This window comes from Sus scrofa, chromosome 6 (genome assembly GCF_054392235.1).
Source record: "Sus scrofa isolate SSC_HxYL_T2T_F1_AM1 chromosome 6, Sscrofa_HxYL_maternal_Yorkshire_Landrace_v2.0, whole genome shotgun sequence".
Lineage (NCBI taxonomy): Eukaryota > Metazoa > Chordata > Mammalia > Artiodactyla > Suidae > Sus > Sus scrofa.
The window spans coordinates 49,988,979-50,049,571 of NC_139388.1; the positions used below are offsets into that span (position 1 = coordinate 49,988,979).

The 60,593-nt window shown below is 41.8% G+C and overlaps 1 protein-coding gene across 5 annotated transcripts; it reads left to right on the forward strand.

Moving 5' to 3' along the window:
* The first annotated feature begins 9,079 nt into the window (after positions 1-9,079).
* ZFP14 (ZFP14 zinc finger protein) lies at positions 9,080-38,607 on the forward strand. Of its 5 annotated transcripts, XM_084960733.1 has the most exons (7): positions 12,855-12,989; positions 13,106-13,190; positions 13,659-13,751; positions 15,809-15,895; positions 21,991-22,117; positions 23,653-23,751; positions 33,314-37,290. In XM_084960733.1, exons 4-7 carry the CDS (start codon positions 15,887-15,889, stop codon positions 34,678-34,680), a joined length of 1,602 nt encoding a protein of 533 aa, XP_084816859.1. In that variant the 5' UTR covers positions 12,855-12,989; positions 13,106-13,190; positions 13,659-13,751; positions 15,809-15,886; the 3' UTR covers positions 34,681-37,290. The 5 variants fall into 5 exon arrangements, with proteins under 5 accessions (XP_013853908.1, XP_013853905.1, XP_013853909.1 ...); XM_013998452.3 differs by lacking the exon at positions 13,659-13,751; XM_013998454.3 differs by lacking the exons at positions 12,855-12,989; positions 13,106-13,190; positions 13,659-13,751 and adding an exon at positions 9,080-9,119 and having other exon boundaries at positions 23,656-23,751; positions 33,314-38,607.
* Positions 38,608-60,593: the final 21,986 nt, after the last annotated feature.

Here is a 60,593-nt window from a genome sequence, read left to right on the forward strand (position 1 = left end):
TTAGATTATATATAATTTCTCTCTAAAAAATATATTTTTGAATATCTTACTTTCTTACTATATGTAAGCATGGGTTTCTCTGAGGTGTTTATCAGGAAGTAAGATTGGTAAGTCACAAGTTATGTTCACTTTCAACCTCACTAGATATTTTGCCATAGAAGAGGAGAACATTGTGGTACCAATTTACAACCCCTTCAACTAGTGAAATAGTATTTGCTTATATTACCACTTCTGGTATGTGCTTTAATATTTTCCTGATAAATAGTGAGTTGAGCATCTTATCTGTTTATTGCTAAATACTGTAGTTTGCCAATTCATATATATTGCCCATATTCCTTTTTAAAAAAGATCATTCATATAGAAATTGTGGCAGGATCAAACCCACATCCTGGTTTGATGTGGCTGAGTGGGTTAGGGACCTGACTTAGTGTCCATAAGGATGTGGGTTCAATCTCTGGCCTCACTCAGTGGGTTAAGTATCCAGCATTGCTACAAGCTGCGTCAGAGGTTGCAGATGCAGCTCAGCTCTGGTTTGGCGGTGGCTGTAATATAGGCCGGCAGCTGCAGCTCCAATTCAACCCCATCCTGAGAACTTCCATATGCCACAAGTGTGGCTGTTTTTAAAAAGATGAAAATAATACTTTAAAAGTTGTGGCATTCTTAAAAATAACATTCTAGGTAGTAATCCTTTACCTCTTGTTATGGTGGACTTCTCCAAGATTGCGGCTTATTTATGTGTTTTTTTGTGATATTGTCATATTAAAAAATAAATATGGATACAATCATAGATTTCTTTTCTTTTCTTTTTTTTTTTTTGGCTTTTTAGGGCCACACCCAAGGCATATGGAGGTTCGCAGAGGTCTAATCAGAGCTATAGCTGCCAGCCTACGCCAGAGCCATAGCAACTCAGGATCCGAGCCATGTCTTTGACCTACACCACAGCTTACAGCAACGCTGGATCCTTAACCCACTGAGCGAGGCCAGAGATCAAACCTGCAACCTCATGGTTCCTAGTCAGATTCGTTTCCGCTGAGCCACAACAGGAACTCCCAATCATAGCTTTCATTATTACCAAGTAAGGTTCGTTGTTTTCTATTTTAATGGCTGTACTTGCAGCATATGGAAGTTCCTGGGCCAGGGACTGAATCTGAGTCACAGCTGCAACCTATACCACAGCTGTGGCAACCCAGATCCTTTAACCCACTGGGGATTGAACCTACACCTCTGCAGCTGCCCAAGCTGCTGCAATCATATTCTTAACCCACTGTGCCATGGAAGGAACTCCTCCCAATAACTTTTAAATTTATTTTTTATTAGACTCTTGATTTTTTAAGCAATTAGTTATGCCAACTACAAGTAGATATGATTTTTTCCTGAATATTTATAGTGTTTATTTAATTATTCTGATTATAATAGAAATAATTTCCAGAACATGATTTAGGATTAGTGGTGACAGCAGGCATCTAGTTGTTTCACCCAGCTTAGTGGAAATTACCTAGTGTAATATTTGCTCTGTGTTTGAGGTAAACAGACATTGTGTGGTTGACTGGTTTCCTTCAGTCCCTATTTAACCTTTTCTATTAAAAATGCTTGCTGAATATTATCAGATGCCTTTGTGGAACATTGATGTTTTTTGTTTTGTTTTGTTTTGTTTTGTTTTTTTGTCTTTTGTCTTTTTGTTGTTGTTGTTGTTATTGTTGCTATTTCTTGGGCCGCTCCCGCGGCATATGGAGGTTCCCAGGCCAGGGGTTGAATCGGAGCTGTAGCCACCGGCCTACGCCAGAGCCACAGCAACACGGGATCTGAGCCGTGTCTGCAACCTACACCACAGCTCACGGCAACGCCTGATCGTTAACCCACTGAGCAAGGGCAGGGATCGAACCCGCAACCTCATGGTTCCTAGTCGGTTTCGTTAACCACTGCGCCACGACGGGAACTCCTTTTGTTTTGTTTTTGTTTTTGCTTTGTCTTTTTGCTCTTTCTTGGGCCGCTCCCACAGCATATGGAGGTTCCCAGGCCAGGGGTCGAATCGGAGATGTAGCCACTGGCCTACGCCAGAGCCACAGCAACGCGGGATCTGTGCCGCGTGTGCAACCCACACCACAGCTCACGGCAACGCCGGATCATCAACCCACTGAGCAAGGGCAGGGACCGAACCCTCAACCGCATGGTTCCTAGTCGGATTCATTAACCACTGCACCACAACGGGAACTCCCAGTATTTTTCTTCTTGAATTTGTTCATGTGATAAGACGTACTTTGGTCATTAAGGCAATATGACACTGATGCAAAATAAACAGATCAATAGAACAAAATAAAGAGCCCTAAAATAGACGTGTGTGTGTGTGTGTGTGTGTATATATGTATATACATATATATGGTCATCTGATTTTTGACAAAGTTCCTCTGCAATGTGGTTGCAGAGGAAGTGACGGTCTTTTCAATAAGTAGCACTGGGTTGATTGCATATCTATACTGATAAAAAAATTAATCTTAGTTCTTACCTTACACTTCACAAATCAATTACAGATGTGCAAAAAAAAAAAAAGTTCCCGTCGTGGCTCAGTGGTTAAGAACCTGACTAGTATATCCATGAGGACACAGTTTCGATCCCTTGCCTTGCTCAGTGGGTTAAAGATCAGGTGTCGCCCTGAGTTGTGTAGGTTGCAGATGTGGCTCAGATCCCACGTTGCTGTGGCTGTAGTGTAGGCCAGCGGCTATAGTTCCAATTCGACCCCTAGCCTGGGAACCTCCATATGCCAGGGGTGCAGCCCTAAAACGGCAAAAGACAAAAAGAAAAAAATCAATTCCAGATATATTAGTGATGTAACTGTAAAAGATAAAATTTTTAGGAGTTCCTGTCGTGGCGCAGTGGTTAACGAATCCGACTAGGAACCATGAGGTTGCGGGTTCAGTCCCTGCCCTTGCTCAGTGGGTTAAGGACCCAGCGTTGCCGTGAGCTGTGGTGCAGGTTGCAGATGCAGCTCGGATCCCACATTGCTGTGGCTCTGGCGTAGGCCTGTAGCTACAGCTCCAATTGGACCCCTAGCCTGGGAACCTCCATATGCCGCGGGAGCGGCCCAAGAAATAGCAAAAAGACAAAAAAAAAAAAAAAGAAAGAAAGAAAGAAAAATCTTAATTAAAAAGTTTTAAGAGAAAACAGAATATCTTTCTAGCCTTGGGGTAGCAAAGACATCTTACACAGAACACAAAAAGCATTAACCATATGAAGAAAAACAGCAAATTTTATTGTATTAAAATATCTATTTTTGTCAAAAGACACTATTAAGAAAGTGAAAAGGCGGAGTTCCCGTCGTGGCTCAGTGGTTAACGAATCCGACTAGGAACCATGAGGTTTCAGGTTCGATCTCTGGTCTTGCTCAGTGGGTTAAGGACCCAGCGTTGCCGTGAGCTGTGGTGTACGTCGCGGACGTGGCTGGGATCCCTCATTGCTGTGGCTCTGTCATAGGCCGGTGGCTACAGCTCCGATTAGACCCCTTGCCTGGGAACTTCCATATGCCGCGGGAGCAGCCCAAGAAATGGCAAAAAGACAAAAAATAAATAAGTAAAATAAGAAAGTGAAAAGGCAAGACACAAAGTGGGAAAATATATTCACAACACATATATTTGATCAAGGAAATTCCCCTATGATGCAGCAGGTTAAGGATCTTGTGTTGCTTTAGATGCAGACCAGGTTGGACCCCTGGTCCGGGAACTTCTATGTGCTGCAGATGTGGCAAAACAAAACATATATTTGACCAAGAACCCATCTAGAATTTATAAAGAACTGCTACAGATCAATAAATGACAGACAACTGGAGTTCCCTAGTGACTCAGCAGGTTAAGGATCCTGCATTGTCACTGCTATGGCGAGAGTTTGATCCCTGGTCTGGGAACTTCTGTTTGCGGCTGGTGCAACCAAAACAAACAAAAACAAAACACAACCAAATGGGGGAAAGAAACTCAAATAAACACTTCCAAAAAATGGATTTCCGAATGGCCAATAAAGATATCAGAAGATGCTCAAGTTCATTAATTATGGAGAAGATGGAAAAATTAAAACCACAATGTGACATTTAACTGTACACCCACCAGAATAGCTAATGAAAAAAATCCATGCAAAATATGCATAATGCATATCTATAGTGTGTCACGTGTGCTCTGGCTATCGACAATATGCTAATGGATATTAAAGACAGGATCCTCCACCTCTAGGAAAATCTGGAAAGCAGACAACCAGTGAGTACCTAACTAAAAAAATTTCAGTTATTGATAAGGGCCATGAAGAGAAAAGATACTGGGAAGTAGAATTACTGGAGGGGGCAGTTTGGTCAGTCTTCATCTGAGGTGTGTACAGCATCCATAGTGGTAGCAATACAGGTCTTATGTAAGAATAGCCAGGCTAACACTGAAAAAGAAAAGCTACTAGTCCAGATAGTTGAAAATGCTAAAAGGCCTTATAATTGAAATGATGTGGTACTCATGCATGAACGATAAGTGAAATAGGGCAGAATTCCACAAAGAGACCTAAATACTAAGGAAATTTTAGTACATGAGGGATGAAGGAGCAACTGTTATTCTTTGTGTGTGTATTTTGGGGGCCATGCTTCTGTTTTACAGTTTTTTTAATTTTTTTAATTCTTAAAATTATAGTTGATTTACAATGTTCTGTCAATTTCTGCTGTATAGCAAAGCGACCCAGTCATACATACATACACACTCTTTTTCTCACATTATTTTCCATCATGTTCTATAAGTGATTAGATATAGTTCCATGTGCTGTACAGCAGGATTTCATTGCCTATCCATTCTAAATGTAATAGTTTACATCTACTAACCCCAAACTCTCAGTCCATCCCACACCCTCCCCCTTCCCCTCCCCCTTGGCAACCACAGGTCTGCTCTCCATATCTGTGAGACAGTTTCTGTTTCGTAGATAGGTTCACCTGTGCTGTATTTTAGATTCCACAAATAAGTGGAATATCACATGGTATTTGTCTCTCTTACTTCACTTAGTATGAGAATCTCTAGTTCCATCAATGTTGCTGCAAATGGCATTTTTTTTCTTTTTATGGCTGAGTAGTATTCCATTGTGTATATATACCATATCTTTTTAATCCATTCATCTTTTGGTGGACATTCAGGTTATTTCCATGTTTTGGCTATTGTGGATAATCCTGCAATGAACATTGTGGTGCATGTATTTTTTGAATTACCATTTTGTCCAGATATATGCCCAGGAGTGGGATTGCTAGATCATATGGTAGTTCTGTATTTAGTTTTCTGAGGAATCTCCATACTGTTTTCCATAGTGGTTATACCAATTTACATTCCCACCAACAGTGTGTGAGGGTTCCCTTTTCTCCACACCCTCTCCAACATTTGTTATTTGTAGTCTCATTAATGATAGCCATTCTGACCAGTGTGAGGTGGTACCTCATTGTAGTGATTTACATTTCTCTAATAATTACTTGAACATTTTTTTCATGTGTCTGTTGGCCATCCGTATGTCTTCTTTGGAGAAATGTCTATTTAGGTCGTCTGCCCATTTTTTAATTGGGTTGTTTGTTTTCTCACTGTTGAATGTTTTACAAATTTTAAAAGTCAATAACCAAAGGGGAAAGGGAAGGAAGGGTAAGTTAGGAATGTGGGATTAACAGATACACACCACTGTATATAAAATAGATAAATAAGGATTTACTATATTAGCACAGGGAACTATATTCAATATCTTATAATAACCTCTAATGAGTAACCGCAGTGGGTCAAGGATCTGATAGTACTGCAGCTATGGTGTAGGTCACAGCTGTGTCCCGGATTCAGTCCCTGGCCTGAGAACTTCCAAATGCCACAGGCACAGCTGAAAAAGAAAAAAATGGATGTATAACTGACACTTTGCTGAACATCTGAAACTAACAGAATATTGTAAATCAACTGTAGTTCAGTTTTTTAAAAAGTCAGTAACAGGAGTTCCCGTCGTGGCGCAGTGGTTAACGAATCTGACTAGGAACCATGAGGTTGCGGGTTCCGTCCCTGCCCTTGCTCAGTGGGTTAACGATCCAGCGTTGCCGTGAGCTGTGGTGTAGGTTGCAGACGCGGCTCGGATCCCACGTTGCTGTGGCCCTGGCGTAGGCCAGTGGCTACAGCTCTGATTCGACCCCTAGCCTGGGAACCTCCATATGCCATGGGAGCGGCCCAAAGAAATAGCAAAAAGACAAAAAAAAAAAAAAAAAAGTCAGTAACAGAAGAGAGACCCTAAATTGGAATATAGCAAAAACAAACATTTCCTTCACACTAAAGGTGTGGAGGGGGGGGGGCTAGTACAAGCAGCTTTTGAAGACAATTTGACCATATTCCTTCAGGCCAAAAATAGAAGAAGAAAAAAAACCCAACTCTATAAACCAACAATTAACTCTAGTTAGTAGGATTGATTTACACAGTGACTAAGATTAGTAATTCTGAAACTACTTTGTGTATTCTGGAATCAAGCAAAAAAGTAGCTATTGTGGGAGTAAGTAAACAAAATAAGAGCCAAGTTTATCTTTGGCTGCAGAAGGAAGTTGCAGTATGGAGAGGAGAGGGCTAGACTAAACTTGCGGTGTTGGACTGCAGTTGGAGGTATCACTGTAAGGTCATGTTTTTTTAAAAAAAAAGATAAATATAAAAATACATATAGGGTTGTGTGTGCATCTGTGTCCTTCTATGTCATCTATGTTGCTCCAGTATCAATGAGAATATCCAGCACCCAATGGGAACCCGGGCTACTTGGAGAAATTGCATAAAACGTTGAACAGAGAAAAATAGGGTTAGAATATTTTGTAGACATAGAAAGCAGAGAGGTGCTCAAAAAATGTTTGAAATATGTCCAAAGATCATAGTGTCTAAAGGAGTTCTCACTGACTAAATCTGGATAATCGAAGCATCAAAATAGGTCATGATAGTAGCAGATTGAGTAAAACCATTGAATAACCCAGTAACTAAAAGGAGAAGAGTCCATGAAAGAATCCATGAAACATGCTTTATAGTAGGATGCCAATTTACTAATGTAGGAGGAATGGTGAAATTAGAAAGTCGCCATCAATCAACCATCACAGTAACCACTGATTCTATAAGACTCATCAATGTATCTAACACTACTGAGTGAAAAAATTTGATGAGAAACAATATGATACCATCTTAAAACACTCTTGCCAGAAATATTAATTGCAAAGGGAAAAACAGTAACATTACAGTGAAGAAACTTGACACACCACCTTAACCAGTAATCAAAGTTAATGTGACCAGTGTGACACAAAAGATGTATACACTGAAGCATTTAGGGGTAAAGGAGCCTTATGTGTGCAACTGACTTTTGTGAATAAAATTCCAATTGTTCAGAAAAAGAATCAGAAAATAAATGCAGTGTGTTAGCATTTACAGAAACTATCTGAAGGGTATATAAGAATTCTTTGTGCTATTGCAACTTTTCTCTGCATTTGATATTTCAAAATAAAAAAGTTTTATTAACAAAGCATGTTTGCATTCTCCCTTCTCCATTAATTGCTCTGTGATGTTGGACAGGTTTCTTCACCTCTCCATGTTCTGTGTCTGTTGCATGAGGATCAAAATAGTACTAACATGATGGAGTTATGAAGAATAATTAATACATGCAACAGTCTTAAAACGGCCTGGTAAAAAGAAAGAGCACTGTATATTTTAGCTTTTAATTTTTGCTTGAAAATTTGTCTAGATACAGAGAAATGTTTCATAAAAGAAGGGTCAATTCATCGGGAAGACACACAATCATAAATGTGCACGTACTATAATAATGGAGCTTCAAAATATATGAAGCAAAAACTGAAATTCACAATCATAGTTTTCATGTGACTCCTACTTCATATCTTCCTGTTTGCAAAATGAGAACTAAGATTAGCCTAGACATTTTCAAATACTTTCTAAAGTTTTATATTTTTAAAAAAAGTTTTATGTTCTTGAGAGGAGAAAAATTCTTCCTTCTATTAACTAATACATAAAAAATGTAAGATGGAGAAGCTGCTACAGTGTAGTCCCTGGTAGGCTTATCCGGTTTCTTAGGAATGAACCCAGGACGGGATGAATTCAATTATTACTCATCTGAGAGACTTCGGAAGACACCCTTCCTAATGTTCACTTTTCAATCGTCCTCATCAGTATGTATGTATGTATTTAACAGGGCTTGAAAATACTTTGAAGCAATACCGGGTAGAACTAAAAGGAAAATAGAAATAGACACACCTCTCTTAGTAATTACTAGGACTAGATTTTTTAAAAATCAGTAAGGATAAATAACATCTAAATGACAATACCCACTACCTTAACCTAACAGATTTTTACAGAACTATCCGTCCACAAGCTCAAGAGGGAAGGAGGGGGAAAAAAAAAAAAAACAAAACAATCCGGGAGAGAATAGGAAGGGAGGAGGGAGCGAGCACTAAGCAACCTCTGTGTGTCCAGGTTCTGCTAGGGTTTGGAGGATATTGAGACTTTTTTTCCCCCCCCAGGGCCGCACCTGCAGTTTATGGAAGTTACCAGCCTAGGGATCGAATTGAAGCTGCAGCTGCTCGCCAGCCACAGGCTGGATCCCAGCCTCGTCTGCTACCTACACCACAGCTCATGGCGATGCTGGATCCTTACTTAACCCACTAAGCGAGGTCAGGGATCGAACTCGCATCCTCATTGGTACTAGTTGGGTTCGCTTCCTAAGCCACAACGGGAACTCCGGATTTTGAGTCTTGAGGTACAACCACGTCCTGCTTGGGTATACACACCCGAGCACCTGCTATGTGCGTAGTACATATATTAGGTGCCTGCTGCACTTCTCTTAGCACTAGTAGGGGTTTCTCAAAAACAACGCTAACCCAAGTTCGAGGAGGGTGCCTCGGTCAGCCTGGGACAGCCTCGAAGGCTCTCAGGCAGCAGTCCAACCGTCTCGGAGACTCAAGGACCCTGGGGATTCTCCGCCTGAGCTAGACAACCCGCACTTGCGCATTCGGCGCAGCCAGCTGGGGCGCGGACCAGGCCCTCCCTAGCCGGGACTACATCTCCCACAGGCCTCTGCGCCTACTTTCCTTCCGCCTTCCTTGCTGGTGTCGGCTCGGAGAGGTGAGTTGCTCGCGTGCATTGAGGAAATGGGCGCGGGGGCGGCGCGGGGGCGGCGCGGCCCTGTGTGTGCAGGGCTGCAGTGACTGTGTAGTTTGTGACGCTGAGTGGACATTGGGTTCCCCGATGCATCCTCTGTCCGCCCGCTTCGGGGCCGCACAGATGCAGCGGCCCAGAATGGCTCCGAGTTAGATTTATGAACCCCACAGTGAAGGCCCCTAACAAAAAGACGCAGTCTGAAGAACAACAGCTTTCAAAGCCACAGCTTAACCAGAGCTCCCTCCCAAGGCAGCTCTAGAGAACTCGTAGACAGATACCAGCCCAGGTCTTTGTACTCTGGCCGTTCTCTCTGATACCGGGAAGGGTCAGCTTCACCCCAGGCTCCCTGTTATTTCCATCGGGTTTGGTGTGTGGTGGATGGTGGGAGAAAGTGTGGTAGTGAAACCGGACACGGTCCTGTGGGGCTCCTGGGCGCAAGAGTAGCGGGGGTGTGTCTTTAGCCTGGCCTGGCTTACCTCCAAAAAAAGGCTCAGTGCGTTGAGATTCCTGTTTCCTTACCCCAGCCTGCTGATCTTTAGGACGGAGAGAGAAAGGAGGAAATAATTGCATATATTTATATTTGTGTATGTATATGCATATATGTATATATATATGAGTTTGTTTTTTCTCTTTGTTCCATGAAATGTAATTTTTATTTTTTCTGGACATGGTGGTATTTGCTTCTCCTGATGAAAGAGTGAAAAAATCAGGTCGGACCGAAAAGAGAAAAAGCGACGCTCCCATTAATGAGATTGGAAAAGAAAAGATAAAGCCAGCTGCAGAGTTAATAGAAAACATTATTTCTGCCCAGGTCATGCAGCAGTTGTAAAATGCTCCCTGTTTGAGAGCTTAAAGTGTGCTTACCAATGATGCTACTTTTATTTTATTACTAGAGATACTCAGTTGCTAAATTACCCTCACTTCACTGATAGCACTTAATCTCCAGTTAATCCTTGCCTCTTCTGTTCTCACCTCAGAAACAGCAGTGGTTCCAGAATTGTTCCCACTTCCTCAGGTTCCTTCAGTTGGAGCTCAGCTCTTTACAGAAGAGGTTTTCTTATCCTTTTTGTTGCCGAAACTCGGCTTCTGTCCACTGGTGCTGAATAGAAACACAGAGTTTTGGGTGAAAGAGGAAAAAAGTAGCCCTTATTGCCTTGCCAGGCAGAGGAGGCCACAGCAGGCTAATGCTTTAAAGACTGTGCCCTACATTGAAAAGTACTGCAGGGAGTTTTATAGTAAAAAGAAGAAAAACAGGTTTCTGGATAAGAATCAGGGTTGAGGGCAAATATGCATTCTTCTTTCTTTGGGGGAAATCTTTATAGTCATCGAGGTTGGTGTCAGGACATCTCAGCTGACCCTGCTTATCTTCTGGGTTATTGTATCTTGATTTTTCCTGAAATAAAAATACTTGGAAAAGAGGCACGTTAATCAGTGATGAGGTCAATCTAGTTAAGTCCTAAAAAAAAAAAAAAAAAAAATGTGCTTAATAATCTTTAACTCACAGGCATTTATGCTCAGGGTGCCTCATCTTTAGCTTACAGGTAATTGTGTTTAGGGTGCAGTTAAGCCAGGGAGAAGGACAAGGAAGGGCGCTAAGCTGTTCAGTTTTAAAGTATTCATTATGTGTTATTCCTCAAGAGGGAACCAGGGTCCTGCCTGGGCGCTGTACTCTTGTTCCTTGACTGCTCCTGCTTTGTGTTTGCGTCCCCTTCCTTCCCTGGTCAGCAACTGTCTGAACCTGCCCCTTGGAACTCAGGGAACACTATGAAGGCTGAATGAGGCCCATTTCCTAAAAAACAAGAAAAGAGACACACAGAAAGGCTTTTGTGCCGGGGAGCCCCACAGGGCCCTGCTCTGTTACAATTTGCCCCATCACGTTCCAGCTGTTCCTGTGAACTTTCCTCCCTCTCTTGAGTCAGTAACTCTTAAATTTTGTTGCACTTTACAGGCTTGTTCCAGGTAGTCTAGCTGGCTAGGCTTTAACACCTGAAATACTGTCTCTGTGGCCCCGGTGCTTTGTTTTTCCTTCCTAGTGAATGATGGGGAGGATGAGGATAGAGCACCCCAGCCCCACCAAGGGTATCCTCTCCTCTCCAGTGGCTATTCACATGAATATTTGGCAGCTATTTAATTCCTCCTCTGAGTGGCTGCTTTCTCTTAATATGAATGGTCTGCAACTAAACCTCATGCAGGGAGGCTAACTACAGAGCTTTATTTATTTATCTTCTTAGGGCCGGCGTATGGAGGTTCCCAGGGCAGGGGTTGAATCGGAGCTACAGCTGTCTGCCTACGCCACAGCCACAGCAACGCCGGATCTGAGCTGCATCTTCGACTAACACTGAAGTTCACGGCAACACCAGATCCGCAACCCACTGAGTGAGGCCAAGGATCACATGAGGCCAGAACCTGCATCCTCATCGATGCTAGTCGGGTTCGTGGACCGCCGAGCCACAATGGGAACTCCTGCAGAGTTTTATTTTAGGCTGTAATATATCGAGAAGATTATAGTTGAGTTGAAATCTTTTTTTTTTTTTTTTTTTTTTTTGTCTTTTTGCTATTTCTTTGGGCCGCTCCCGCGGCATATGGAGGTTCCCAGGCTAGGGGTCGAATCGGAGCTGTAGCCACCGGCCTACGCCAGAGCCACAGCAACGTGGGATCCGAGCCGCATCTGCAACCTACACCACAGCTCACGGCAACGCCGGATCCTCAACCCACTGAGCAAGGCCAGGGATCGAACCTGCCATCTCATGGTTCCTAGTCAGATTCGTTAACCACTGAGTCACGACAGGAACTCCCGAGTTGAAATCTTACACTAGTGACTTTGGTATTTTCCGCTGCCCTGAGGTCAACATCGAGGAAAGGAGTTCCTAGCATGGTGCAGTGGAAATGAATCTGACGAGATCCCATGAGGATGCAGGTTGGATCTCTGGCCTCGCTCAGTGGGTTGGGGATCCAGCGTTGCTGTGAGCTGTGGTATAGGTTGCAGACACGGCTCGGATCCTGTGTTGCTCTGGCTGTGTTGTAGGCTGCCAGCTACAGCTCTGATTCTACCCTTCTGGAACCTCCATATGCCACAGGTGCTGCCCTAAAAAGACAAAAAAAAAAAAAAAAAAACGAAAGATGGGGTATGGTTTTATTGGTGACAGGGTCTTGTACTTTTGAGGCTTTTATGAGTGGTAATGTTGTAGATTTTTAACAGAGGAACCTGTGTCAACAAGAGAAAAGGTTATTAGTGGAAGGGAAGGGAAGACATCAGTAGAAATTTGAGAAGTGGTTTGAAGTTTTTGACAGTATGAGTTTGTTTCAGGCCACGTATTAATGTGGTCTCATGAAAGGCGGTTTAGTATAGTGGCAATAGTATGGGTTATGGAGCTAAATAAATTATCAGGGTTCTCATCCTAAACCTGCCACTTAGAGCTCGGTGAAGTTGGGGCAGTTTATTTCATTTCTTGGTGCGACTGTTCCTTCATCTATTAAAGGAGGATAATAATAGAACCTACCTATAGTTTGCTATGAGTAGATGAATCAAGTATTTGTAGAGTCCTCAGATAATGCTTGACACATAAATCCTCAATAGATTTATTTTATTTTTTCTTTTTATGGTCATACCTGTAGCATATGGGAATTCCCAAGCCAGGGATTGAATCTGAGCTGCAGCTGTGACCTGTGCCACAGCTGCTACACCAGATCCTTAACCCTCTGCACCAGGCTGGGGATTGAAGTTGCAACTCAGCGGCGACCTGAGCTGCCACAGAGACAATGCCGGATCCTTAACCCACTGCATCACAGTGGGAACGCCATATAGATGTATTTTTGATGCATTGGTGGGAGGAGGTGAGCTCTATGTCCTTCTATTCCACCATCTCAATTGGAGCCTCACAATTTACTGTTTTTTTTTTTTTCTTGCTCCCTTATCTGAGTTATAGTTTCTGCCTTTTCATTTTGTATAGGTTTTTGGTGTGGTCTCCTTTTTGCAGAAAACAGAGTTGTAGCCTCTCTTGCTGCTGGTGTCCACCTCCCTTGTGGCTGAAGTTGGTATGGGGGGGGCTTGCTTTGGGCTTCCTGATGGGAGGGACTGGTGCCTGCCCACTGGTGGGTGGAGGTGATTTATCCCTGTGGTGGGTGGGGCTTTGTCTCTGGGTGAGATTAGAGGCGGCTGTGTTGGAGCCTCACCATTTTTACTTTAATGATGTTGCCTGCAAAGTGAGACTAATAGGACAGGAAGATCCATTAGTAGTTGGATAGACAGCTCGTCCTAAAGGATAGGTTCAGAAGCGAAATAAAACCATTTGTCAGGACGATCTGAAAGGAAGCAGCCATGAGACTGCTATCAATGCCTAAAAGACATTGTCATTCTTTTGTAGATGGTACTCTAACGTCCATGGGCAGATTAAATCATAAAGTGGGTTCATGAATTGGTAGCTGAGGGAAAACAGAAAGGCCACTCAGGGAAAACAGCAGCCGTTTTTTTTAGAGCATCCTGAGCTTTTTTTTCTTCCTCAGTTCAACAGAAGACGGAAAGGAAACTTGAACTGGGAAGGTCTTTCTCTTCTTTGGAGTGTTTGTGTATTTCACTCTCACGCTGCGTTTAATGTGGTGAGGAGTGTTGTGGGCTGTTGCTGTAAACATTTTAACTGATCCTTCTAGGCTCACATGTAATGTTTATTTGTTTGTTTGTTTGTTTCTGTCAGAATAGTTTAATGCCACACATACTGGGTTTTTTGTTTTTAGCATACTGATTTCACGAATTTCATCAAAATTAGGATATTATCACTGTTTCACTCTTTGCGTGGTGTTCAGTGGTATCGATGCACCACAGTTTATTTAATCATTTCCCAGTTTGATTCTTTTCAGCTTTTATTCATTATAAACCACATCGGTCAATCAGTTGGCATACTTTTGCAAACACCTTTTTTTTTTTTTTTTTTTTTTTTTTTGTCTTTTTAGGGCTGCACCCACAGTATGTGGAAATTCCCAGGCTAGGGGCTGAATCAGGGCTGTAGCTGCAGGCCTATTCAACAGCCACAGCAGTGTGAGATCTGAACTGCATCTTCAACCTATACCACAGCTCACGGCAATGCCAGATCCCTCACCCACTGGGTGAGGCCAGGGATTGAACCTGTTTCCTCATGGATACTAGTCAGGTTCCTTAACTGAACCATGACGGGAACTTCCTGCAAACATCTTTATGTCCATGTTCAAATAGTTCCTTTGGAACCAGAAGTGGAATTTCTGGTTCACAGGGTTACAGGGTTTAAATGCCATTTTACACAGTTCTACATTTGTGGGGTTTTTGTGGGGTTTTTCCTTTTTGGCCGTGCCCACAGTGTGTGGAAGTTCTTGGGCCAGGGATTGAACCTGCGCCACAGCAGTGACAGGGCTGGATCCTTAAACTGCTGAGCCTCTAGGGACCTCCCACGCACAGTTCTAAATTTGGACCAACCCCATTTCCTTGTGACCTTGCTAATACAGCATATCATCAGTTTTGTACATCTCCCAATCTAGTCACTGCAAAAAGATATTTTTGGTTGCTTTAACACGTCATTAATTAGTAGTGAAATCTAGTATCTTTTGAAAGGTTGTTTCTATTTTTTTAGTGAATTTCCCTCACTCAGGTTTCTCTCACTGAAAGAGAAATCCTAGCCTTCAGAAGTTAAACACCAAGATTGAAAGATGGCATCTTAGAGAAATGTAGACTCAAAACAAAGCTCTGCCACTTCATAAGTGTGAATCTGAGCAAATGATTTGACCTCTGACCCCTCAGTAGTTTTCTGAACTATTGGAGAGGGAGGAACTTCCTTGCTGAACGATGCTGAAGAGCAATGGGTGATGTGTATAAAGCAGCTCTCAAATAACAGTTCTCAGTGAATATTTGTTGCGTTCCTGCAGGGATCATGAATCCTTTACTGAAAGAGAGCTTGTAGCAAAGGACGTCAGGGGATGAGAGGTTCTGATTGGGAACCAGAGTAGCGAGTTGCCCTGGCTGGGGAAAGGCTGATGCTACTTCACAGTGGCAGGAGCTGCCGGGCTCACTCTGTACAGTTTTCAGTCTTTGTATTCAGGAAATTCAAGCAAGATCCTGGCAGGAGGTTGGGGGGTGTCATAGGAGCCTCTGTGTGGTTGGTGTGGCCCTTTCTTAGCCCTGAGAAATGGTACCAGAAAGAAGCGGAGCTGCTCAGGAAAAGTCTGAGGAATGTAGTGTTGGGACCAGATCCACACTGCCAGATGGGAAGCTGGTCAGAACTCCTCCAGCTAGAAAATCCCTTGTGGGGCAGTGGGTTTTTAGGATCTGGTGTTGTCACTGCAGTGGCTGTGGTTGAAGCTGTGTGGCTCAGGTTTAATTCCTGGCCTAGGAACTTCCACATGCCACAGGCATGACAAAAAAAAAAAAGAAAGAAAAGAAGAAATCGTTCCACTGAAGTATCTGGGCTTCTACACGAAGGTCATCGTTGTTCAGCTGGGTTTCGTCAGGGCTGGGATTTCTTCAGCCTCCCTCCACTCTGCTCCAGTTTGGGTGTGAGGGCAGTGTGGCTCTAGTAGTGAGGAAGAGTTTAGAAGCAGGAATGGAAGAGAAAAAAAAAGCTTACACAACCATAAATCATGTTGGGAGTTCTGAGGCACATGAGTTTCATGGCTGCTGCTTCTTCTTCCAGATCTGACGTATCTGGACTCTGCATTTCTCCAACAGAGAGATCTTGAAAAGGACTGACCGGTTCTTGCAGTTGGAAACAATGGCCCACGTGAGTTGATGTTTCTTCCTCCCCTTTGCGATATTGCTGGTTTTTAGGCCTTGGATACCTATTTATTCCTTATCCTGAGACTTGCTGTTTACCAGAACTCTATCCAAGACCCTGCTTCATTTCCTCTCATTCCTGTGAGGGCTGGGAACAAACAGCCCAGCGTCCCCTCTGTGCGCCCTTCTCTTTTATCCAGTAAGGTGGTCCATCTCCTTTCTGCAAAATCTTCTGTCAAGGCTGTGAGGGAGCAGAAGTGAAATGCCTTGAGAAAAATGTGGGCGTTCTCTGCAAAACGTCCCCCCATTAACATTTTCTAATAGAACAGCTTTAGATTTTAATAATTCTGAGAAAGGATATTTCTCTGAATACAGTGCTTTGGGGGCTTTTTTTTTTTTTTTTTTTGTCTTTTAGGGCCACGCCTGTGGCATATGAAGGTTCCCAGGCTAGGGGTCCAGTTGGAGCTGTATCTGCTGGCCTGTAGCACAGCCACAGCAATGCAGGAGGCTCCAAGCCACATCTGCAACCTACACCTCAGCTCACTGCAACGCCAGATCCTTAACCTTTTAAGTGAGGCCAGGGATTGAACCCTCATCCTCATGGATGCTAGTCACGTTTGTAACCTGCTGAGCCACAATGGGAACTCTGAGTCTAATTTTTATATAGGAAAAGTTTACATCCCCAGTACACAATTTGACCTTTTTTTTTTTTTTTTTTTTTTTTTTTCCAGTGTACAGCAAGTTTTATTTACACCCTCAGAGAGACCAGGCCACCCTGAGTAGGGCCTGGCAATTTGACATCCTTTAAAAGATTTTTGGGAACTATATCTAGTCATTTATGATGAAACATGATAATGTGAGAAAAAAGAATGTATACATGTGTGTGTGATTGGGTCACCTTGCTGTACAGTAGAAAATTGACAGAACGCTGTAAACCAGCTATAATGGGGAAAAATAAAAATCATTAAAAAAAAATACAAGAGAACAGAAAAAAAAGTTTTTTGAAATTTGTATTGACATATAACGTACATAGAGGATAGTGCGCAAATCATAACTGCAGCTGAATGAATTTTCATAAATTGAGTGTATATGTGCTATTAGCCCTCAGGTAAAAAAAAAAGTGAATATTACTAGAGCTTAGATGCCCCCCTTTCAGTTACTTTCTACCCACCCAGTCCAGATGTAACCACCATCCTGACTTCAAACACCATACATTAATTTTGCCTATTTTTAGAACTTCATGCAAGTGAGGTTGTATAGTTCAATCCAACATTTTTTTAAAAACCAGAAAACAACGTGCACAGAATTCGCTTTGGCACAATGGAATTGGTGGCATCTTGGGAGCCCTGGGGTGCAGGTTTGATCCCCGGCCAGGCAGAGCAGGTTAAGGATCTGGTGTTGCCGCAGCTACGGCTTAGGTCAAGACTGTGGCTCGGGTCTGATCCCTGGTCTGGGAACTCCGTATGCTGCAGGATAGCCAAAAAATAAAAAGAAAATGTGCAAGAAGTCTTGTTATATTCCAAATACAGTTGCTGGACCATGAGAACTCTCCGCAGATGTTTTGAAATGCATGCATATATCAATAAAGTGGACATGTATAACTCATGCTGCCAGTGATAAGGGAGGCATCAGAGCATCGTATAGATAGGAGCCCTTTCTGCCATTATGTTCTTGTTGGAAATGCATGTTCATAGTGCACGTCACATTGTAGCCCCTGTTGTTGTCATTTTGTAAAACGAGTTCTTAAAAAGTTGGAAAAGTATTGAAGCAAATTGTGGAGAAAGAAACAAAGCAAGTGAGAAAAAAATTCAGTAAGACAGTGAAAACCCTAAAGCCAAAGATATCATGTATGCACTGATCCACGTGTACTGTCGTCCTGTGCTGGGGGAAATGTTGAGAAGCTAATTGGAGGGTTGGAGTTTGATGTGTAATGTGATATAATTCTTTGCTTTAAAATAGTGGGAAACCAAAAACCTGGTTAATAATGTAGTCTTAGACTGTCTGATTTTCAAGAATGTACTATTGATATTAAGTGAGAGATCCCTGTTTTGAACTTTTCCTGAAGATCTTATGGTTTGATGAAAGAGAATTTGGTCTTATTTGCTTATAGGAAACACTCCAATCTTCTCCACAGACGTGCGTTTTTTTGGGTTTTCTTGGCTGTGCCCACAGCCTTCAGAAGTTCTCGGGCCAGGGATCAAACCTGAGCCTCAACAGTGATAGTACCAGATCCTTAACCACTAGGCCATCAGGGAACTCCCCACAGACTTGAGTTTTTTTAAGTACATAAGTTGAGATTTAGTATTTGTCTTAGCCCCTGTACATGTTGAGATCTTATGGTCTATAAGACTTTTAGGATCTTGTGGATAGGAATGCGATTGGGATCTTATATTGTGAGGCCTGAAATTTCATATGCTGCCCTGATACCTTTTTTTTTTTTTTTTTAGAGCCACATCTGCAGCACATGGAGGTTTCCAGGCTAGGGGTCTAATCGGAGCTGTTGCTGCTGGCCTATGCCATAGCCACAGCAACACCAGATCCAAGCCGCGTCTGCGAACTACACCACAGCTCACAACAACGCCGGATCCTTAACCCACTGAGCAAGGCCAGGGATTGAACTCTCAACCTTATGGCTCCTAGTCGGATTCGTTCCACTGCACCACAACGGGCACTCCTGCCTTGATATCTTATCAAGGCTCCCAAAACCTACCCATGAGTTCCCCCACTCTCCCCAGATATGGCCCCCATCCAGTGGAAAAGACTACCTGGCTAGCTTCCCTATCAGGCAGACTAGCTAAACCCCTCCTTGTCCTCAACCTAAGAGGTTTCACTTCCTTGCCAGCCCACAGACTCATTCAGACAAGCCAATCACAACCTCCTGCTTTGGCCTGGGAACCCCTCACCCTCTTTTACTTGGCTTGTTCACTCTATTCCTGAATGCAATCCCTGTGTGGCTCTGTGTGACATGTGGTGTCCTCTCCTGGGCTGTGAGTATATGTGACTAATAAACTGCTCTCTATCTCATCTGTCAGGTGTTGGATATTCAGGCATCTCATACTATTTAGGGAGAACGATCCCTTTCTCACCAATGGAGTGAGTAGGGGGTGACCAGAACAGGACTGCACATAGATCAAGAATTGTCTTGGAGTTCCTGTCATGGTGCAGTGGTTAACGAATCTGACTAGGAACCATGAGGTTGTGGGTTTGATCCCTGGCCTCGCTCAGTGGGTTAAGGATCCGACGTTGCCGTGACCTGTGGTATAGGTTGCAGACTCAACTTGGATAGATCAGTGGCTACAGCTCCGATTGGACCCCTAGCCTGGGAACCTCCGTATGCCGCGGGAATGGCCCTAGAAAAGGTAAAAAGACAAAAAAAAAAAAAAAAAAAAAAAATAGAATTATCTCCAGGGAGTTCCCTTCATGGCTCAGTGGTTAGTGAACCCAAGTAGCATCCATGAGGACACAGGTTTGATCCCTGGCCTTGCTCATTGGGTTAAGAATCTGGCTTTGCCATGAACTGTGGTGTAGATCACAGACGTGGCTTGGATCCCACGTTGCTGTGGCTGTGGTGTAGGCCACTAGCTCCAGCTCTGATTGGATCCCTAGTCTGGGAACATCCAAATGCTGTGGGTGCATCCCTAAAAAGACAAAATGACAAAAAAAGAAAGGAAGGAAGGGAAAGGAAAGGAAAGAAGGAAGGAAGGAAGGGAGAGAGAGAGAGAGAGAGAGAGGGAGGGAGGGAGAAAGAAAAAGAATTATCTCCAGGATACCTGAGAGAAGAATGCTAGGAACAGAGTCCATTGTGTAGTTTTACGGAATGTGCTGGTTTAGAGCGGGGTTTCTCAGCCTTGGAACTATAGTTGACCTTTGAGCAACACAGGGATTAGGCACATGACACGCTGTGCAGTTGAAAATCTGGCCCTCTGTATATGCCACTCCTCAATATCCAGAATTTCTCGTTATTTTTGGTTCTACATCCGTGGATTCTGCCAACCCAGAATCACACAATACTGTGGTATTTACTATTGAAAAAAATATATGTATGACTAGTACCGGACAGTTCAAATCCAGGTTGGTCAAGTGTTAACTCTATTAATATTTTGAGCCAGAGAATCTTTTACTGTAGGGGATTGTCCTCTCCGTTGTAGAATGGCTAACATTTTATCCCTGGCCTCTACTAATTAGTGGCTTTTTTTTTTTTTTTGGTCTTTTTGTCTTTTTGGGGCTACACTTGCAGCATATGGAGGTTCCCAGGCTAGGGGTCTAACTGGAACTGTAGCTGCCAGCCTACACCATAGCTACAGCAACACCAGATCTGAGCCGCATCTGCGACCTACACCACAGCTCACAGCAATGCTGGATCCTTGACCCGCTGAGTGAGACCAGGGATTGAACCTGCATCCTCACAGTACCTAGTCGGATTTGTTTCCACTGCACCACCATGGAAACTGCAGTAGTCGCTTTTAATACACCTCCCCTTCCCCAGTTGTGCCGATGGAAATTGTCTCTGGACATGGCATCATGTCTTCTGGGAAGTAAAATCACTCCTTGTTGAAAATCGCTGGTCCAGAGTGATGTCTTTACCATTTAGTGTCCTCTAACTCAGGAATAAAGGAAAGGTGTTCAGTGAGGGATGATGAATGCTAAAGGCTAAGAAAGTCTGGAGACCCTGTTGTGGCTCACCGGGTCAAGAGCCCGACATGATGTCTGTGAGGATGCAAGTTTGATCCCTGGCCTCACTCAGTGGGTTAAGGGTCTGTCATTGCCACAAAATGTAGTGTAGGTCACAGATGTGGCTCGGATCTGGTGTTGCTGAGGCTGTGGTGTAGCCCAGCAGCTGCAGCTCCCATTTGGCCCCTAGCCCCGGGAGCTTGCATATGCTGCAGGTGTACCCTAAAAAGAAAAGAAAAAAAAAAAAAGAGGAGTTCCCGTCGTGGCGCAGTGGTTAACGAATCCAACTAGGAACCACGAGGTTGCGGGTTCCGTCCCTGCCCTTGCTCAGTGGGTTAACGATCCAGTGTTGCTGTGAGCTGTGGTGTAGGTTGCAGACGTGGCTCGGATCCCATGTTGCCGTGGCTGTGGTGTAGGCCGGCGGCTACAGCTCTGATTCGACCCCTAGCCTGGGAACCTCCATATGCCTCGGGAGCGGCCCAAGAAATGGCAAAAAGACAAAAAAAAAAAAAAGAAAAAACTAATCCAGATGCATGTGTAATAAATAATGTAGAATGTGAGAGTTGAGGACGATTTTTGAGATTGTATTATATTCAGACATCTGAAGGGGTGGGAGACTGAATCTAATATACTCAAAAGGTGAACTTCTCTGTTGCAAATTTTTTAAAAAATTACTAAAGAATTGCTCATAACAGGGAAAGTGCTTATTAAAAGTGATTTTTATGATGAGCTTGAGACTGTTTTCTTAGAGATTTTGTAGTACATTTGGGAGACATTTTTATCAGTTTTCTTTTTTCATGATCAGTAAAGGGGAAAGAAGGTAGAAGACCTCATATTTCCGAAGAATTTGTGATGGAGACACAAATTGTAGGAGTCTTGTGTATACTGTTTCACTTCATCAAGATTTGGGGGGGGTATTTTATTCCTTTCTAGGTATTTGAGGGTAAAAATTTAATCTTGTTCAAAACAAGTAGCCCTCTGCTTCAGTAATACTAATTTTCATTTTTGTTTGTTTCTGATTTTTGGGGCCGCACCCACGGCATATGGAAGTTCCCAGGCCAAGGGTCAAATCAGAGCTACAGCTATCTGCCTACGCCACAGCCACAGCAATGCAGGATCCAATCTGCGTCTGCGACCTATACCGCAGCTCACGGCAGCGCCGGATCCTTAACCCAGTGAGTGAGGCCAGAGATCGAACCCCCCCCCCCACCCTTGTGGTTCCTAGTCAGGTTCATTAACCACTGAGCCATGAAGGGAACTCCCGTAATACTAATTTTCTTACTGTCCCTTACGCACATCATAAGTTTTTAGCCCTACTTTATTTGCTTGCTATGTGCTCCCTCTACAATGCAATCCCTCATCTCTTCTCTTTAATGTTTAAAAAACATTTCATTTATTTTCACAAATAATGCATGATTTTTTCTCTTTCAGGGTTCAGTGACATTCAGGGATGTGGCCATAGACTTCTCCCAGGAAGAATGGGAATTCCTGGACGCAGCTCAGAGGGACTTATATAGGGATGTCATGTGGGAGAATTACAGCAACTTCATCTCACTAGGTAAGGCTTTTTATCCCAAGTTATACTGGCTTTCTCTTCTGTCAGTTTCAGGACTCCATTTTGGCAGACTAGGTACCATTTTTCTCTGTGTTCCAAAGGGAAGGCGTAAGCTTTGTTAGGTTGGCAATGGGCCTCTCTTTTTAACACTTCATCACCCTCAGGCTCAACAGGCTCCGTCCTTCAGACTTTCTTTAGGCTCTGTTATTTCCTTGTTCCTTAAAAAATTTCTAGGGGCCTAGGTTTGAATTCTGGGTTGTTTTTGAAAGGGGCACTGTCCACGAAACCAGATTTCCCAGTGTATTTGAGCTCAGAATTGATGTAGATGCTTAACCCTCCCTTCTCATCTACTTGCAAAGAGAACACCTAGACGCAAGGATTCTGCATCTCTTTAAAAAATCAGAGGACCCTGTAGAACTTATATAGTATGAAATGAATCCACAAAGTTCATTTCAAACTCAGGTAAATGTGGGAGCACCCATTGTGTCTCAGCGGTAACAGACCCAACTAGGACCCATGAGGGTGTGGGTTCCATCCTTGACTTCACTCGTTGGGTTAAAGGATTTATTGCCGTAAGCTTCGGTGTAGGTCATAGATGCGCCTCAGATCTGGCATTGCTGCGGCTGTGTCATAGGCCAGCAGCTACAGCTCCAGTTCAACCCCTAGCCTGGGAACTTTGATATACTGCAGGTGCAGCCTTAAAAAAATAAGCAAAATAAATAAGTGAATAGAACTCAAGTAAGTGCATTCTGTTTCCAATAATAGACATAGTTCTACTTGCTTTATGGTTAAAAGTTAAAATCTAAGAACTTTTCATTTAACATTGAGTGAATATCCTAGTAAGGTTCTGAGCATTACACATTATTAATTAATGCTCACAACAGTTCTAGGAGAAATAGGCGGTTTTTATCCTTATTTCAGATGAGAAAACTTAGGCACAAGAGAGTAATAATTTGCTGAGATAACACAAGAGCCCAGGCAGTCTGGATCCATATACTGTGTTCACAACCATTGCACAGGACTGCCTCTCAACAGAACTTCTATAAGTTTTAAATTGTTTTTAGTTTTTTTTTTGTCTTTCTCTCTTTTTAGGGCCGCACCCACGGCATATGGAGGTTCCCAGGCTGGGGATCCAATCAGAGCTGTTGCTGCCAGCCTACACCACAGCCACAGTAACGTGGGATCCGAGCCATGTCTGCGACCTACACCATAGCTCACGGCAACGCCGGATCCTTAACCCACGGAGTGAGGCCAGGGATCAAACCTGTGTGCTCATGGATGCCAGTCAGGTTCATTAACTGCTGAGCCATGACAGGAACTCCAATAAGTTTAAATTGTTTTAAGGCCAGTTTTTAACCATCTGGTGTCTATTCCTTGTGGTCCTGTGGTGACGCTCATACAAATGTTTTGACTCCCTTGCATTACTTTGCTCTTAGACTTTATTAAGTACTGTTTTAATCTGTAGTTTGTTCTAAACTTAACCAGCTCTGAATCTAAGGGCTTCGAGGCTTATTTTTCATGTCACATTATCTTTTAAGCAGGACCTTCCATTTCTAAACCAGATGTCATAACCTTATTGGATGAAGGGAAGGAGCCCTGGATGGTTGTAAGGGAAGGGACAAGACGACACCACCCTGGTGAGTGAGGGCTGAACAGGCACGGGGAGTCCTTACTGTAGGTCACAGGCAAGCCTGTTAGGGGAGAGACGTACCCTTGAGATGTTACGGACCCCTCTTCAAAAGCCCACACATGGCCTGTGGAGGCAAGGCCTGAGACTTAGGAAGCAAATTAAAATCTTTCAAGCCTGGGCCAGCAAAGGAACTTCCTTTTGGCCTTGATTATAACTCTTTGCTTCTCATCCCTGCTATTTCTCTCCCACTTCAAAATGAGAAGCTGTTCTCAATAGAAGGGAAAAAAAATGATAATAAATATAAGAGCTGAAATCAACAAAATAGAAAAAGAAAAGAAGTAGAGAAGATAAAGCTTTAAAGTTGATTTCTTGAAAAGATCAACAAAGTTGGTAAACACTAGCTTTACTAATCAAGAAAAAAAAGAGGCAACATACATTACTAATACCAGGAACAGAAGGGAGGTTTTCACTTCACAGGTTATAGCCATTAAAAGAATAATAAGAGAATACTGTGAACAACTTTTTTTTTCTTTTCTTTTTTTGCTTTTTATGCCCATACCTGTGGCATATGAAAGTTCCCAGGCTAGGGGTCCAGTCGGAGCTGCAGCTGCCGGCCTACACCACAGTCACAGCAATGTGGGATCCAAACTGAGTCCGTGACCTACATCACAGCTCACGGCAATGCCAGATACTTAACCCACTGAGTGGGACCAGGGATCAAACCTGCATCCTCATGGCTACTAGTCAGGTTTGTTACCACTGAGCCCCAGTGGGAACTCCCCAAGAATACCGTGAATAACTTTATGCCGATACATTTGACAACTTAAGTGAAATGGAAAAATTCCCAAAAGTCACTTTAACAGAACTGACACAGGGAAAAAAAAATATGAATAAGCTTATATCTATTAAAGTAATAGAATTCATTATCAGAAGTCTTTCCACTAGGAAAATACCAGGCCCGGATGGTTTCTCTGGTGTATTCTATTTGAGGAAGTGTTAATAGCACTATTACACAGATTCCTTTGGAAAAGGAAAGAACTCCTTCCAACCCCTTCCAATTTTATAAGACTACCATGACTCTTATAGTATGACTTGGCAAAAAAATCCAAGGAGAAAAAAATTATAAACTTATATCCTTCATGAACATAGACATAAAATGCCTAACTAAATATCAGCAAATTAAATCCAGCAGTATATAAAAATGATGGCCAAGTAGGGTTTATCCCAGGACATCAAGCTTGGTTTTAACATTCAAAAATTAATTAGTGTAATTTACCATATTAAAGAAATGTGAGAAATCATGTGATCATCTCCATAGATGTAAAAATAGCATATGGCAAAAGTTCACAATCCATTCATGATAAAAATTCTTAGAAAACTAGAATTGAAGAGAACTTCTTCAGCCTGATAAAGGGCATCTTCTAAAAAAATACTTCATTATAAACTTCATCATACTTGATTGAAGAAGTTACCCCCTAAGATTGTGAGCAGGCAAGGATGCCTAGTCTTCTCAAATCTATTTAATATTGTATTGATGGTCCTAGCATTGCAAGAAGACAAGAAAAAGAAATGAGACGTACAGATCAGAAAGGAAGAAGTAAAACCATTTGGAGATGGCCAACTTGTATATTTAGAAAATCCTGGGAATCAAAACAACAGCTTCTCAAAGTGATAAGATCATAGGACACAAGGTTAAGCTGCAAAAATCAGTTGTGTTTTTACTTAATAAGTGTGAAAAAATTGGAAAATTAAATTAAACCAGTTAAGGAGTTCTTGCTGTGGCGCAGCAGGTTAAGGATCCAGTGTGGTCTCTGAGGCAGTGTGGGTTTGATTCCCCAGCCTGGTGCAGTGGGGTAGAGGATCTGGCACTGCCACGGTTGCAGTGCAGGTCACAGCTGTGGCTTGGGTTCGGTCCCTGGCCTGGGATCTATATGCCGCAGGTATGGCCAAAAAATCAATTTGAAAAATTAAAGTAAATTAAATCAGTTTACCATAGTGTTAAAAAACAAAATACGGAAGAATAAATTTGACAGAAAGCCTTTATAATAAAAACCATGGAACATTGCTAAGAGAAATAAAAGACCTGGTAAATGAAGAGATACATTTTGGGGATGAGGACTCAGTATTGTAAAAATTTCAGTTGTATAGATTCAACACAATTCAAATCATAATCCTAGGAACCTTTTTTTTTTTTTGGAATATATTAGCAAACTGAATCTAAAATTTGAATGGAAAGGCAATGCACTTAGCATATCTAAAACAATCTTGAAAAAGGAAGAGCATATCATAGAACTTAGATTACATTATTTCATGGTACTTGAAGATATAACCTGTCATGGCGAAGTGGAAACGGAGCCGACTAGAAACCACGAGATTGCAGGTTCAATCCCTGCCCTGCTCAATGGGGTTGAGGATCGGGCACTGCATGAGCTCTGGTGTAGGTTACAGATGAGGCTCGAATCCCGCATTGCTGTGGCTGTGGTGTAGGCCATCAGCTGCAGCTCCGATTTGACCCCTAGCCCAGGAACTTCCATATGCTGCAGTGCGACCCTTAAAAAAGAAAAAGGAAAAAAAAGAATCCAACTGTAGCAACTTGGGTTTGATCCCTGGCCTGGCATGGTGGATTAAGGATCAACTGTTGCCGCAGTTGTGGCTCAGATTTGATCCCTGGCCTGGGAACCTCCATATGCCACAGGTGTGGCCGTAAAAAGAAAAGGAAAAAAAAAAAAAAAGAAGAAAGTATATTATGGTGTTGGCTAAAGGATCAACAAACAGAACAGAAACCCTAGATGTAGGTCTCACATGCGCTTATAGGGTCATTTATTTGTTAAGAAATGCATCAAAACATTCCAATGAGGAAAGCAATGTCTTTTCAACTAATGGTGCTGGAATATCTGGAAAAAAAGTCTGGACCTCTATCTCATATGAAAATTAATTTGAGATAGATTTTAGACATAAAGATAAAAACTAAGTATTAAAAAAATAAAAAGCCATATATAAAGCTTAATGCAAAAAAATAAAAATTTAAAACTAATGTACATTTGTACATAAAAAATATAAAAGCTAAATATAAAGCTCTTAGAGGAAAACACAGGAGAATGACTTGGTAGTAAACAAAGGTTTCTTGGATGGTAGCAATAATCATAAAAATTAAAAATTGACAAATTAGGAGTTCCCGTCGTGGCGCAGTGGTTAACGAATCTGACTAGGAACCATGAGGTTGCGGGTTCGGTCCCTGCCCTTGCTCAGTGGGTCAACGATCCGGCGTTGCCGTGAGCTGTGGTGTAGGTTGCAGACGCGGCTCGGATCCCGCGTTGCTGTGGCTCTGGCGTAGGCCGGTGGCTACAGCTCCGATTCAACCCCTAGCCTGGGAACCTCCATATGCCGCGGGAGCGGTCCAAGAAATAGCAACAATGACAACAACAACAACAAAAAGACAAAAGACAAAAAAAAAAAAAAAAAAAAAAAAAAAATTGACAAATTACAGTGTATCCAAATTAAAAACTTTGTCTAGAGTTCCCTGGTTACCTTGCCATTAAGGATTCTGCCCTGTCACTGCTGTGGCTCAGGTTCAATCCCTGGCTGAGGAACTTCTACATGCTGCGGGGCATGGCCAAAAAAAAAGCAAAAAACCGAAAAAGACAAAACAAAACCCAACTTCGTTTCATCAAAACATACCAATAAAAAAATGAATAGGCAAGGTCACAGACTGAGAGAAAACAGCGATAAAACAAAGGACGAAACAAAAGACAGTATCCAGTCTATAAATTATATCTCAACACTGTAATGATAAATGACCTAGTTAAAAATGGGTAAAAGCTACATCCATACCATGGAATAAGACTTAGCAACAAAAAGGAATGTATTAATACATACAGCTTGGGTGAACCTCAAGGAAATTATGCTGAGTGAGATAAACCAGTCACAAAAGGTTATGTACCATATGACTCGAATTATCTAATATTAATGAAATACTAAAATGATAGAGATGGAAGATGGATTAGTGGTTGCCCAGGATTAGGAATGTAGGCAGGGGAGGGGATGGTGGCGGCTTCGAAGGATTAACACAAGGGAGTCTTGTGGTTATGATATAGTTGAATATCTGGATGGTGGTGCTGGATATGCATAGGCTGGATGTGATAAAATTGCATAGAACCATGTACATGACACATCCATGAGGGCATGTATAACTGCTGAAATCTAAATAAGCTCTATGAATTATATCAAGGGCAATTTCTTGTTTTGAATTATTGTACTATAGTTTCTAAGATGTTAACATTGAGAGAGGCTGAGCCAAGGGGGCATGAGACTCCCCTGGACATTTCTTTGCAACTTCCTGTGAGTCTACAGTTATTTCAGAATAAAAAATAAGGAGTTCCCTTCATGGCTCAGCGGAAATGAATCCGACTAGTATCCATGAGGATGCAGGTTTGATCCCTGCCCTTGCTCAGTGGGTTAAGAATCTGGCATTGCCGTGAGCTGTGGTGTAGGTTGCAGATGCAGCTTGGATCCCGCGTTGCTCTGGCTGTGGCGTAGGCCAGTGGTTACAGCTCCGATTCGACCCCTAGCCTGGGAACCTCCATATGCCTCAGGTGTGGCCCTACAAAAACAAAAAAATAAAAATAAATAAATAAAAATGTCCTTTTAGGGCTGATAGGTAAAAGCTTTGAATCAGGAGAGGAGCTCCTCTTTTTCTTGTTCAGTTGCTGCAGTTCATCTACATCTAAACATGTATTAGGCAGCTCATCTGCCATAACCCAATACCATACACTGGGTACTTAAATGACAGGAACTAATTTTTTTCACAATTCTGGAGTCTAGAAGTCAGAGATTAGCATTTGGAGGCGTGATAAGGGCTCTCTTCCTACAGTGTCCTCACATGGTGAAGAGAGCCTCCTATAAGGCCACCAGTCCTATCCTGTCCTGTCTGTCCACTAGTCCTGTGAATAAGGACTCCATCCTTATTCATTTAACCTTAATTACCTCCTAAAAGCACTGTCTCCAAATTAGTCACAGTGAGGGTTAGGGCTTAAATGTATGATCCAGGGAGTACACAATTCAATCCATAGCAGTAGGATCCAGTTTCTCTCCAGTCTTTATTTTGATTAGTTTATATGTACATATATTTGCGTGCCTCAAATATATTCATTCATTTATTCAGCAAATCCCTGTGTACTCATTGTGAAGCCAGCACTGTGCTAGATGCCAGTAGAATGATTGTGAGCAAGAGGGGTAGGTCCCAGCAGTCTTGTTGTTTACATCTTAATAGGAGTAAAGACATTAAGTTAACAAGTAAATGAATAAATAGTATTATGTAGTAACAAGTGTTACTTAAGAAAAACGAGGAGAACATGGGATAGAAATTGGCTGTTGTAGAAAGGGGTTTGTTGTAGGATGGTTCAGGCTTTTTGAGGAGGTGGTATTTGAGTGGTGACATGAAAAAAGAGTTCAGACTATATGAATATCTAAAGAAAGAAACAAGAACATGGAAGTTCCTATTGTGGTTCAATGGGTTACAAACTCGACTAGTATCCATGAGGATGCGGGTTTGAACCTTGGCTTCACTCAGTGAGTTAAGGATCTGGTGTTGCTGTGAGCTATGGTGTAGGCTGCAGATGTGGCTCAGGTCTCCTGTTGCTGTGGCTGTGGTGTAGGCCGGGAGCTGTAGCTCTGATTGGACCCCAGGCCTGGGAACTTCATAGGCCACAGGTGTGGCCCCAAAAAACAAAAAAAGAAAAGTTTTGTTTGACAGCTTTCCCTTTTTTTTTCTTACTATCTTATTAGCAAATGGTTAATATATCTCACTGAATTCTGTTTCATACAACCTGGGTTTTTCATTTGCATTAATTTCATTCTTTTTCTGTTACCTAATTAATGAAATTCTTCGTTCAATTTCTTTACTCCTTCTGGGTTCCTCAGTATATTTTGTTGTTCTTTTTCTGACTTTTGAATGAGATGCTCATATTTTTTCCTTTCATTTCTGTTGCTCTGAGTAGCTAAATGTGTTGATAACTTTTCTTCCAAGATCTGTCACTGTATTTCATAGATTCTTGATAATATAGTGTTTTCAGTATTCTAGAAATTCTTCAATTTTCTTCATTTAGTAAAGAGTTTAAAACTTTGAAATGGGGAGTTCCCGTCGTGGCACAGTGGTTAACGAATCCGACTAGGAACCATGAGGTTGCAGGTTCGATCCCTGTCCTTGCTCAGTGGGTTAACGATCTAGCGTTGCCGTGTGCTGTGGTGTAGGTAGCAGACGCTGCTCGGATCCCGCGTTGCTGTGGCTCTGGTGTAGGCTGGCAGCTACAGCTCCGATTAGACCCCTAGCCTGGGAACCTCCATATGCCTCGGGAGCGGCCCAAGAAATGGCAAAAAAAAAAAAGACAAAAAAAAAAACTTTGAAATGGGAGTTCCCGTCGTGGTGCAGCAGAAACGAATCCAACTAGGAACCATGAAGTTGAGGGTTCTATCCCTGGCCTCACTCAGTGGGTTAAGGATCTAGCGTTGCCCTGAGCTGTGGTGTAGGTCAGAGATGCGGTTTGCATCTGGGGTTGCTGTGGCTCTGGTGTAGGCTGGCAGCTACAGCTCCAATTAGACCCCTAGCCTGGGAACCTCTATATGTTGCTGGTGCGGCCCTAAAAGGACAAAAAGACAAAAAAAAAAAAGATTTTTTTTGAAATGAAGATGTCTCTTGGTTTTATGATTTTATTTTTCATTTTGTTTAATAGTGATCAGGCTATGGTTTGAGTCGTTTTGACAGTTTTATATATTTATACTGTAGGCACAGAAAAATACTTTCCTATCTCTCCTATCCCATGTCCTTCCCTCTCCTTGCTTACTTCATTCACATTTAGATTTTCTTCATGCACCTTCCCGTCTAATCACTGGTTTTGAGCCCACATCCAACATAGCCTTTGTTTTTACTCTTGCACTCAGGCGATACCAAGCCCGTTCCATAGCTGTCAGCCGTTCTGCTATACTCAATATCTACCTGATCTGTTTTTTGTTTTTTTTTTTTCTTTTTTAGGGCCACACCTGCAGCATATGGAAGTTCCCAGGCTAGGGGTCCAATGAGAGTTGCAGCCACCAGTCAATGCCACAGCCACAGCCACAGCAACACCAGATCCAAGCCACATCTGCAAGCTACATTGCAGCCTGCAGCAACACCAGATCCATAACCCATTAATCAAGGTCAGGGATTGAACCTGCATCCTCATGGATACTAGTCAGATTTTTAACCCTTTAAGACACAGCAGAAACTCCTGCCCTTTTTGGTCAGGATTTCATAAGCCTGTTGGCATGATTGAAAAATATTTGAGATCGTTTTATGGGACAAATGAAAGTTGCTTTGGCTATGTAGGGTTGGAGAGGAGCGCCTAGGGAAGATATGGGAGTGGGGGCAAATATTTGAGTAAATGTAGCATTGATGTAGGAATGGTATAAAATCTGGTGGAGATAAAACATTGTGGTGCAATATAAATGATTAGAGATGTGCATATTTTACATACATAATTACATAATCTGATCCCTGGCCCAGGAGCTCCACATGCTTCGGGGTGGCCAAAAATAAAAAAATAGTAAGCCGTCTTAGAATTGTTTCTGCCACTGGGAAATGTAGGGGTAAGAAACTAATAGAATAACAAGTGAGAAAAATCAATAAATACATTATTCCAAAATTGGGAGAAGTGTTATAAAGAAAAGCAGCGGGTTGCTGGGATAGAGCATAAAGTGCATAGACCTAAGTAGAATCAGCAGTATCTTTTCTGAAAAAGTCATTTTTGATTTGAGACCTGAGGATAAAGAGAAGCCAAGCTGCAAAGTCAGAGGGTTTCTCAAAGGAGCAACCTGTGAGTGGTCTTATTTAATGGCAAAAGCTATAGCGCATTTTGTGAGCTGAGAAGAGACCTTTATGGCATGAACAGAGAGAGTAAATGGGAGTAGAGTTGATAAACAGAAGCCTTATCATCCATGCTCACATATTTATGTTTCATTCAAATTGTAAAGAGGAAGCACTGAAAATATTTAAGTAGACTCAATCATTGATCAGCAACAGGGTTATTATTATTAATTTTTGGAGGGTCTTTTTAGAGCTGCACTGGTAGCATATGGAAGCTCCCAGACTAGGGGTTGAATTGGAGCCGTAGCCACTGGCCTACAGCACAACCACAGCAATGCCAGATCCAAGCCACATCTGCAACTTCTACTGCAGTTCATGGCAACACCAGAGCTGTTGAGACCAGGGATTGAACCTGCATCCTCATGGATACTAGTCGGGTTCTTAAGCCACTGGGCCACAAAGGGAACTCCACAACAGGATTATTCATTGTCAAATATAAATAAGAACAAAACCACAACCGGCCTAGAACTAGTCTTGAGGATTTTGTTCGAGCCAGTGAAACATATCACTGTATAGTTGTAACAAACCTTCAGTGGTTCTTATCCATGCTTAAATCAGACCTCCACTAATTTAACTCGTTTCCCTGATCACCAGACTCACTTCCATTCTTGGTCTCTCTTTATTCTGTTTCCTTTTTTTGAAATGTATGAGAACACAATAGGTCCCATAATACAGTTATGGGTTAAGGATCTGGCATTACCGTGAGCTGTGGTGTGGGTCGCAGACATGGCTTGGATCCTGAGTTGTTGTGGCTCTGGTGTAGGCCGACGGCTATAGCTCTGATTAGACCTCTAGCCTGGGAACTTCCATATGCCGTGAGTGCAGCCCTAGAAAAGACAAAAAAAAAAAAAAAAAAAAAAAAAAAAGATAAAAAATAAATTAATTAATTAAATAAATGTTAAAAAAAATCTGAGATTCAGCCTTCAGCTATGCTGTTCTGTTTTTTGGGTTATCTCTTGAGGTATCAATTATTATATTTGTTAGTGCTCTGCCAATAAAGTTGCATAGATTTGAGTGGATTTCTCCAGTCTTATTTTTCCTATAATCTCTTAATTTTTTGGTGTGTAATTGTGCAGAAGATAGGGTTTTTTTTGGTTTGTTTGGCTGCACTTACAACATGTGGAAGTTCCAGGGCTAGGGCTCTAACCCCTGCCATAGCAGTGACCCAAGCTGCTGTAGTGAAAATACAAGATCCTTAACTCACTGCACCACAAGGAAACTCCAAGATAGGGTTTTTTAAGGTACATATATGTATCATTGTAACAGAAATGCCTATCTTCTAGAGAAGTCTAATCCATTCACTGGTAGACTTTTTTTTTTTTTTTTGTCTTTTTTGTTGTTGTTGTTGCTATTTCTTGGGCCGCTCCCGCGGCATATGGAGGTTCCCAGGCTAGGGGTCGAATCAGAGCTGCAGCCACCAGCCTATGCCAGAGCCACAGCAACGCGGGATCCGAGCCGCATCTGCAACCTACACCACAGCTCAGGGCAACGCCGGATCGTTAACCCACTGAGCAAGGGCAGGGACCGAACCCGCAACCTCATGGTTCCTAGTCGGATTCGTTAACCACTGCGCCACAACGGGAACTCCGGTAGACTTTTTATTTCTGTATAGAAGGTTTCTTTCTTTGGGATCAAGAAAACAGTATATGTTTGCTTTCTTGTTATCTTTCAGATTTGGAGTCTAGATACAGGACCAATACTTTATCTCCAGAAAAGGACATTTATGAAATATATTCATTCCAGTGGGAGATAATGGAAAGAATTAAAAGCTATAGCCTCCAGGACTCTATTTTTAGAAATGATTGGGAATGCAAAAGCAAGATTGAGGAGCAAAAGGATCCACAAGAGGAATATTTTGGGCAAGTGAAAATTACGTCTGAAAAAGTGACCAGTTACAAAAGGCTTAATCTTCTTGCCGAATATCAGAGAATTCGTAATGGAGAAAAGTTATATGAATGTAAGGAATGTAGGAAGACTTTTATTCGTCGCTCAACACTTAGTCAGCACCTGAGAATTCACACTGGTGAGAAACCTTATAAATGTAAGGAATGTGGGCAGGCCTTTAGACAACGTGCACACCTTATTAGACATCACAAACTTCATACTGGTGAGAAGCCCTATGAATGTAAGGAATGTGGAAAGGCTTTTACAGTGCTCCAAGAACTTACTCAACATCAGAGACTTCATACTGGTGAAAAGCCCTATGAATGTAAGGAATGTGGAAAGGCCTTTAGAGTACATCAACAACTTGCTCGACATCAGAGAATTCATACTGGTGAGAAGCCCTATGAATGTAAAGCCTGTGGGAAGACCTTTAGGCAGTGTACACACCTTACTCGACATCAAAGACTTCATACTTCTGAGAAACTCTATGAATGTAAAGAATGTGGGAAAGCCTTCGTATGTGGTCCAGACCTTAGAATTCACCAGAAAATTCATTTTGGTGAGAAACCCTATGAGTGCAAGGAATGTGGAAAGGCTTTTAGAATATGCCAACAACTTACGGTCCATCAGAGTATTCATACTGGTGAGAAACCCTATGAATGCAAGGAATGCGGGAAGACTTTTAGATTAAGGCAACAGCTGGTTCGACATCAGAGAATTCATACTCGTGAGAAGCCCTATGAATGTATGGAGTGTTGGAAGACCTTTAGTAGTTACTCACAACTTATTTCCCATCAGAGCATTCATATTGGTGAGAGACCTTATGAGTGTGAAGAATGTGGGAAGGCCTTTAGACTGCTGTCACAACTTACTCAACACCAGAGTATTCATACTGGTGAGAAACCTTATGAGTGTAAGGAATGTAGAAAACCTTTTAGACTGCTCTCACAACTTACTCAGCATCAGAGTATTCATACTGGTGAGAAACCTTATGAATGTAAGGAATGTGGTAAGGCTTTTAGACTTTATTCGTTTCTTACTCAACACCAGAGAATTCATACTGGTGAGAAACCCTATAAATGTAAGGAATGTAAGAAGGCCTTTAGACAACATTCACACCTTACTCAGCATCAGAAAATTCACAATGGAATTTAATACAAGAAGGCTTTCAAATGTACATTATGTTAACAGAATATCAGAAAATTTGTTTTTGAGAAAATTTGTTTCATGCTCACAACTTAGCATAAAAAATTCTGTGTTTCAGAAAAAAATGGTTGCTTCAAAATTTTCCACCACCATTCAAACATTATCTTCAGCAAATTTATATGAAAATATAAAGAATGCGGAAAAATGTTTAGCCTTACATGTCATTGTTGCCATTTCACTACTTTACTACCAATGTGTTATTGGACAAGGTAATTAAATTTCTGTGCCTCATTTTGCTGACTTGTAAGCTGATGATAGTAGTACCCATGTGTAGTAGTTATTTATTGCTGTGTAATAAATTACCACAAACTTAGTAGCTTAAAATAATATACATAATTTATTATCTCAATTTCTATGGGTCAGGAGTCTAGGCACAACTTAGTTGTGTCCTCTGCTTCAGAGTCTCTCACAAGGCTAAAATCAAGGTTTCAGCCAGGGCTAAGTCACATCTGAAGGCTCAACTGGGGAAGGGAGCTGCTTCCAACTGCACGTGGTTGTTGGCTGAATTAATTTCCTTGAGGGCTGTTGCACTGAGGTCCTCAGTTTCTAGCTGGCTGTTGGCTGAGGGCTGACTTCAGTTCCTTGCTACAGTGGGGGCCTCTTCAACACAACTGCTTACTTCATCAAAGTGTGCAAGCCAAGAAAGCAATAGAGTCTGCTAGCATCATAGTAGTTTTCATCTTGCATAATCTAATCACTGAGGTGACATTTCATCACCTTTGCTACCTTCCATTGGTTAGAAGCAAGGAACTAGGCTGCTCTACTCTCAAAGGAACAGGCTTACACAAGAGTATGAATACCAGGAGGCTGGGACCATTGGGGCCAATTCAGTCAGCCTGCTGTGTTTTGTAATAGAATTGTTGTGAGAATTGAGTAGTTAGTACTTGGAAAAATGCCACATAGCATGTTTTCTGTACATAGTAGCTATAGTGTTATTAACATCATTAGTATTAGTGACTTCACATGAAAGGAATATCCTTTAGAAGTAATAAGTGTAGAAATGCCTCCTGTCACTGTTCAGCACTGATTAAAGTTAAGATAATTTATTCTGGATAAAGCCTAGGAGGTTATATTGAATATGAGAAGTTTTTCATCACTTGACCTGCATCAGAAGTTTCATGCTGAAAAGAAACTATGAATTTCATGAGTATGAGGTTGTTAAGAGTACAGATGTTGAAGAATCAAAGAGAAATAATTTCATATTATTTCCCCGTAATTCCAAAGAATAAATGTTTTACAATCCCTATTGTCTGATCACCATTCAAAATTAATTAGAAACGATCAAAAAGATGGCAAAAAGGAAACTAACCGCTTGGAAATTGAAGTGCATGTGTTTGTGTGTATGTAATACTCTTGTATAAAAGAAAGAAAACATTCCATTGCAGTCAGTATACTTTTTGATGCTCAAATTGCCCCATCTTCAACCAGTGGGAGTTGAATCTTTCAACACGACCTCGATGAAGTTTGATAGTTTACTTGGTTATGGCTACACAGTTTGATCAGTTATGGAAGATGCTTGGGCACCAACTCATCGTTCTGAAAACCAGTAAATAGGAAAATAAGCATTTCCTTTGCTTTTCCCATGTGAAGCAAAAGTTTCAGAGTCACCCAAAGCTCATCAAATGCAAACAGACAAAAAAAATTTTTTTAATCTCACCAGTAAATAGAGAAAATTGATGAGATTAGAAAAATCATTATTTTCTAGTTCCTGGAATAATGGGTCCAGAAAATGACCTTCAATGGATTTTAAGGCTACTTGGTGAAAACTTTATATTGGATTTATTAAACTGACCCCCTCTGAGCCCTTTGATCAGTTTTAACCTCTGTAAAAGTGAACTATCAGATAAAATGCACCTCCTAATACAATGGAATAGGAAGTAAGCACCACCGCCTATGAAGTCTTACTGCCAAAATAATGAACTGAAGGAATCAAACCTTCAAATTGAAAACATTTCAAAGCCATGAATTTGGGGAATAGATGGACAAAGTAAATGGCACCACAAGGAAGCAGCCAAGGCGATCCAGAATTGTGAAAGTCTATAAAACAAACGACCTTATTGCCTCAGCTAATGAGTGGCATGAAAAAGAAAAAGGCACTCTTAACATATTGAGAGACTTAAAGAGACATATCAACTAAATTGGATATGTGGGCATCACCTGGATCCAGATTGAACAAAATGTAAAAAAGACCTTTTGGAGACTGGGTGAAATGTGGACATGCACTGAGTAGTAAACGATTTTTAGAAATAATTAGTTTTGTTAGGGATAACAATATTGATTTGGTTATTAAAAAACAAAAGATGCTGTGTGTTAAGATATATATATATATATATATATATATATATATATATATATATATATGAAATAAGATAGCCAGATTTGCATTAAAACACTCCAGCAAAAGAAAAAGAATTGGCAAAGAGAGCTAGAAAGTAGATTGCCAAAATGTTGGTAATTGCTGAAGTGGTATGGTTGTTTATGGGGGTTCATTGTTTAATATTTCTACTTTTTTATGTGTTTGGAAGTTCAGTAATAAAATATTTAAAATCGGAACTGAAACAATACACTACTTAAGTGATTGTTAATGAGATGCCTGCATATCTAAACTTACCAGATGTCACCAAAGTTCTATTCAGTGAGAAATTTATGCCCCTGAGTGCAATAAGGAAACTTCATTTGTGGGCCCAGTCTTTATCCTTTTCACTTATTATAGCAATCTGTCCCAGGCCTGTCACATAGATAAATATGTTAAAGGAATAAACAAGCATTTATGTCAAGGAACTAGAAACAAAACCAGCACAAGAGAAGCAAAGTACAGTTAAAAGTTGAAATTAAGAGATTAGACACTAGTAGACTTAATCTAGTGTTAATAACTATATCATCTTGGCAGGTCTAATTGAAGAAAATGAAACAGTATATTTAGAGCATGAACAGTGTTAAAAGTAATATAACTACAGATTATCAAATAAATTTTTCTTTTCATTATAAGGTAACACTATTTTTATGGGTTTATGTTTTTTTGATTTGTTTGTTTTTGCTTTTTAGGGCTGCACCCACAGCATATGGAGGTTCCCAGGCTAGGAGGTCTCATCGAAGCTATGGCTGCCAGCCTACACCAGAGCCACAGCAACACAGGATCCGAGCTGCGTCTGACCTACACCACAGATCACGGCAATGCCAGATCCCCAACCCACTGAGCAAGGCCAGGGATCAAACCCGCAACCTCATGGTTCCTAGTCAGATTTGTTTTTGCTGCGCCATGATGGGAAACTCCCTATTTGTGTGTATTGTATGTATTACAATACATGTAAAGGGATTACATTTTCTTGTCTTAAAAATATGTTATCACGGCTTGCTCTAGAACCCAAGCAGACCAACCAACAAATGTGTGTGAATGGAGTTCCTGTTTAAGGAAAAAATCTGATAACTTGAACAGGTAAGAGCCTTCCAAAATAGATCATTCTTAACAAGATTTTGCCCATTAATTTTGCACAGCTGAAATAATCCTGATACAAAACTAGAAGATAGCTCCTAAAGAGCAAAATCTAGACCAGCTTCGTTTAAAAAGATTCCATGCTTCATAATTCTAGATAGTTGTATTTAGAATTTATTACAAAATCAGTCTTCGCTAATATGTCAGCTAATATGTCAGCTAATATGCCTTTCCCAAGTACCAACTATCTCCGAAAGATCTGTGTTTAACATAGCATAAGGCTTTAACCCAACCTTCTCCACGAGTTTGTTACGGGGGAGTGGGGGGGAGATTTCTTAGGGGAGAAGTGCAAGTGAAACAAGGATTAAAATAGCTGCTTTTGCAGGAAATCCAATACACATTGTCAGCTTGTAAAAAAATGGATTAAAGAAATTTTAATTTCATACAGTGTATCTCTAATATACTTCATTGTGCATTCCTCACTCCAAATGTCTCTTAACACCTTTAGAATGTGAACCACTTTGATAGATGCTACCACAACCGCAAGGAATGTCTTCAAGGATGTCATTTCAGACATCATGGTGAGTGGTTTTGTTGGGAAGGGGTGCGGAAGGGAACTTTTCTTTGCAGCTCATATCATACTCTGGAAGCAGATTCCTGCTTGAATGGAGGGCTAGTGCTTTTCTATAGAATGGAAAAGGTTCCAGCCTGATTCTTGATAATGTATATATTGAATATGCTTAAATATTCTATTAAATAGTGATTAGGACATAAGTGAATTTTCATTCTAATAAAGATGCTATGTTGAATACCATTTTGTGCATTTTCTTTTTTTTTTTTTTTTTTTTTTGTCTTTTTGCCATTTCTTGGGCCGCTCTCGCGGCATATGGAGGTTCCCAGGCTAGGGGTCTAATCGGAGCTGTAGCCACCGGCCTACGCCAGAGCCACAGCAACGCGGGATCCGAGCCGCGTCTGCGACCTACACCACAGCTCACGGCAACGCCGGATCTTTAACCCGCTGAGCAAGGGCAGGGATCGAACCCGCAACCTCATGGTTCCTAGTCGGATTCGTTAACCACTGCGCCACCACGGGAGCTCCCATTTTGTGCATTTTCTTCTTTGAAGAAGAGTCAAGACTCAAAGGTGCATATCTAGAAGTGCTGTCTTTCACACTTTGCCAGATTGTTGTTCCAACATTGCACTAATTTGGAATCCCTTCAGTTATTGAGTAAGAGTGTCTGTATTTCCTTGACTACAAGCAAATTAGGCATTTTTTTTCATATGTGTTTATTGGCGAGTGGTGTTTCCCTTAAAGTGCTTTTTCATGCATTTTTCTCTTATTTATTTTTGGGTTATCTCATTGATCTTTCAGAATTTTTTTTTTTCCTTTTGTACCCACAGCATGTGGAATTTCTCCAGTCAGGGATCAAACCTGCACCACAGCAGCCACCTGAGCCATAGCAGTGACAATGCCAGATCCTTAACCCACTGTGTCATAAGAGAACTGTCTTTCAGGATTTGTGTGTGTGTGTGTGTGTGTCCCCGCACCCATGGCAATTGGAGGTTCCCAGCCAGGGATTGAATCCAGGCTGCAGCTGTGACCTACACTGCAGGTGCCAGGTCCTTTAACCCACTGCAAGGAGCCAGGGATCAAACCCATTCCTCCACAGTGACCAAAGCCACTGCAGTCAGATTCTTAACCCACTGTGCTATTGCAGGAAGTCCCTCAGGATTCTTAAAATAATCCAGGTATTGATAATTCTAGGCATTACACATTTATAAAAGTTGGGCTTATTTTCTCTCCATTTATAAATGTTTGGGCTTGTGTAATAGCTGTTATGGTGTTTCTTGTTTTGCTAACATTCAATTTAGATCCAGTTTTTGTTTTAAACTTTGCCAAGTTATCATATTCTTTTTTCTATGTATCTTTTATGTTTTCTGCCATATATTTGCAAGTAGAAATAAGTTCCCTCAATATGTATACTATTTGTTTATTTCTATTTCTTATTTCAGTAGCTGGAGTTTTCAGAATAATGTTGAGTATTAGTGAGAATAGCAGACATTTCCCTCATATTTCCAATTTAATGGAAATCTCACATTTCTTTAAACATTTAGGAGTTCCCATTGTGGCTCAGTGGTAATGAAGCCGACTACTATCCATGAAGATTCGGGTTCAATCCCTGGCCCCACTCAGTGCGTTAAGGATCCAATGTTGCCAGGAGCTCTGATGCAGGTCACAGATGTGGCTCAAATCCTGTGTGACTGCAACTCCCACTCGACCCCTAGCCTGGGAACTTCCATATGCTGTCGGTTCAGCCAAAAAAGAAAAAAATAATAATGTAATGCTTATTGATTTAGATTAAACAGTGTTTGTTATGTATAAGTAGTTTCATTCAGTCACTGTTTTAATACCTGGTAGATTTTGTTGGAAGCTATTTTATCATCTTTGGTGTGAACCTGTTTTTCTCTTTTAACTTTCTGTTGTGATGCTTATTCAGACTTCTTGACAAATTCAAGGGTTCCTATGACCATTCCTAAGTTCAGCAATTCACTACAACAAAATGATCAAACATGGAAATATAGTGCAGTTGTGCTTGGGTTTATTACAGTGAAAAGATATGTTAGAATCAGCTAAAGGGAGAGACATAGATGCATAGGACAGAGTGTGGGGGGGTTCTAAATGTGGGAGTTCTGGTCATCTTCTCTTTGAAGACATGGTTGGCATTACCTCCCCTTGGCCATGACCTGTGGCAGTATGCACAGGAAAACTTGCCCAAGCCTTTGGTCTCCAGAGTTTTTGTTGGGGCTCAATCATATTCTGTCTATGGTTGGGCTGATTTTTAGTCTTCAACTCCTACAGAGGGTTCAAGCTCGCACCTTTCAAGTATTGAGCTTTGAAGACTCAGGTCTCCAGTTCCTCCAGTGGTCAGAACTGATATGGTGTGTCCCAAAACCCCTTTCATAAATCACATTGTTAGGCCATCTGGCACCCCCCCCCCCCGCAAGCAAACAAAGGCGCTTCTCTCAGGCAGGACATTCTATGGCCTAGAGATTACCTGCAAATCCATAGATGTGTCGCCCTCTCACCACTTTTATTCAACATAGTATTGGAAGTGCTAGCCACAGCAATCAGACAAACAACAGAAATAGGTATCCAAATTGGAAGAGAAGAGGTAAAATTGTCACTCTATGCAGATGACCTGATCAACGAATTCAGCAGAGTAGCAGGATATAAGATTAACATTTAGAAATTAGTTTCATTTCTGTATACTAACAATGAAATATTAGAAAAGGATTACAGAACTAAAATATGGCGTTCCTGTTGTGGCGCAGTTGTTAACAAATCCGACTAGGAACCTTGAGGTTGCGGGATCAATCCCTGGCTTTGCTCTGTGGGTTAAGGATATGGCATTGCTGTGAGCTGTGGTGTAGGTTGCAGATGCAGCTCAGATCCTGCGTTGCTGTGGCTCTGGCATAGGCCGGTGGCTACAGCTCTGATTCGACCCCTCACCTGGGAACCTCCATATGCCACAGGAGTGGCCCTAGAAAAGACAAGAAACAAACAAACAAGAAAAAACAAAACTAAAATACCTCTTATAATTGTGCCCCCCCCCAAAAAAAAATCAAAATACCTGGGTATAAATCTATGGAGGTGAAAGACTTATATGCTAAGAACTATAAAACATTAATCAAGGAGATTAAAGAGGATTCAAAGAAATGGAAAGATATTCCATGCTCCTGGGTTAGAAAAAATAATATTGTAAAAATGGCCATAGTACCTAAAGCAATCTATAGATTCAATGCAATCCTTATCAAATTACCCACGACATTTTTCACAGAACTAGAACAAACAATCCGAAAATTTATATGGAACAACAAAAGACCCATAATTGCCAAAGCAATCCTGAGGAACAAAAACCAAGCAGGAGGCATAACTCTCCCAGACTTCAGGCAATAGTACAAAGCCACAGTCATCAAGATAGTGTGGTATTGGTACCAAAGCAGACATACAGACTGATGGAATAGAATAGAGAACGCAGAAATAAGCCCACACAGTTACAGCCAATTAATCTTGGACAAAGGAGGCAAGAATATACAATGGGAAAAAGACAGTCTTTTCATCAAGTGGTACTGGGACAATGGGACAGCTGCATGTATATCAATGAAACCAGAACACACCCTCACACCATGTGCAAAATAAACTCAAAATGGCTTAAAGACTTAAACGTAGCAAAAAATAAAAATAAAAATAATAACAAAAGGAGTTCCCATCATGGCACAGCGGAAATGAATCTGACTAGGAACCATGAGGTTTTGGGTTCTATCCCTGGCCTCAGTGGGCTAAGGATCTGGGCTTGCTGTGAGCTGTGGTGTAGTTTGCAGATGTGGCTCAGATCCTGCGTTGCTGTGGCTGTGGCACAGGCTCCCAGCTGTAGCTCCGATTTGACCCCTAGACTGGGAACATCCATATGCCACAGGTGCAGCCCTAAAAAAGCAAAAAAAAAAAAAAAAAGACTTAAACATCAGACAAGTCACCATCAAACTCCTGGAAGATAACACAGGCAAAACATTCTCTGACATCAACCTTACAAATGTTTTTTCAGGTCAGTCTCCCAAAGCAACAGAAATAAAAGCAGGAGTTCCCATCGTGGCGCAGTGGTTAACGAATCCGACTAGGAACCATGAGGTTGCGGGTTCGGTCCCTGCCCTTGCTCAGTGGGTTAACGATCCGGCATTGCCGTGAGCTGTAGTGTAGGTTGCAGACGCGGCTCGGATCCTGCGTTGCTGTGGCTCTGGCGTAGGCCGGTGGCTACAGCTCTGATTCGACCCCTGGCCTGGGAACCTCCATATGCCACGAGAGCGGCCCAAGAAATAGCAAAAAGACAAAAAAAATAAAAAATAAAAAAATAGAAATAAAAGCAAAAATAAGCCAATGGGACCTAATCAAACTGGCAAGCTTTTGCGCAGCAAAGGAAATCAAAAAGAAAACACAAAGACAACTTACAAAATGGGAGAAAATAGTTTCAAATGATGCAACTGACAAGGGCTTAATCTCTAAGATATACAAACAGCTTATACAACTCAACGGCAAAAAAGCCAACAGCCCAACTGAAAAATGGGCAAAAGACCTGAATAGACATTTCTCCAAGGAAGATATACAGATGGCCAACAAGCACATGAAAAAATGCTCAACATCCCTGATTATTAGAGAAATGCAAATCAAAACTACCACGAGATACCACCTCACACCAGTCAGAATGGCCATCATTAATAAGTCCACAAATAACAAACGCTGGAGAGGGTGTGGAGAAAAGGGAACCTTCCTGCACTGTTGGTGGGAATGTAAATTGGTACAACCGCTATGGAAAACAGTGTGGAGGTAACTCAGAAAACTAAACATAGAACTACCATATGACCCAGCAATCCCACTCCTGGGCATATATCCCCAAAAAACTTTCCTGGAAAAAGAAACATGCACCCGTATGTTCATTGCAGCACTCTTCACAATAGCCAAGACATGGAAACAACCTAAATGTCCATTGACAGATGAATAGAGTAAGAAGATGTGGTATATATACACAGTGGAATACACCCCAGCCATAAAAACGAACAAAATAATGCCATTTGCAGCAACATGGATGGAACTAGAGACTCATACTAAGTGAAGTGAGAAAGAGAAAGACAAATACCATATGATATCACTTATATCTGGAATCTAATATATGGCACGAGTGAACCTTTCCACAGAAAAGAAAATCATGGACTTGGAGAACAGACTTGTGGTTGCTAAGAGGAGGGGGAGGGAGTGGGATGGATGGGGAATTTGGGGTTAATAGATGCAGACTATTGCCTTTGGAATGGATAAGCAATGAGATCCTGCTGTGTAGCACTGGGAACTGTATCTAGTCACTTATGATGGGCATGATAGTGTGAGAAAAAGAATCTATATGTGTATGTGTGACTGGGTCACCTTGCTGTACAGCAGAAAATTGACAGAACACTGTAAACTAGCTATAATGGAAAAAATAAAAATCATTAATAAAATAAAAAATAAGATGTGTTGCCTATAAGTAAAATCCTGTATAGTCCACAAATGCTCAGATGCTTTGTGTTTAACTTGATGTCATCACATTGGGCTGACACCAAGAATCAGTGTAACATGGGCTTAATAAGAGCAGAGCTGCAAGTCTGAATTTTACATTTGCCTGTATTCTATCTTACCAATATACCAGAATAAATCAATGTCTTTAATAAGAATGCAGGTACTTTAGAAGACGTATTATTAGAAAAGGAAACGAATAAAAATATCCTAGTATCCCAAGTGACAGAAACATGTCATTGTTCATTTTTATTATACATGTCATTTCTGTTTGGTCCTATTATATTTCCATTCTCTCTTTAAAAAGTCTTACATACATGTATCTTAAGGGAGTTCCTGTCATGGCGCAGCAGAAATGAATCTGACTGGGAACCATGAGGTTGTGGGTTCGATCCCTGGACTCGCTCAGTGGGTTAAGGATCTGGCGTTGCCGTGAGCTCTGGTGTAGGTCACAGATGTGGCTCGGATTGTGGTGTAGTGTAGGCTGTGGTGTAGGCTGGCAGCTGTAGCTCTGATTGGACCCCTAGCCTGGGAACCTCCAAATGCCAAAGGTACGGCCCTAAAAAGCAAACTAACTAAATAAATATATGTATTTATATATAAATAAATATAAATATATGTATCTTAAGAATACGAAATAGGATTTCCCTTGCAGTGGTGCAGTGGGCTAAGGATCTGGCATTGTCACTGCAGTGACTTAGGTTCATTTCCTGTCCTGGGAATTTCCATATATCATAGGAATGGGGAAAAAAGAATGTACAATAATACAACCTGTATAATTTAAATATTAAATTGTTGAGTCAAAGAACAGAAACTTTATAAAAAATACTGATATTTTCTTCTACATTTAATTCATTTAGTCCTAGTAATTACCACTTCTACAGAGTCCTGTTTAAATGATAGCCTGGGAGTTCCTGTCGTGGCTCAGTGGAAACAAATCTGACTAGTACCCATGAGGACACAGGTTAGATCCCTGGCCTTGCTCAGTGGGTTAAGGATCCAGCATTGCTGTGAACTGTTAATAAAGTTGTGTTTTTTGAAAAAACAAAATTGCACTGTATGGAGTTGCGTGCCTCATCTTTTGGTCTCAAATTTCCTTTTCAGTTTGGAGGATGTTACCCGATATCTCTGCCTTCCAACATAAATAATAGTATTTAACTTCAAATAAACTCTTATTTTCATGTGAATACATAAGTGTCCTATTATTATATATCATGTTGTTATGGGAGATATTTTTGTTTGTACCATATGTCTGTGCCCTAGGTTGCCACTCTTAAAATTTTGTCATTCAGGGAGTTCCCATCGTGGCTCAGTGGTTAACGAATCCAACTAGGAACCATGAGGTTGTGGTTCGGTCCCTGGCCTTGCTCAGTGGGTTAAGGATCCGGCGTTGCCGTGAGCTGTGGTGTAGGTTGCAGACGCGGCTCGGATCCCACGTTGCTGTGGCTCTGGTGTAGGCCAGTGCCCACAGCTCCAATTCAACCCCTAGCCTGGGAACCTCCATATGCCGGGAGAGCAGCCCTAGAAAAGGCAAAAAGACAAAAAAAAAAAAAGAAAAAAAAAAAAAAAGGTTTGTCATTCGGTTATCCATATGTCATTTATGATTTAAAAGCGACTCCTAATTTGCTGTGCTACAGACTACGTTTCGCAGGGTATTTGGATATTTATCTTCTGTGCCAATGGTTCACCTGAAGTGGGAGAAGCAGGAGAATTTGATAAACAGATTTAAAAAAAATTTTTTTTTCTCTTTAGGGCCGTGCTTGCAGCATATGGAAGTTCCCAGGCTGGGATCAAATCCGAGGGGGCAGGTGCCCTCCTACACCAGACCCACAGCGATGCTGGATCCAAGTTGCGCATCTGCGACCTACACCACAGGTCACGGCACTGCCAGATCTCGGACCCACTGAGCAAGGCCAGGGGTGGAATCCACATCCTCAGGGATTCTAGTCAGATTCATTTCTGCTGTGCCACGGTGGGAACTTGATAAAGAGATTTTTGACAATTTGAAAACCACCCACCTGGAAGTGCCTCTTGCGCCTGCAGCTGTAGCTCAAATAATACATATTCAGGTTTCTTTTTAATTAACACTCATCAATTCCATCAAACCTGATTTTGCTTTTCTTTTTAGGGAAGCACCCACGGCATATGGAGGTTCCCAGGCTGGGGGTTGGATTGGAGCTACAGCTGCCAGCCTACACCACAGCCACAGCAACGCCGGATCCAAGCCATGTCTGCAACCTATACCACAGCTCATGGCAACACTAGATCTTTAACCCACTGAGCGAGGCCAAGGATCCGACCCACATCCTCACGGTTCCTAGTCAGATTCGTTTCCACTACGCTATGACAGAAACTCCAAACTCGATTTTTACCAGGTTTTTGTGTAGCTGTCTATTGAAGTGTGTTGTTTTGTTTTGTTTTTTCCTACAGCTGCACCTGCTGCATAAGTAAGTTCCCGGGCTAGGGGTTGAATCAGAGCTAGATCTTCAGGGCCTATGCCACAGCTACAGCAACACTGGATCCAAGCTGTCTCTGAGACTCATGCATGATGCAGTTTGCCGCACACCAGATCCTTAACCTGCTGAGCAAGGCCAGGGATCAAACCCACATCCTCACAGATGATATGTTGGGTTCTTAACTTGCTGAGCCACACAGGAACCCCTAATGTAACATTTCCATGTGGCTGCATTCTGGAAGAACTCTTTAAAGATCCTCACACAAACCCACCAAGATCTATCATGGTGAAGTCATGCTTTGTATAAGATAGTGAGACTCTTTGTACTAATAACCAAGGACATAAACCAGCATGACTGATCATTTTTTTCATTCATAGAAGGAATAAAAAAATTGAATGAGTTATCTTAGGAAATCTCCCAAGTTCAATAAAGAATAAATTATAGTGTTTTTTAAAGTTTTATTGAGATATAATTGCCACATAGCACTGTATAAGCTTAAGGTGTAAGCGTAATGATTTCACATACCTCAAGAAACGATTGTCATAATACAGAGTTCCCTTTGTGGCTCAGTGGTTAACGAACCCAACTAGTACCCATGAGGATACGGGTTTGATCCCTGGCCTCGCTCAGTGGGTTAAGGATCCGGCGTTGCCGTGAGCTGTGGTGTAGGTCACAGACACGGCTTGGATCCTGCCTTGCTGTGGCTGTGGCTGTGGCAGGCAGCTGTAGCTCCAATCCAACCCCTAGCCTGGGAACATCCACATGCCATGGGTAGGGCCCTAAAAAGCAAAAAAAAAAAAAAAAAAAAAAAAAAAAAAAAAGATTGTCACAATAAGTTTAGTGAACATCCATCATCTCGTATAGATACAAAAGTAAAGAGAAAAAAATTCTCCTTGTGGTAAGAACGCTAACTCTCCCGTATAACATATAGCAGTGTGGATGCCATTTCTCAGGTTGTACATTATATCCCTAGCACTGATCTTATGACTTGAACTTTCTCCCTTTTTCTTACCTTCATTCAATTGCCCCTTCTCCAGCACCCCCTCACCCCCCCCAACCCCTTCTCCCCTGATAACCACAAAGCGGATTTTTTTTCCATGAATATGTTCGTTTCTTTGTTTCTGAAGTATAAATGGCCTAGAGCACTAGGTTAATCCTGTTATACAATAATGTTTTCCTATTGCTACATTTTTCAAAATTATCACCACAATAAGTCTAGTTATGTTACCATACACAGATGTTACAGTTATGGACTCTCTTTCCCACAGTGTACACTACATACTTGTGACTCATTTACTTTGCAACTGGAAGTTTGTGCCTCTTAAACTCCCTCACCTGTATCTTTATTCCTCCAACACCTCCTCACTGGCAACCACCTGTTTCTTCTCTGTATCTACCAATCTATTTCCGTTTGATATGTTTGTTCATCTGTTTTGTTTTTCACATTTCACATATAAGTGCAATTATACAGTATTCATCTTTCTCTGTCAGATTTATTTCACTTAGCATTATTCCATCTAGATCCATCCATCTTGCTGTGAATGGCAAGATTTCATTCTTTTTATTTAAAAAAAATTTTTTTTTTGTCTTTTTGTCTTTTGTTGTTGTTGTTGCTATTTCTTGGGCCGCTCCCGCGGCATATGGAGGTTCCCAGGCTAGGGGTTGAATGGGAGCTGTAGCCACCGGCCTACGCCAGAGCCACAGCAACGCAGGATCCGAGCCGCGTCTGCAACCTACACCACAGCTCACGGCAACGCCGGATCGTTAACCCACTGAGCAAGGGCAGGGACCGAACCCGCAACCTCATGGTTCCTAGTCGGATTCGTTAACCACTGCGCCACAACGGGAACTCCAAAAAAAAAAATTTTTTTTTAAACGCTGAACCTGTCTTTGGAATCCAGAAATTCCTGGGCTAGGGGTCGAATTGGAGTTGTAGCTGCTGGACTACACCACAGTCACAGCAGCAATGGATCCAACTGCATCCTTGATCCACGCTGCAGCTTGCAGCAATACCAGATCCTTAACCCACTGAGTGAGGCCAGGTGTTGAACCTGCACAGACACTATGTCGGATTCTTAACCCTCTGAGCCACAGTGGGAACTTGAAGATTTCATTCATTTTAATGCTGAGTAATATTCCATTATATAAAAATGCCACATTTTTATCCATTCAGCTATTGAGTATTTAGGTTGCTTCCATATCTTGGCTATTGTAAATAGGGCTGTAATAAAAAGAGGTTCATCTGTCTTTTCAAATTAAGTGTTTTCATATTCTTTACATGGATAACTAGGAATGGAATTGCTGGGTCATATTGCAGTTCTATTTTTAATTTTTTCAAGATCTCCATACAGTTTTCCAGAATGCTGCACCAATTTACCTTTCCACCATTAAGGCACAAGTATTATCTTTCCTGAACATTCTTGCCAACACTTGTGATGGGTTGTCTTCTTGACGTGTCAGAATGAACTGTGTATGATCAGGTATTCAAGATGGCTGTTCTCCTGCTCTCTGTACCTCCCCTGCTCCACCAGCCCCTTCTTCAGCTGCACCCTATTCACACGAACCTCTCTGCCTCCTGCCCCAGCTAGGGATCATTCTAATCCTCAGGCCAGAAGAGCTCCATCTGGTGGTTCATTAGAGCAAAACATCTGCCCTCGTGATGGTCATTACCTCCAGGGGCTGTGAGGGAGGTGCCCCAGCTGCTGTTTCCCTGGCAACTGAGAACCAACCTGAAGCCCATTTCCCCTATAAAAATGGTAGCCTCCTTCTCCCGTGGGTAGCGGGGCTGCTGCCACGTTCTGCTCACTCTCCGATGCACGCGGTGCGGGTGTCACTCCAGGACCTTGCTTCAGGTATGAAAGATCCCCACTGATGTCTCTGTCTCCATCCCCGGGTTCTCTCTCTTTGGTCTTGACCCTGGGCAGCTACAAGGCTTGCAGGCCTGAGGGTGCAGCCCAACAACTGGCCAGTGAGCCAGGAAGCCGGGGCAACTCCTGGGAGCACCAAGATGTTGGAATCTAAAGATGCGGAACAGAGAGTCGAGGGGGTGACTCCGAGGTGGCCGTCCATTAGGATTGGGGCTCTGTGGCAGCTGACTCCCACGAGAGAGAAGGTTTTTTTCCATTATATTGATGATAATCCTGTTACCCTCAAGAGTCACTTTCCAGTTTAAAACACCTGTGCTGGAGTTCCTGTGGTGGCTCAGCACATAGGAATCTGACTAGCTTCCATGAGGACTCAGGTTCGATCCCTGGCCTGGCTCAGTGGGTTAAGGATCCGGCGTTGCCATTTGCTGTAGTGTAGGTTGCAAACGCAGCTGGGATCTCGCGTTGCAGTGGCTGTGGTGTAGGCTGGCGGCTACGGCTCTGATTCGACCCCTAGCCTGGGAACCTCCATATGCCACTCAGTTCTCTCAAGATGTTCTCATGCTCTCAGTACCTCCCCTGCGTCACCAGCCCCTTCTTCAGCTGCACCCTATTCACAAGAACCTCTCTGCCTCCTGCCCCAGCCAGTGATCATTCCAATCCTCAGGCCAGAAGATCTCCATCTGGTGGTTCATTAGAGCAAATCATCTGCCTTTGTGATGGTCCTTACCTTTAAGGGCTATGAGGGATGTGCCCCAGCTGCTGTTTCCCTGGCAACTGAGAACCAACCTGACGTTACTTCCCCCTGTGAATTGTGGCTTCTTTTTTTCCGAAGTAAGGAAGATTGCTGTTGTGTCCTGCCTGACATCTGTGTAGGATCCTCTGTCCAATAAATGATGTCTCTGTCGCCATCTGCAGGCTCTTCTGTCTCAAGGCTGGACAACTATAAAGCTTGTGTGGTGCAGACCAAGAGTGTGCCACTCTGGCCCATTTCCCAGATAATCTAAAAATTGAGTAGTTTGGTGAGGTTGGGGCCCAGGACCAGAGGTCTAGGCTCCCATAAAGCTTCTCTGCCTCTTGGACCATGTGATCCAGCAGATCCAGAATAATGTCTGACAAAATGGCTGGTCACCATGGCCCAGCCATACTACACATAAAATTAACCATCACAGGAGTTCCCTGGTGGCTCAACAGGTTAAGGATCCAGCATTGTCACCACTGTGGCTTGGGTTACTGCTGTGGTTCAGGTTTTGTTCACTGGCCTGGGAACTTCCACATGCCATGGTGAGGCAAAAAAAATAAAAATAATAAAAATAACCAGCATAAAAATATTAAAAACTATGAACAAGAAGTCTTCTTGTGGTGCAGTGGGTTAAATATCCAGGATCGTCACTGCAGCGGCTCAGGTCACTGCTGTGGCACATGTTTGATTTCTGACCTGAGAACTTCCACATGCCATGGGTGCAGCCAAAAAAAAAAACAAACAAAATAACAAAAACTATGAACTAGAAAGAAGTAGGTGTTACAGAATAAATTAAGAGTCAACAAAAATTTTGGAGGCCCTTTTCGTAGAATTAAAGAATTTTTTTTTTAATTTTATGGCAGCATCCGTGACATATAGAAGTTCCCGGGCCAGGGATCGAATCCAAGCTACAGCTGCAACCTCTGCCACAGTTGCAGCATTGCCAGATCAGATCCTTGAACTCACTGTGCCAGGCAGGGGTTTGAACCTGCATCTCCACAATGACCCCAAGCAGTTGGATTCTTAACCCACTGCACTGCAGTGGGAACTCTGCTAACTTTTTATTTTCTTTTTAAACTGATTTAGGTCCCATTGGTTTCTTGCTTTTAATCCTTTTGCCAGGAGAGCCAATATGTTCTTGGATGTGAGGCCTGAAAAACATTCAATGTCACAAAACCGCAAGAATTCCTTAATCACTCCGTTCAAACAGTATAAATTCTAAAGAGAAAAATCTCAAAATTACAAATCTCTCATGTGTTATAATGGACTTGCTAAACTTAATCAAGATACTGAATGTAATTGTAATGTATACATGTAAGGATAACTTGATCCCCTTGCTGTACAGTGGGGGAAAAAAAATGAAAAAAAAATACTGTACAACGCATCCAGATTATTTTATTTCACATTTACCTTTCCATCTTGGGATCAAATGACCTCTTAAATATTTAAGAATTTGCATACATTAAGGTTTACTCTCTGTGCTATAAAGTTCTATGAGTTTGACACACGCTTAATGTCTTTGCTCACCATTTAGAGTATCGTACAGAACAGTTTCAACACTAAAGAATCTCTTCCGCTTCACTTAGTCAAAACTCCCTTGGAGTTCCTGCTGTGGCTCAGTGATAATAAACCCACCAGTATTCATTAGGATTCGGGTTCCATCCCTGGCCTCGCTCAGTGGTTTAAGGATCCGGTGTTGCTCTGAGCTGTGGTGTAGGTAGCAGACCAGGCTTGGATCCCAAGTTGGGGTTGCTGCGGCTGTGGTGTGGGCCAGCAGCTGTAGCTCCGATTTGACCCCTAGTCTGAGAACTTCCATAGGCCGCCGTGGGTGTGGCCCTAAAAACAAAAAAACTCCCTCTCCTGCCAACCTCATCCTTGAACTCCTGGCAACCATTTACCTATTCAGTATTTCCAGTTTTGCATCTTCCAGCATGTTGTATAATTGGAATTATACAGTCTAGATCGTTCAGACTGGCTTCTTTGATTTTTTTTTTTTTTTTTTTTTTTTTTTTTTGTCTTTTGTCTTTTGTTGTTGTTGCTATTTCTTGGGCCGCTCTCGCGGCATATGGAGATTCCCAGGCTAGGGGTCGAATCGGAGCTGTAGCCACCGGCCTACGCCAGAGCCACAGCAACGCGGGATCTGAGCCGCGTCTGCAACCTACACCACAGCTCATGGCAACGCCGCATCGTTAACCCACTGAGCAAGGGCAGGGACCGAACCCGCAACCTCATGGTTCCTAGTCGGATTTGTTAACCACTGCGCCACGACAGGAACTCCGCTTCTTTGATTTTACAACAACATACGTTTAAATTCCTGTATGTGGAGTTCCCGATGTGGTGCAGTGGAAATGAATCCGACTAGTAACCATGAGGTAATGGGTTCAATTTCTGGCCTCACTCAGTGGGTTAAGGATCTGGTGTTGCCATGAGCTGTGGTGTAGATTGCAGATGCAGCTCGGATCCTGTGTTGCTGTGGCTCTGGTGTAGGCTGGCAGCTGTAGCTCTGATTCAACCCCTAGCCTGGGAACCTCCATATGCCACTGGTGTGGCCCTAAAAAAAGATAAATAAATAAATTCCTGCATGGCTTTTCATAACTTGATTGTATTTAAATTGCCAAATAGGAGTTCCTGTCGTGGCGCAGTGGTTAACGAATCCGACTAGGAACCATGAGGTTGCGGGTTCGGTCCCTGCCCTTGCTCAGTGGGTTAACGATCCGGCGTTGCCCTGAGCTGTGGTGTAGGTTGCAGACGCGGCTCGGATCCTGCATTGCTGTGGCTCTGGCATAGGCCGGTGGCTACAGCTCCAATTAGACCCCTAGCCTGGGAACCTCCATATGCTGCGGGAGCGGCCCAAGAAATAGCAAAAAGACAAAAAAAAAAAAAGAATCTGTCTACAAAACAGAAACAGATTCACAGACCTAAGGGAGGGAGGAGGAAGTGGGCTGGACTGGGAGTCTGGGGTTACAGTTAGAATGGATAAGCAGTGAGGCCCTGCTGTGGAGCACCAGGAACTATACCCAGTCTCTGGGGAAAGACCATGATGAAAGATAATATAAGACGAATAATGTATGTGTGTGTGTGTGTGTGTGTGTGTATATATTTGAGTCACTTTGCTGTACAGCAAATAAATTGGCACAACACTGTAAATCCACTTTTTGTAGTACCCTTAAAAAATACCATACAAATTTTTTTAATAAAGAAAATTCTTTATAGTTTTTAAAAACGTGGGGAGGGGAGAAGTCTGCCTTTTTCTTCATTCTTTGGTGGATGTCAAAATTTACATCATTTGTTCCTCCTTTAACCCTATATGGCCTAACTGGGGCCAACGTGGTCACATTTAAGTCATATGTATATTAGCAAAAGCTGATAACATATACTAAAATGTGAAATGATAAAATAGGATAATTCATCTCAGGTTTTAGAATCATGTCCCTCTTTACCTGGTTTTTTTTTAACCTTTCACCTATACTTCTGTCTTGGCCACATGCAGGAACGCAGCTTCTATCCGAGTTTGTTATCTTATTCTTTTTTTTTATTATACCATTATTTCCTTTTGTCTTTTTTATTATACTGTTATTACCTTTTTACCTTTTTTATTATTCTGTGAATAAATGGTGCCGGCGGCCAGGGAGTATATATCCTGATCAGAGAGGGACACGGCGTCGGCAAATGTACATACGGAGACAGCCTCTTTGCCCCTTCTTTCAGGGTGCTGGACTGCTCAAACTTTATTGGCAACAGTGGTTGATTCTGTAGACAGTTTTTCACTACACATTACATCACAGTGTTAAAAGTACATTGGGGGAGTTCCCATCGTGGCTCAGTGGTTAACGAATCCGACTAGGAACTGTGAGGTTGCAGGTTCAGTCCCTGCCCCTGCTCAGTGGGTTAACGATCCGGCGTTGCCGTGAGCTGTGGTGTGGGTTGCAGATGCGGCTTGGATCCCGAGTTGCTGTGGCTCTGGCGTAGGCCGGTGGCTACAGCTCCGATTCAACCCCTAGCCTGGGAACCTCCATATGCCGTGGGAGCGACCCAAAGAAATAGCAAAAAAAAAAAAAAAAGTACATTGGTTAACTATTACATGGTATAGCAGCTATACATCATATTTTAAGATCTTTGTTTTAATGAAACTTAGTACAATTTAAGGGCAATTAGGTACAATACATTGTGTGGAAAGGAGGAGACAGTACAAATCATCCCATGACCAGCCAGTCTTTACAATTTGAAGAGGTCACAGACACAAGAATTTGGCATTTACAAACCTTGTTTTTACACTGGTGCTGATCTTTAAAGCGTTATGGGGAGTTCTCGTCGTGGCGCAGTGGTTAACGAATCCAACTAGGAACCACGAGGTTGCGGGTTCGGTCCCTGCCCCTGCTCAGTGGGTTAACGATCCGGCATTGCCGTGAGCTGTGGTGTAGGTTGCAGACGCGGCTCGGATCCCGAGTTGCTGTGGCTCTGGCATAGGCCGGTGGCTACAGCTCCGATTCAACCCCTAGCCTGGGAACCTCCATATGCCGTGGGAGCGGCCCAAAGAAATAGCAAAAAGACAAAAAATAAATAAATAAATAAAAATAAATAAATAAATAAATAAAGCGTTATGGCAGGGAGACAGTGTAAGAAAATATAAACCAACTTAACTAGATATCACTTAAAATCTTCTATAACTCATAGCTAGGTGTCTTTTGGTCAAGAATAATATATGTCTAACTTCTATGAACCTCATTAAAATCCTAACTCTAAAGTTGACTGTATAACTAATTAGTAGATAAACACTATGTTTTAATTAAGTTGGATTTAAATAGGGGAAAGTCCTTTAGGATGAAATTCTTATTATATTATTGTTGTAACTTTGTTAAATCACAAATCGCCACAGGAAAATAAGAATGGGAAATAAGAATAAGTAAATAATCAGGAAAGACTGAGGAAAACCAAATAACAAATAAAACAACAGGAAAGACTAGGTCACCCGAGAAACAATCCATGTTCTCCAGCGCAAACATGGAAATTGCTTTCCCAGGAAAGCCCCAATTCTTCCCCATCAACATCGAAATGAGAGCTGTGTAACCCGAGGCCTGCCCTTGGCTTGTACTGTACAAGCAGGCTTCCATCCTGACCAGAAGCCCACCTTCAGCTTGTACCGTTCAGGTGAGCTCCCTTTCTTGGTTAAAAACCTGCCTTCAGGTTTTTCTGCCATCAGGCAAGTTCCTTTTTTTGAGTCCCTGCATTTTCTTGGCTCCCTGCAAAATGGGAAATATACATACAGCACATTTCCGATATATCAAAGTATAGGGTTATAGCAAGGAAAGTTACTTTTTTTTTTTTTTTTTTGTCTTTTTGCCATCTCTTGGGCCGCTCCCACGGCATATGAAGGTTCCCAGGCTAGGGGTCCAGTCGGAGCTGTAGCCACCGGCCTATACCAGAGCCACAGCAATGCGGGATCCGAGCCACGTCTGCAAGCTACACCACAGCTCATGGCAATGCTGGATCCTTAAGCCACTGAGCAAGGCCAGGGTCAAACCTGCAACCTCACGGTTCCTAGTCGGATTCGTTATCCACTGAGCCACAAAGGGAACTTGCAGGGTTCATTATCTTATAAACCTCCCAAGTCTTGTCTCCATTTTTCTGTGGTAGTGGCCCAAGCAATTTGTTTCAAAATGTTCTGATTGTTACTTAGCTGCCAGGTGTGCTGGGTATTTTCTGGTTGGTGTCCGGCTTATGGTGATCTCCTGAAGACCCTGTCTTTCCCTAGTGGGGTTTCTAGCTGTGTAACTATCTTATTCTATCCCTATGAAATTCATGTATTGAAGGACACCCTGGTTGCTTCCAGCTTTTTGGCAATTATGTAAAAAGTGACTAAATGTTCACCTACAGGTTTTTGTATGGACATAAGTTTTCAGCTCAAAGTGTGCAACGTCTGGATCACACGGTTAAATCTTTAGTAAGAAACCAACAAACTGTCTTCATAGAATGGAACGTCTTCCGTTTTCCATTCCCACTTTGCTCCTGTTAGTATTGCCAGTAGTTAGTATTGTCTGCCTTGGGGATATTGACCATTCTAGCAAAGGTATACTGTCTTTTTTTTTTTTTTTTTTTTTTACTTTACAATTACTTAATGCTAAGAAACGATGTTGAGTATATTTTAATTTGCCATTTGTATATTTTCTTTTAGCTGTTTATGTGGATTCTTGTTCCTTTTAAAATTGTTTTTTGTTGGTCTTATTGGGAAGCGTTTTTTGTATACAATCGTTTATCAAATATGTGTGTTTGCAAATATTTTCTCCAAGTCTGATTTTTTTCAATTCTCTTTACATTATATTTCACAGAGCAGACATACTTAAATTTGAAAATCCAACTTACCAATGTTTCCTGTCATGGATCTTGCTATTGACATTATATTTTTAAAAATCCATCACCAAATCCAAAGTCATATACATTTTATACTATATTTTTTCAGTATGGGTGAGTTTAAGATTTTACATTGAGATTTATGATAATTCTGAGTTATTATCTGTAACGTAGGCTCTATGCCTAGGTTCTTTTTAAAAATATGTACATCCAATTGTTCCAGCATCCTTTTTTAAAAAAAAAGAAAGCAAAGGCCATTTAATAAAGGATAGTCTTTGTCAAATATCTGTTAACTGCATTTGTATGGGTCCATTTCTGGGCTCTCTATTCAATCGGTGTATGTGTCTATACTTACTTTTATTGAAGTATTGTTGATTTACAATGTTAATTTCAGCAAAGTAACTCAGTTATACATTTATACATTCTTTCCTTTTTTAATAATGATTTTTATTTTTTCCATTATAGCTGGTTTGCAGTGTTCTGTCAATTTTCTACTGCACAGCAAGTTGACCCAGTCACACATACATGTATACCTTTTTTTCTCACCTTATCATGCTCCATCATAAGTGACTAGATATAATTCTCAGTGCTATACAGCAGGATCTCATTGTTTGTCCATTCCAAATGAAGTAGTTTGCATCTATTAACCCCAAATTCCCAGTCCATCCTGCTCCCCCCCCTCCCACTTGGCGATCACAAGTCTGTTCTCGGAGTTCCCGTCGTGGCGCAGTGGTTAACAAATCCGACTAGGAACCATGGGGTTGCGGGTTTGATCCCTGGCCTTGCTCAGTGGGTTAAGGATCCAGCGTTGCCGTGAGCTGTGTATAGGTTGCAGACACAGTTCGGATCCCGCGTTGCTGTGGCTCTGGTGTAGGCCGGTGTCTACAGCTCTGATTCAACCCCTAGCCTGGGAACCTCCATGTGCCGCGGGAGCGGCCCAAGAGATGGCAAAAAGACCAAAAAAAAAAAAAAAAAAAAAAAAAAGTCTGTTCTCTATGTCCATGATTTTCTTTTCCATGGAAAGGTTCATTGTGCCATATATTAGATTCCAGATATAAGTGATATTATATGGTTTATTTGTCTTTCTCTTTCTGAATTACTTCACTTAGTATGAGAGTCTCTAGTTCCATCCATGTTGCTGCAAATGGCATTATTTTCTTTTGTATGGCTGAGTAGTATACCATTGTGTATATATAACACATCTTAATCCAATCATCTGCTGATGGACATTTAGGTTGTTTCCATGTCTTGGCTATTGTGAATAGTGCTTCAGTGAACATAGGTGTGCATGTGTCTTTTTCAAGGAAAGTTTTGTCTGGGTATTTGCCCACGAGTGGGATTGCTGAGTCATATGGTAGTTCTATGTATCGTTTTCTAAGGTACTTCCATACTGTTTTCCATAGCGGTTGTACCAATTTTAAATTTATACTTTCATACTCTTTTCCATTATGGCTAATTACAGGATATTGAATAGAGTTCCCTGTACTATACAATAGGACGCTGTTTATCCATCTTATATATTTTTGCCTCTGCTAATCCCAAACTCCTAATCCTTCCGTCCCCTGCCTCTGTAACCACAAGTCTGTTCCCTACGAGTCTGTTTTTGTTTTGTAGACATGTTGATTTCTGTGGTACTTTAGATTTCACCATAAGTCATATCACATGATGTCTTTCTCTTTTTGACTCACTTCCCTTAGTATGATAATCTCAAAATCCGTCCATGCTGTGGTAAATGTCACTATCTCTTTCTTTTTAATGGCTGAGTAATATTCCCTCGTGTGTGTGTGTGTGTGTGTGTGTGTGTGTGTGTGTGTGTGTGTGTATCCTGCACCTTCTTTATCCATTCATCTGTCAATGGGCATTTAGGTTGCTTCCATGTCTTGGCTATTATAAATTGTGCTGCAGTGTACATAGGATACGTGTAACTTTTTAATTATAGTTTTGCCTGGGTATGTGTCCAGGAGGGGGATTGCTGGATCATATGGAAACTTATTTATAGCTTTTTGAGGAAACTCTGCTTTTTCCATGTGACTGCACCAATTTATATTCCCACCAACAGTGTATAAGGGTTTCCTTTTCTCCACACTCTCTCCAGCAGTTATTTATTTGTAGACTTTTTAACGATGGCCAAATCGGACTGGCATGAGATGGTACTTCATTGTGGTTTTGGTTTGTATTTCTCTAATAGTTATGATGAGCACCTTTTTATGTACCTGCTGGCCATCTGTATGTCGTCTTTGGATGAATGTCTATTGAAGTCTTCTGCCTGTGTTTCGATGGGGTTGTCTGTATGAGTCTATTCTTAAATACCATGTAGCCTGATCAATGTAGCTTTGACCAGTGTAGCTTGATCAATGTAGTTGTGCAAATGTGTAGCAGAGCCATACAAATCTGTTCTTCCTCTTTGGTATTGTGTTGGTTATTCTGGGGACTTTACTTTTCCATCTAAATTTTAGAGTAACAAGGGAGTTCCTGCTGTAGCACAGTGGCTTAAGAATCCCACTGCAGTGGCTCAGGCCAATGTGGAGTCTTGGGTTTGATCCCAGGCCTGGGAACTTCTATATGCCACGCGTGCGGCCATTACAATTAACACAAGACTCTTAGAGTAACTTTGCTGATTATCATCAGATTTTTCTGACACTTGATTGACACCGTATTGAATCTACAGATCAAAGTCTGGAACAACTGACCTCTTCACAATGTGGGGTGTTATAATATATGACCTGGGATTATCTTTCCGTTTATTTAGATCTGAGGTTTCTTTCCTCAGTTTTATAGACTTCCGCGTATAGATCCTGTATCTATTTTCTTCAGTTTCGTTACAAATCTGTCAAGTTAATACTTGCATAAGTGGAGCACAGGGTATCAGATTGTGAGCACTGACTCAACAATAGACCACCAGAGAGTGAAATAGAGGTTTACTAACTAACAAGTCCTGGAGAAAGTACCCAGCATGCCTCAAGGGGATGTAGGAGGAGGTCAAGGCAGAGTGCAGAGAGAGAATCTGGGGTGCATAACTCTATTAATATCATGATCAAAGACTTTGGGCTTCCTGGACTAAGGCTGGATTGGTCAATTCAAACCAAAGGAGCAGAGTTCTGGGAAACCCCACAGGGGCTGCAGAAGACTAAGGGGTGCACAAGGAGAAGGTGCTGGGAGACAAGAAAGATTGTTGACCACAGAGTATTGAGGAAGTCATATCAGGAAACATTTGCTAGCGATTCTGCAAACTGTTATGTGGGCTGTGAGCATGAGGGGGCCAGTGTCACAATAAGGTCCCTGCAGGCTGCTTAGCCAAACAAAATGGATGCCAACCCAGCACAACTATGGGTGGTTCAGCTAACCTCTCAGCAGATTTACATCTAATTGTTTTATTTCTGTGCTAATATAAATGGTATTGCATCTTTCAATTTCACCTTTCACTTTATTCATTACTGATATCTAGGAGAGCTGTTGATTTTTGCATATTAACATGGTATCCTGTGACCTTCTTAAACTTGCATATTAGTTCCAGGAATTTTTTGGGAATCAATAGAAACACATAGACTATTGCATCATCTGTGACCAAAGACATTATTTTCTCTTTCCAATCAATATACATTTTCTTTCAATTTTCTTGTCTTACTGAACTAGGTAGGACTTCAGTCTGATGTCAAATAGGAATGGTGGAAGAGGATAGCCTTGCCTTGTTCCTGATCTGAGGAGGAAAGCATCTAGTGTCTTAACATTATGATGTCAATTGAAGTTTTATTGTAGATACCCTTTACCAAGTGGAGGCAAATTCTTCTCTTTTACCAAATTATCTGAGAATTATTTTATCATGAATGGATTTGGGATTTTGCTGAGTGTTTTTTGTGTCATTGATAATAACCACATGAACTTTCTTTAGTCTGATGTGGTGAGTTACTTTTTTTTTTTT

Excerpts from the sequence above, each read along its gene's own strand:
- ZFP14 (XM_013998451.3), top strand. Across the intron at positions 22,118-23,652 it reads CAGCAACTTCATCTCACTAG|CAGGACCTTCCATTTCTAAA; the intron begins GTAAGGCTTTTT and ends TTATCTTTTAAG. Across the intron at positions 23,752-33,313 it reads GACAAGACGACACCACCCTG|ATTTGGAGTCTAGATACAGG; the intron begins GTGAGTGAGGGC and ends GTTATCTTTCAG.